The following is a 56,801-nucleotide window of genomic DNA, read 5'->3' on the forward strand; positions in this document are numbered from 1 at the left end:
TGCCTGTCTTCACGAATGATTAGTATGGATTGACCTCTTTCTTAGGTGGTTTTAAGTCTTCAGTTCTCGTCAGCATGAACTAACTTCTCATCATGGAGGCACATAGTAACTGCATTCTCAGAAGATTTATGCAGTTAACCAATTGATACAAGTTTTCTTTTTCTTGAATTTTTTTTTTTTTTTTAATTGAGGCAGAGTCTTGCTCTGTCGCCCAGGTTGGAGTGCAGTGGCGTGATCTCAGCTCACTGCAAGCTCCGCCTCCTGGTTTCACACCATTTTCCTGCCTCAGCCTCCCAAGTAGCTGGGACTACAGGCACCCACCACCACGCCCGGCTAATTTTTTTTTTTTTTTTTTTTGTATTTTTAGTACAGCCAGGGTTTCACCATGTTAGCCAGGATGGTCTCTATCTCCTGACCTCGTGATCCACCCGCCTCAGCCTCCCAAAGTGTTGGGATTACAGGCGTGAGCCACCGCGCCCAGCCTTCCTGAAGCTTTTTAGAACATGACAGTACTTCTCTGGATTCAGCACTAGCAGAGTCAGAGAACTCTGAACTCCCCTTGTACAAACATAAACTTTGCTTTATATTTATCCCAAAAAAGAAATACCTTATGATCTGCATAGGAGTACCTAGAAATATAAGCTGGGATCATTTGATAAAAATAGTAAATAGATTGAAGTAAAAGTCATTGCTTTATATTATAGGAAGTTTTTTGTTTTGTTTTGTTTGTTTTGTTTTTGAGACGGAGTTTCGCTCTTGTCCCCCAGGCTGTAGTGCAATGGCGCGATCTCGGCTCACCGCAACCTCCGCCACCTGGGTTCAAATGATTCTCCTGCCTCAGGCTCCTGAGTAACTAGGATTACAGGCGTGCACCACCATGCCCGGCTAATTTTGTATTTTTTTTAGTAGAGACGGGGTTTCTCCATGTTGGTCAGGCTGGTCTCGAACTCCCAACCTCAGGTAATCCGCCCGCCTCAGCCTCCCAAAGATAACAGGCGTGAGCCACCACGCGCGGCCCCATCATAGGAAGTTACTGAAGTTATTGCGTAAACATTCTGCTTTAGTCATCCTTGAGGATCGTTTTAACTCCTTGATCTGTAAAATTGTCTTAAGCGTCTTAACATGTTACATCACAGGGTTTTAGCTCAGATTTCCAAAGAGCCATATTTTTTGGTGCATAGTGAGTGTAAATTTCCAGTTGTACTTTGCATTCTGATTCTTTGATATTTGAACTTGGCCATCTGTTGGTGCTACTCTCGTAAGACTAAAAGGCACCTACTAAATACGAACAAGGATAACCAGTTCTACCAAAAACATTACCAACCAAACCTCCCCTGTTCTTTTTTCAGACTTTCCTTTTGCTTTCAACCTCTTAAACTGTAAAGGAGAGATTTAATGTTTCCCTATTATTCTGCTTTGACTCACATACTAAAATGACCACATGGCACTCCATTGAATCTTTTCAGTTGTTCACGAATTAAAATAGTGCCCATGTTTTACAGTTTTTCGAGTAGTCCCAGCAATGGATCTGTAGTTTCAGGACCTGTATTTAAAAGATAAGATACTTTTATGTGTTTCAGAAGTAGCTGTTTTTTCATTTTTTGTGGGTTTGTTTTGTTTGGTTGGTTGGTTTTTGGTTTTTTTTGCTTTTTAAAGGTCACAATATTGTGAGCCTGGTGTAAATGCCAGGAATATTATATGGACTTAGTATCTGCATCTCATTAATTTTACCACACAACACTCTGCCATTCAAATAATGAATAATATCTGGTCAGGATACGAACTTATACCCTCTGTGTTTTGTTTTGTTTTTAAGATACGTGATTTCTGAAATAAACTTTGTATACAATGATAAGCTAGTTTATTTTTTTTGGAACTTACTTTGAACATTTCCCACATTTGAACATCTATTCTCAAACAGCAGTTATGACTTTGGTACTGTTCACACTTTCTTTAGTGCTTTGTTCTAGAAGTCAGGTTTTTATAGCTGGATCACTTTAGCTCTTTATCTTTGCTCCTCTGCTCTCTATGAATTTTTCTTTTTTTGAAACGAATTCTCACCCTGCCGCCCAGGCTGGAGTGCAATGGCGCGATCTCAGTTCACTGCAACCTCCGCCTCCCAGGTTCAAGCGATTCTCCTGCCTTAGCCCCCTGAGTAGCTGGGATTACAGGCGCGTGCCACCATGCCTGGCTAATTTTTTCTATCTTTAGGAGAGACAGGGTTTCACCATGTTGGCCAGGCTGGTCTTGAACTCCTGACCTTCTGATCTGCCCGCCTTGGCCTCCCAAAGTGCTGGGATTACAGACGTGAGCCACCGTGCCCGGCCGCTCTCTGTGAAGTTAAAGAACTTGAGTATAATTCAGTTTTTTGGCTTATTCAGAGAACGCTATCTTTGCTTACACTTTGGTTTTCCTTAGGAAGAGCCATGTGAGAGAGTCCAGTCTCAGCTCTGTTACTGACTTGGTAAGTAATAGGGCAAGTCATTTTTCTGGGATACAGTTTCCTTTTCTGTGATTAAAGGGCTTAATGAAAAAAATCTCCAGCCTGCACTTCAACCTGTAAAGCTCTTTGTTTTCATGCCTGATGATACAAACAGACTTCAGGGAGGGAGGAAGCCATTGTTCCTAAGCGGGAGACATGTTTCTAAAAAGGTAACAAACCAGATATTTCCAGAGCCCTTTCAATTCAAACCTGGGTAGAACTTTTTTTTAATCTCTAATAGTTAGCTGAGACAGCAAGAAAGAAGGAATTCCTGAGGGGCAGAACAAAGCACAAATCCAGAGGATTCGCAGTGCTGGAGCACTGAGTAGGTCAGTTCCTGTAACCTACTCATCTCTGAGCAGAAGTCAAAGCGCTGAGTCTTCATGGAGGAGGAACTTTGGTCAAGACCCAGAAAGCCTGGAACCCCAAAGGTGCCCCCTTCAGTAAAAGGATGAACTTGACAAAAACCTGCCTCAGAGAAAGACGAGAAATCTGCCTGCTTGGTGCTGGCTCAGGGGTTTTCGGAGAGAGGGTGTCTGGTGTTGGCACAAGGGAGGGTCTCCTGAGAATTCGGTCCACGCACTGTTCCTCATGCAGGTTTGGAACAATTTACGCTACCTGTACTGCTCAGAGAAAATCAAATGGGGATCTTAAAGCAGTCTCCAACTGATGGTGGCCACAAGTACCTGGCAGAGGCCAGCACGAGTTTTCTGTGCAAGAACACGTCTTAACCCCAGTCCTCCCTCTATCCCGGATAAACCTCTGAGGATCATGAACTCACAGTCAGGTACGTGAGGAAACAAGCCACCCTGATAAGAATCAGCAAAAATAACAGAATCAGACTTACAAGGACCTAGTGGAATTACCAGACACAGATTAAATTCAGAGAACTAAAACAGTAACTAAAATGGGACCAAGGGGCCGGGCGTGGTGGCTCATGCCTGGAATTCCACACTTTGGAAGGCTGAGGCTGTGAGATGGCTTGAGGTCAGGAGTTCGAGACCAGCCTGGGCAATAGGGCAAAACCTCATCTCTACCAAAAATACAAAAATATTAGCCGGGTGTAGTGGCACACACCTGTAGTCCCAGCTACTCAGGAAGCTGAGGCATGAGAATCGCTTGAGCCAGGGAGACGGAGGTTGCAGTGAGCCAGGATCAAGCCACTGCACTGCAGCTTGGGCAACAGAGCGAGCCTCTGTATCAAAATAAAATGGGACCAAGGATTAAAAAACTTGCACAAGGCCAGGCGCCGTGGCTCACACCTGTAATCTCAGCACTTTGGGAGGCTGAGACCAGCGGATCACCTGAGGCCAGGAGTTCAAGACCAGCCTGACCAACATGGAGAAACCCCATCTCTACTAAAAATACAAAAACATTAGCCAGGTGTGGTGGCACATGCCTGTAATCCCAGCTACTCAGGAGGCTGAGGCAGGAGCATCGCTTGAACCCGGGAGGCAGAGGTTGCAGTGAGCCAAGATCGCACCATTGCACTTCAGCTTGGGCAACAAGAGCGAGACTCCATCTAAAAAAAAAAAAAAAAAAACTTGCACAAGGGACTGGGCAGGTTTGAATTAAAGAATAAAACTTGTGGAAAACCATCCTATTGAAATGTTTCTCTAGCTTTCATCGTGAATTGCTTTGGCCTTTCCCTGGAGCTCTTAACTGTTGGCCTTCCTGCTCCCTAACTGGATATTTGACTCTATGAAGCCTCTTTCACAGGCGTCTTTTGGCCAAGCGACTCCTCGCCACTCTGTCTGCTCCCCAGTAACGACCGCTTGCCTGGGGCATCATTTTCTCTCTGGCTTTTTCTTGCTCTCCTGCCGGCGTTCAGCCTTTCCCTCCAGCTTCCTGTCCCCACTCTGTCCCCAGAGCATTTCCTTTGCATCCTTGTTTTCAATTCTTGCCCTAATTCCTTTTCCCTCCCAACCTGGGGGTCAAAACTTGGGTGATAAAACTAATCACTAATAACTAGAGTGGCTGCAGATTCCCCAGCCCTCCCAGTATTATCCCTGCACCAGAATATTTGGTGAATTTGTGGGCAAATCATGAAATTCTTTTTTTCTTTAAGACAGTCTCACTCTGTCGCCCAGGCTGGAGTGCAGTGGTGCGATCTCCACTCACTGCAGCCTCCACCTCCCGGGTTCAAATGATTCTTGTGCCTCAGCTTCCCAAGTAGCTGGGATTATAGGCATGCACCACCACGCTCGGCTAATTTTTGTATTTTTTGTAGAGACGGGGCTTCGCCATGTTAGCCAGGCCTGGCCTCAAGTGATCTGCCTGCCTCAGCCTCCCAAAGTTCTGGGATTACAGACCTGAGCCATCTTGCCCAGCCAATTCACGAAATTCTGCTTTGATCAAAAGAGCTATTTTTATGAGTAATCTTCATGAGATTACAGCCTGAAACTTCCCGCCAAGCCTTTAATGTTTTGAACATTGTAAGTCTGGTGTTCAGCTGTCCTTTATAATTCAAATGTTGAGTGCCCAGTGTTTCACTACTACCAGTCAGGGAGCTTGATATTCACATGAAAACAACATAAAAGCATACAGAAAAACATGCAAAAGCAATTTTCCTCCCTACGCATGTATAAGGCACTATGGAAGTGAATTGGTCGGACTCACTTGTCTCAGAAAATAAAACTTAGTCCAAACTACTGTTCTTGATAGCACATTTGCCAAGAGCATTAAGATTACCTCACTAGAGTCCTTCTGACGTAGTTCCCTTGAACTCCAGCTGTTTCAGCCTTCAGACAACCGGATATTATGCAAGCACCCAGTTTCCTAGAATAATAGTTCTTGCAATGTTTGTCCACATTAAAGGCTCATTTGCCTTAAAATACTAATGGATTGCAGCAAAATGTCTAAGGCGGTTTCTCACACTTTTCATTCAGAAAAACCGTAGAGGGCTCAAATAACAGACCGAGAGGTCAAGTTCCTTATTCACAAAATATCAAACTAGGTATCTATGTAGGAGCTAGTTGATATAATTTCAGGGCCAAAGCCTATTACTTTTGTGTCTTACTTTTATTTTCTAGTTGATGTTGTTTTCCCTAGAAAAAACAACATGCAAATTATAGCATTCTGATCTGTATTATGAGCTTAAGGGCAGGCTCTTCAGTATAGGGAAGAATCACTGCCGGGAGTTTGCCAAGTTGATGGAAACCATCTGAACTTGAGTTACTGTGGAGTCTTTTCTAAGAGACTTGAATTCAGATTCTGGGTCTGTTACTTTACTATGTGACCTTGGGCAAGTTTATCCATCCTTCCTTTTTATTACAGAGAATTTCAGACATAAAAGTCAACAATACAGCAGAAACAGTGGTTTCCAGGGGCTGGGGGAAGAATAAGTAACTGCTAATGGGGTAAATGTCCAGGAATTGAAAGAGGATTACTTTTTGAAATGGTGGTTGCACAACTCTGAATGTACTAAAAACCACTGAATTGTATACTTCAAAAAGGTGCATTGGCCAGGTGCGGTGGCTCACACCTATAATCCCAGCACTTTGGGAGGCTAAGGCAGGTGAATGACGAGGTCAGGAGATCAAGACCATCCTGGCCAACATGGTGAAACCCTGTCTCTACTAAAATACAAAAAAATTAGCTGGGCATGGTGGCACACACCTATAATCCCAGCTACTTGGGAGGCTGAGGCAGGAGAATCTCTTGAAACCTGGAGGCGGAGGTTGCAGTGAGCCGAGATTACACCACTGCACTCCAGCCTGGTGACAGAGCAAGACTCCGTCTCATAAAAAATAAATAAATAAAGGTGAATTTTATGTTACCTGAATTATATCTTAATATAATATTAATATCTTAATTATTATTAATATAATTTATATCTTAATATCTCTATGGATCTCCTCCTTGAACCAAACTGTTCATTCTGTGGGGTCATTGTTCCCTCCCTGTTATCTGGTATCGCCTGCAGCATGCCAATTACTTGGCCCTGGAAGTTAATTTCTAATAATGATAACATTTAAAAATGTGGACTGTCTCGGCCAGAAATCGGTCAGCTACTTCAATGGGTAAATACATCCTGGTGCCCAGACTTGTGGGGATGACACATGGGACAACCAGAGGACAAGACGCTAAGTGCTATCTGTTGAACTTGCCTCAGAGGTGTGGTAAAAGAAAAGAAAATTTAAAAATAAAAAATAAAAAAATGCTGTCTGACAAGAAGATAGCGGTGAGCGGAGACACAGCTGGTTGGGGATAGAACTTGAGCCTGGCTTGGAAGAATGGGCACCATTTTGTCTAAATAAAAATGCAGGCCGGGGCCAGGCGTTGTGGCTCACGCCTGTAATCCCAGCATTTTGAGAGGCTGAGGTGGGTGGATCACTTGAGGTCAGGAGTTTGAGACCAGCCTGGCCAACATGGTGAAGTCCTGTCTCTACTGAAAATACAAAAATTAGCCAGGCGTGGTGGCGGGTGCCTGTAATCCCAGCTGCTCTGGAGGCTGAGGCAGGAGAATCACTTGAACCCGGGAGGTGGAGGTTGCAGTGAGCCGAGATTGCGCCACTGCGCTCCCGCCTGAGTGACAGAGAAAGACTCCATCTCAAAAAAAAAAAAATGCAGACTTATTTTGCTCAGTGTCTGCTATGCTGTAGGTCCTCTCTAGAGATTGGATCTGAATTTAGGAAAAGTAAAAAGAGTTGGCAAGTGATGATAAACTGCATGAGCTAGCAGGGGTTTCAAGTACAGCACACACGATAAGTTTATTTGATTTAAGAGAGAGAATACAGGTGTGGGGCTCAGCATAGCCCTCAGTGCAGAGCCAGTACCCAGAAGATGTTATTCATTAGGTACCGTGAGCAAAGACCAGGAGGTGAGCAAAGACCAGGAGGTGAGCATGGGGTTCCGAGCAGGGAGAATGCACAACTGACAGGGTGGGTAGAGTGGAGACTGTGTCCTTTAAGGCAGCCTGCTTGACTGCTTTTATCCTGGCTGTCATAAGGCAAGTTTTAGGGAGCAGGAAGGAAGAAATGCTGACCGCTATCAGAAATTTGGCCTAGTGGCCTCTCATCAGGGAAATGAGCTTGGTCTGTTCGGTGGGAGTTGTTCCACAGAGTTCAAAGGACAAGAATGCTGTGTGTTCATACACTGAGCTCTTTGAAGTAGGAACTTCGCCCTATAAAGCAGAAGAGTGGTGTTTTTTTTCTTCTTCTTTTGTGGTTTCACAAAGCAAATGAGTGACAGTCTCTACTTACAGACAAAGTGAGACGTCAGGCATTGAGGCGTGAGTGTGGCTTGTATTTCTGGTCCTCCCCTCCTTCACTGCTTTCATTTTACTCTTATCGTGCTTTCCAGAAAGTTTGCCTGCTGGGAGAGTCTTTTTGATCGTTTCCCATGTGTTGTCAGATAGCTCCATAGAATTCAGTTTCTGAGAACCAGCCAGAAGCATGCAGTGACGTTGCACAATCTGCCTCTGAAGCTGGAGATACTAGCTGCAGAGCTCAGGGGAGCTGCTCCACATCACCGACATGAAGGGAACAGGCATCATGGACTGTGCGCCCAAGGTGAGTGATGTGGGGCTGTTTGAATGGGCTCTGGCAGGGAGCAAGCTGTGATGATTAAGGGTGTTGACCAGCTTTAGTTGTGACTTTCTAATAACGGCAAAGGTTGAATACCAGTGACGTGTGAGTTGGAGATGGGAAAGTTTAACAGAAGTTTAAGTGTGGGAAATAGATGTGTTGTAAGGCTCCTTACCAGTTTGCATCCAAGATGGGTGAAAATGACTTTGTAGTAGAAATCAGCTTACTTGGTTGACAGCGCCGTCCATCATTTTGCGTCCAGCAAACTCCTGAAGCAAGATGCGAGTCTGCCTCAGCCCCCGCTAATTCCTTCTTTCTCTGGACCCCAAAGACACTCAGTGCCACTCTAACTGTCCTATTTGGTTTCTGTGCTCACCTCCCAACAGCAGAGCCCAGACCCTTGCCTGCAGCCTCCCGTGCTGAGCCCACAGTGGGCACTTACATGTTATTTTCATGTTAACTTGTGCATTATGTGAGCAAAGCTGGAGCTTTCAGACAGACTTCATGCCTGTCATGAATCAAAAAAGATTCACTATTTAGAAAGGTGAAAGAAGCCAGGCACGGTGGTACATACCTGTACTCCAGCTACCGGAGAGGCTGAGGTGAGAAGATTAATTCAGCCCAGAAGTTTGAGTCCAGCCTGGGCAACATAGCGAGACCCCATCTTAAAAAAAAAAAAAAGAAAAGAAAAGTTAAAATGGCTACCATATTAAAAAAAATTTACCCAGACATAAAGAAAGTGAAGCTCAAGGTTGTGTTTTCATCTTGTTATGCCCTTTTTAAATTTTAAGGAGAACAGGAAAAAAGAAATGAAACAAGCAGTAAATGGGGAGCTTGCTTATAAAAATCAATGCTTATTTTTCATTATAATAAAAGTGACTAGTGTGGCTGTCTGCGGTGGCTCACACCTGTAATCCCAGCACTTTGGGAGGCCAAGGCAGATGGATCACTTGAGGCCAGGAGTTTGAGACCAGCCTGATCAACATGAAAAAACCCCATATCTACCAAAAATACAACAATTAGCTGAGCGTGGTGGCGCATGCCCGTGATCCCAGCTACTCGGGAGGCTGAGGCACAAGAATCGCTTGAGCCTGGGAGGCAGAGGTTGCAGTGAGCTGAGATTATACCACTGCATTCCGGCCTGGGTGACAGAGCAAGACTCTGTCTCAAAAAAAGAAAAAAGAAAAAAGAAAAAAATTTTAAAAGTCACTAGTGGAATTTGTGACTGAGTAACCCATGACAGTCTCTCTTGTATAGATTATATGTAAATATCTTAGCTACCCTAGAATTTTGTCCCCAACTACTTACTTTGAAAAATTTCAAACCATTGGAAAAATATGGGGGGCCTGGGGGTTATTCAGTAAATCCCTGCATATCCTTCACCTAGATCATTGGTTTCTGGTACTTTGTCATATTTGTGTGCATTTATTTGTGTATATTTAGACACTGGAACACACTTCATTTTTATTGTTGTTGTTAAACTCTTTGAAAATAAATGGCCAATACAATGACGCTCCACCCCTAAACTTCATTATGTGTCTCCTAAGAACAAGGACATTCATCTACAGAACGTAGAGGAATATCTACATATCATCATACCCAAGAACATTTCACATTTATTTAATAATGCCTTTCTACTATTCAGTCTAATTCACGTTGATTTAATAATGCCATTCTACTATTCAGTCCACATTCACATTTTCCAAAATTATCCTTTTTAGCTTTTCTGGCTGTTGTTGTTTGTGTGTGTGTTTGTCTTTCTGATCCAGGTGGTGTTTGTCAATTCTCAGTTCTTAATCTAGAACAATCTACTACCTTTTTCTCTTTCATAACATTGACCTTTTTTCTAAACAGCCTAGATTTTTTATGATTTAGACTTCTTTTTATGTACTGCTTATTCTGCCTAAATAATTTATGTAGCGCTTTACAATTGGGTGGGGTTTTGTTATTTAAAAAAAATATTTTTAGCAATGGGGGTATCACTCTGTTGTCCAAGCTGGACTCATATTCCTGAACACAGGTGATTCTTCTGCCTCAGCCTCCCAAGTACAGGATTACAGGTGCACACCACCGAGCCCCACTGCAATTTGTAAATAACATGCATGTTTGCATAGAACATATAATTTATATTCCCAGCATCCCCATGAAACTCTGCTATTAATATTATACAGATAGGCCGGGAGCGGTGGCTCATGCCTGTAATCCCACCACTTTCAGAGGCTGAAACATGTGGATCACCTGAGGTCAGGGGATTAGCCTGGCCAAAATGGTGAAACCCCATCTCTAGTAAAAATACAAAAAAATTAGCTGGGCATAGTGGTGCACGTCTGTATTCCCAGCTACTCGGGAGGCTGAGGCAGGAGAATTGCTTTATATATATATATAAATAGTAGCCAACCCTTACCGATTGTCTACATGTGAGGCCCTGTGCTGAGTGCTCTACTTGCATTTTCTCACTATTACATCCTCACAACATCCTCATGAAGCAGAGGTATTATTCCCCTGTCACAGACAAGGAAACGAGGCCTCGCTGACTTGCCCAAGGCCATACAGCTAGTAGGTGGCAATGCCAGGAATCAACCCCAGGCAGACTAAGCTCAGAGCTCCATTCTTAGCTCATTATATTCTCTCCCTTGTACCAGGGGTTGGCAAACTCTTCATAAAGAGTCAGATAGTATTTTATGCTTTGCAGGCCAAATACAATCTCTGTTGCATATGGTTGTTTGTTTATGCAGTCCTTAAGATATGTACAGTCATTCTTCACTTATGGGTCATCCATCTAGATTTGGTCCACAGGCCCTTGTGTAGCAGCCTATGTCATCTCAGTTTACGTAGGCCACCCCCACCCACCCACGCAGTACCAGGAAACACCCAAGTTGTCGACACCTAGTTCAGAGGCATCCTCAGTTAACTGTTTCTTGGGTGTCCCTACAGAAACTATCAATGCATCTATAAGATACATGTTTTAAGGTTTTACACAAATAGGAGCTGTAAGTAAAGAGCTGTTGAGCTTCTTGCCTTTAGCAACTACCAATACGTACTGGTGTTCAGTTCATATTAGTGCAGTTGATCCATTTCATTAATCTTAATGCCTACATTGTTGCTCAATTGCTTTATAAATGGTAGCACAATGCTTCAAGGGGTCATGTCATGTCAGTGGTCCTTAGCTTTGGGGCATTCACCTTTAAAACAACCCTGCCTTTCATTCAGGGCCACCGCAGATAGCCTTTCAGACCCTGAAGTTCGCCTTTGTACATCGTGTGGTAAACAGGGACTGTTCTCGCAAGCTGTTCCTAATTCTACCTGCTGGCCAGTAGCTCCGTTGCCAGTAGAGCTGCTTTCACCTTTGTGCATGGCAGATTTTGTGTAATATCCAGACTGATTTATTCTATTTTTTAAAAATTGTTTTATAGAACAAGGCGAATTTTTTTTAAAACACGTGATATTAGTGATAGGAAACACTGGCCTCAAAGGTGGTAAATTTAACACCTCATTCATTGGTTTGTTGAACTCTAGCCAGCTAGTCAACTCCATTCAAGAAATACTAGAAATTTAGTTTTCGTGGGTTTTTCTGAGGTGGAGTTTCACTCTGTCGTCCAGGCTGGAGTGCAGTGGCATGATCTTGGCTCACTGCAACCTCCACCTCCCAGGTTCAAGCAATTCTCCTGCCTCAGCCTCCCAAGTAGCTGGGATTACAGGCATGTGCCACCATGCTCAGCTAATTTCTGTATTTTTAGTAGAGACGGGGTTTCACCATATTGGCCAGACTGGTCTCGAACTCCCGACCTCAAGTTATCTGCCTATCTCAGCCTCCCAAAGTGCTGGGATTACAGGCGTGAGCCACTGCGCCCAGACAGAAATTTAGTTCTAAAAGAACTAAAATTGTCTAAAAGACGAGGAGGATAAGTGGGCTTATTATACGTAAGTTCTTATTTTGGATTTTTGGTAGTTTCAAGATGCCTTAGTTATGAAAATAGAGTCTGCAATGTACTTTAGTGATTCAGTCCTGTTTGCTATAAATTCTGTTTACTTCCGTGTGTGTGTGTGTGTGTGTGTGTGTATGCACACATGCCATTACAGGTAATATTGAAATTAGCATCTTCATACACAGCCCTTTTTTCCCCAATAACATGATTTTCTCACTGGAGTAAATGTCCAGGAATTGAAAGAGGATTTTACTGAATGAAATAAGCTTTGGCACTTATTTTCCATCATTTTCTGAGAATTTCTGATATTTGATTCTATTTTAAACCTACTTTCCCCAGTATTTTCTCTACAATCTGTACTTTCTTTTATGAAGACAGCTATGTGCTCATTCAGTTTTCTGAAGGCATTTTTCAAGCAAGCATCTTTACTATGTTACTGAAGAGTGGATGGTCCAATATTTATACTGTAAGAACATTTAAATGTGATTATCTTTCACATTTTAAATTCAGCCTCAACTAAAGAGCAAATCTTTTTTGTCTCGCTCCCATCTCAACTCTGAGTGGCATGGTTTTGGACCCACTCAAGAAGGATCAAGGTAAAGACGCAGAATTTTTTTAAAAATCTTCCACATTCTCAAGGTTGGTTTAAACACGACAAAATGTGTTGGCTTGGAAGTGTGTGCCACTTGCTGGGACTTGGCTTGCTTCAGTGCTTCTGGGCAAGAAAGCCTGGTGAGGCTTCATTTGTGAGTGGAGAGCAGTTTTAGGTTCTCTTTGTACCTTTAGCAGTTCTGAGGTGGTGAGCAAGACATTTCAAACTCAGTCTTTGTTGAAGGGCAAATGGGATTGTGTGCAGAAAGCTGACCTGGCCCTTCAGGGCCCATTAGATCCCACTCCGAGCAGCTCTCCTGCCTCAGTTCCTTCCCCTTCTCCTCTGCTGTTCCCCGCCTTGGATTCTCCTCTCTCTAGCAAGCATCGCCTCACCCAGAGGCCTCTCTGGACCACGCTGTGCAAATCACTTCCCCCCTACACAGGCCCACCGCCAACACTCTCATCTAGCTTACCTTCACTTATTAAGATCTGAAATTATCTCACTTTGTTTGTTCCTCTGTCTTCCTCTCTGGGAACGAAACTCCATGAGGGACAGACCTGGGCTTTCTTACTCAGTGCTGCATCTCCGGTGCCTACAGCAGTGCCTGCACAAAGTAGGTGCTCAATACATGCTTTGTGGTAGTGTGTGAACGAATGGGAGCTTACAGGGAGTGCAGGTGGAGCCCTGGCTGCAGCCCCGCTGTGAGGATAGGAACAGCACTACTTTCTAGTCAGCAGGTGTTTGGCAACGGAGGTCATTCCTGACTCTCAGCTCTCTAACCCCTACCTGGCGTCAGCCTAAGCTGCCACTCAGCCTGTTCTCTTGACAATTGTCTCCCTCCTTGTCTGTGGTCAGATGTTGCCTTAGATGCAAGCTGTTGCTAATGAAATCAAGGTCACAAAGACCGGTAGCCTCCCTCCAGCATTTCCCAGCAACTTCCTCCCTTCATCTACTCCACGAGGCAAAACAGCCCGGACACAACACCCAACTCGAAAACACAGCTCACTATCCATGGCTCAGCCATTCACCCAATGCATAGTTATTGGGCTCTGGGGGTTCAGGGTGATCAAGACAGAGCTGACATTCCAATGGAGTGAGCATGACAGTGAGTAAATAGACCCATGGTTTCAGGTGGTGAGAACTGCCAGAAAGAGGAGAAAACAGGGGGATCTGATGGAGGCGATGGATGGAAAAGGCCACTCTGAACACCCAAGAGATGGGAAAAGCTTTCCAGGAAGAGGGAACAGCAGATGCCAAGGGCCTGCAGTGGGAAGGTATTCAGCATAGTACAGGGCCCCTATAAAGACCCGTGGGGTCAAAGAAGAGTAAACCAAGAGAGAGAGGGGTCAGAAGTGAGATCTGAGGTGTAAGCAGGATAACATAGGGCCTGGTCGGCCGTGTAAGAGCTTTGAAGCCATTCTAATTGCAAAGGAAACCACCAGCCCACTTAAAGCAGGAGATGACATGATCTAATTTATGTTTTCTAGATCACTCAGGCTGCTGTGCAACAGATGGGCTGTAAGTAGGAAAGAGCAAAAGCTGGTAAACGTGGAGACTTCAGTGTAGGTGGCTTCATTTTCCACTGGGGTGGTACCCTGCTCTTCTCCATGGACACGAAGGAGAATTGTGTACTCTGTCTTTAAAAAAGTAGAACTTTTGATGTTTGAGACTGCTGGTCGCCGTGTGGGGTGGGGAGTGGTTGTGAGCAGAAAAAAATAGTAAATCAAGGAGTAGATAGCTTCTATTTATGTGTGTTACGTTTGATTCAGGAACACAATGTACCTTTCATTCCATCAACAAATATTGAATGCCTGCTGCACGCCAGGCACTGTTCTAAATGCTTCCAAGTCCAAGTGCCTGGTCCCCTTTCTCCATATGTAGTAAATAATTATTATGACTAACAAAAAATCCATCACATACTCATTATTGGTTCCCCTGTTTAATCACCTGTAGTCTTTGAACATTTTATTTCCTATAGAGCACACTTGGGGGGGAAAAAAGCTAAGGAGAATGCCACCATCACCCCAAAACTTAAAAGGTCTGAGAATAGACAGGCACTTGGCCAAAACGATAATGGAATGGGGAAGCAACTGTAGAATCAAAACAGGGCCGTTTTGGAATTGCGATGACTAAGGGAGGAAATGACAGGGGCCTGAAGGGGAAATAGCTTAAAAGGAGGAAGGTGGGAGGCTGGTAAGAGAGCTGCCACGGAGGGGGAGATTAGAACACTCCAACTTGAGTTGCAAAAAAAGGAAACACATTTTTTAGGAACCATTTCCAAACATAACGCCTATGAAGTGTTCGTTCAGGGGAAGAGCAGCCTTGTACACACACCTACGAAAAGCATAGTCGACACTGAGAAGACTGAGAAGAATATGCGTGGCCTCCTGTTCCTGGGAAAGCATCCCCAGCTCTCAGTGTGGGAGATCCTGCACTTCCCCCGCACCACCCCAGCTCAGGCTGGAGTACAGTGGCACAATCTCAGCTCAGTGCAACCTCAGCCTCCTGGCTTAAGTGATCCTCCCACCTCAGCCTCCCAAGTAGCTGGGGCTTCAGGCATGCACCACTGTGCCCGGCTAATTTTTGTATTTTTAGTAGAGGTGGGTTTTTTTTCACCATGTTGCCCAGGCTGGTCTCGAACTCCTGTTTTTAAGTGATTGGCCCACCTCAGCTTCCCAAAGTGCTGGGATTACAGGCGTGAGCCACCGTGCCTGGCCAGGCTCTGCACTCTTAAAACTCCTCTAGGAGGCCAGGCACAGTGGCTCATGCCTGTAATCCCAGCACTTTGGGAGGCCAAGGCAGGTGGATCATCTGAGGTCGGGAGTTCAATACCAGCCTGACCAACATGGAGAAACCCCATCTCTACTAAAAACACAAAAATTAGCTGGGCTTGGTGGTGCACGCCTGTAATCCCAAATACTCAGGAGACTGAGGCAGGAGAATCGCTTGAACCCAGGAGGCGGAGGTTGTGGTGAGCTGAAATCACGCCATTGCACTCCAGCCTGGGCAACAAGAGCGAAAACTCCATCTCAAAAACAAACAAGCAAAAGAAAGCTCCTCTAGGAGATGAGTGTGGACTGTGAAAAAGTTATTCACAGGCAATTCGAGGCCACCTACCTGGCCACTCAGAGAGTTTCTCCACGAGTTTATGAGTTAGTGAATGTATTGTTCTTTTCCTTTGAACAACTGCTTCACCTTATCATCAAGAGCAGCTTTTGTTTGCTCTACATGTTCTGGACAGCCCAGGCAGTCTGTCTTTTGTGGGGTTAGGGAGGGACGGGGGGCAAAAGAGCAGTAGGGTCATCCCTGTGTCTTGGAGGTGTTTGCCATCTGGTTAACAGTAAGTGAAAAGTGCTTTGTGGAATGTTCACTTTGGGTTCAGAAATTTTCTTTTAGAGACAGGGTCTCACTTTGTCACCCAGACTGGAGTGCAGTGGCGTTATCATAGTTCACTACAACCTCAAACTCCTGGGCTCAAGCAATCCTCCTGCCTCAGCCTCCCAAGTAGCTGAGACTACAGGTGCACGCCACCATGCCCATCTAATTTTTTTTTTTTTGTAGAGATGAGGGGCTCTCCCTATATTTCCCAGGCTTGTCTCGAACTCCTGACCTCAAGCAGTCCTCCTGCCTCAGCCTCCTAAAGCACTGAGATTACAGGAGTGAGCCACCACACCCGGCCCAGGTTCAAAAGTGAGAGTCTCCCCACGGTTGAAAGGGGAATAGAAGCACAAGAGTCAGTAATTAATAACAAACAACTCAAGGTGCTCCTTCCTTACACTGATGTTCCCCAAAGTGAGGTGAATTGCCAGCCACTGGGAGTCAGGGCCAGTTACATAAGACATTCTCGGTAAGCCCCCTTTGAGTATCCCAAATAAGGACTGGGGTGGGTTTATGTGTAGTCCATTATTAACAACTAAACGAACAAACCTAGTGAATTGCAATAAATTCACACCAACAGAACAAAAGAAGAAAAGCTTAAACAAAAGAGTGGCTCCTTGCTTTCCTGAAGCACCTCTAAAAATGACCATAGAAAAATGGAAAAGTTTGGTGAACAAGCCTGAACCTTCACTCATTTCTCTGTCATGCATTAAACAGCTTGAGCCAGCTTTGAATTCTTCCTGGTCAATCAAATGGAAGTGCCCTGACTGCAGGCATGCCAGAGGATTTCAAATGTGGTGCACAGAACAGTTTTTGTACAATACTGGTGTATCTTGATGTGCATTCAAACAAACTAAAACTAGCTCATCAAACCTGTAATTTCATGGGTAACATCGCTGAGGGACAGTTGTTTTTTAATTGACTCAATTTGTTATTTTACCTAAAAAATTGTAGTGGCACGTGGATATGACAGGAAGCAGGCAGTTGCTAGACACAAAACCCTTTAGAAACACAGGCTGGGGGCTGGGCGTGGTAGTTCACGCCTGTAATCCCAGCACTTTGGGAGGCTGCAGTGGGAGGATCGCTTGAGCCCAGCTGTTGGAGACCAGCCTGGGCAACATAGCGAGACTATCTCTACAAAAAATTTTAAAAATTAGCTGGGTTTGGTGGCTCATGCCTGTAGTCCTAGCTACTTGCAAGGCTGAGGTGGGAGGATCGTTCGAGCCCAGGAGTTCGAGGCTGCAGTGAGCTGTGATCGCGTCACTGCAGTCCAGCCTGGGTGACAAAGTGAGACCCTGTCTCTAGAAAAGAAAAGAGAAAAAGAAACACAGGCTTAGACAAAGTTTTCTTCTAATTGGTGTCGGCATAATTGCTTATGACCCATCAAATAACACAAAACTCCTTCTTTCTTTATGCCTTTCCTCACTTTTTTCCTTAAAAAAAGAAAAAAGGAAAGAGGGAAGGAAAGGAAAGGAAGTTAGAGAGGAAAAGCACCTGCATGTTATTTTCTCTGTAATCCCTCGGATGGCTTTCATGAACTAAGAGGTAAGAGTAAGAGAAGAATTCATGGGAAATGTAGATTTTGCAGCTGGATGGGAACTTTGGCGATTGCCCTGGGAAGCTGTCTCACTTTCAGGTGAAGAAACTGAAACCCAGAGAAGTTCTGTTACTTGCCTCCTCCTTCTGTGGGTTTTTCGTGAGCAAGGGTGAAATTGTCAGCCCCTTAACTTGATCCAACAGTTCCCGAAACCAAATATCTTAAGCAATAACTCAGGGACTTAGCTGGCAAGGAATAGACTTGGCGGTGGCAGGCAGTGGCAAGGCTATGAATGAACACACTACGATCTCCGGAGCACTTTGAGTTGGAGAATGCAGTCTGGTATGACATGGGCCCATCTTGGGCCACATCCATGATAATCAATTATGTGAAGGCCTGAGAGACCTTTACTGTTGCATCATTTCAATCCTGAGCTTAGATCAAGGAAACCAGTTACCTGTTCCCCCGGTGTATATTGTCAGACATACAGTAGGTGCTTGATAAATAATTGCCAATTCAATGAAGCCTTAAGTGCAGCTTAGCAAGGTTTCCATGAGTAGAGGAAGTATATTAAAGCATGTCGATCTGGGTAACACCCAAACCTGCTGGAAAAGCACAGTATTCAGGTATCAGGGAAGCAAATGTTTCATTTCCACTGGGTGGCTTTGGAATTTTTTTCTGGCCACAACCTCCTCCTCAAAGCCCCGTTAAGTAGGCAGTGCCTCCTACAGCTGCGGAAGTTCCTTTAATGTGCGGCTTTTTCATCTGAATCATCAGGAAGAATTCAAAGCTGGCTGGGTCAGAGTTCAATGTTATCATGGAGAACCAGTTAAAGTTTGCGCTTATTCACAGCATGTGCCAGTCTCCAGGATTATTTTTAGAGGTGTTAAGAAAATAAGGAACTCTCTTTTCATTAAAGTTTTTCTTTTTCTCTCATATCCCTCCTCATATCCAAGTTCACCCGGTTTATTCACTTCTTTGTCCCTGGTTTCTCTGGATAAACCGGCCACAAAGGCTATTTGCATCCATTTGGATGGGAGGGAACCAATGGGAGTGTGGGAGAGAATGCGTTATGTAACCAGCCCATCCTTCCCCATGTCTGGGGTGGCAGGAAGGGCAGTGAGCCTCCCCCAGGAGCTTAGAGACCCACTGGCCAGATCCACAGGCAAGGACAGCTGCAGAGAAAGTTTAGACCCAGACCTCACAGCATTCCTGCACAAACTCCTACAGAAAGATTTCCCTTCCCAAGCGACTTCTGCTGGTGTTTTCCAGGATATGGATAGTACTTTTTAAAATAGTTTCTTTAGAGGATCAAGATGAAGGTGAATGTGAGTATCTGAGTTTCTGTCTTCTGACATCCATTTCCTACAACTCTTTGATTGCGTGGGACTCTGAGTTGACTATATAAAGGGGTCCAGAGCTTGTTATTTCCAATGCTCCCCCCTATATTAAGGAAGTAGGTAATGATGGTTTCCAAATGACTGTCACACCATGGGAAACAATTGAAAGTTGCATCAGGTTTTGAAACCAAAAAGGGAGACCTTATATTTTTGTTTAGAAAGTTATATTCTATTCTATTAAGTTTTGTTTTAAAGCTTAAACATTATTTATTTATTTATTTATTTATTTATTGAGATGGAGTGTTGCTCTGTTGCCCAGGCTGGAATGCAGTGGCGCAATCTCAGCTCACTGCAACCTCCACCTCCCAAGTTCAAGCAATTATCCTGTCTCAGCCTCCCCAGTAGTTGGGACTACAGGCACGCACCACCATGCCCGGCTAATTTTTGTATTTTTAGTAGAGTCGGGGTTTCACCATGTTGGCCAGGCTGGTCTTGAACTCCTGACCTCAAGTGATCCACACACCTCGGCGTCCCAAAGTGTTGGGATTACAGACATGAGCCACTGCGCCTGGCCTTAAATGTTACTTAAATATAAGAGTAGTTGGAAAAAGGGAGTTTCAATTCACACTTCCAGTTAAGTAACTTTCAGATCATTTTCTGCACATTCTGGAGCTTTTCATTCAATAATTTTCACCTTTTTCAAAAACGAGGCTGAAGCAGAAACTCAGTTCTTTTCCTAGCCTATTTGGCAAATTAATATTAATCACAAAAAAAGGCAGCAGTTTCCCTTCAGCATCTCTCACTTAACTACTTTGCTAAGTTTTTTTTTAAACAGCTCCAAGAGAAACAACTGTCCTTTATGTGAGATGATGCAAGAAACTACTTAGCCTATCACCTCATTAAAAGAATTCAAAATATTTCTGATAATGAGATGCAGATTATTGAAGCAAAGCTGTCTCAAGTTTTACAACCTCATAAACTAATTCTCTCACACATTAGGCATGACAAATTAAAGAGATAGTTTAATCTACTTGCAAATTCTTAAAGCAAGTTCTGGTTATGAAATATACCATTTTGCTATTTTAAGTGACAATTCCTCATAACTTAAGGAATTTTATTTTTAAATGTAAATATTGATATGGAAAGCCACTGCAATTCATGGGGGAAAAGAAAAGTTAAGATACAGCTTCGGCCAGGCATGGTGGCTCACGCCTGTAATCCTAGCACTTTGGGAGGTCAAGGCGGGTGGATCATCTGAGGTCAGGAGTTCGAGACCAGCCTGGCCAACATGGGGAAACCCCGTCTCTACTAAAAATACAAAAATTTGCCGGGTGTGGTGGCATGCGCCTGTAGTCCCAGCTACTCGGGAAGCTGAGGCAGGAGAATTGCTTGATCCCAGGTGGCGGAGGTTGCAGTGAGCAGAGATCGCACCACTGCATTCCAGCCTGGATGACAGAGCGAGACTCTGTCTCAAAAAAAAAAAAAAAAAAAATCACAGGTTCTTTCTTGGGTAACTATGTCAAAGGGGAAGGAGGCACAAGGGACAAAGAGAAGAGAGGAATAAGCTGGCAAAAATGGAGGGAGGAAGGGAGAGAGAAATGAATGTTAGATGAGGGAGGAGGTGGCTGGTTGCCTGGTGCTCCCTTCTCAACTGCAGACCTCACAGCACAACTTCAGGAGTTGTAGGAGGTTTTCCAGGGGGAAAGTAGGGACATGGTTATTCTGAGTGTTTTCCCCAACATCACACACATGCAACATGCAGCTACTGTGTCCTGATACTGCACATCCTAACTTTGGCCTTGGGGAACAGGTCCCATCATGGGAGGCCCTCCTCTCTGGCCTGGGTCTTTGTGCACAGGACACAGATCATTCTGCAGCTGGCCAAAGGAGAGTTCAAGGAGCACTGGGACAGCAGGAAGGGCAGCGAGCCTCCTCCCGGAGCTCTGAGATCCACTCAGTGCCTCCTCAACTTGCCTGGACCAGGCCAGACAAATCTTTAAAACACTTTGAGTCTAAACTTCTGTGACTCTTAATGCACCTGCAGTTAGATCCCATTTAACAGTCATTCGTTGCCCTCTCTGTGTGGTTCCACTCTGTGGCCCTACTCTCAAGGAAGAGGTAAATGCTCACAAAATCAGCTAGTTCTCAAAAACCACTCAAGCACCTTTCAGCGTCCTCCATGCTGTACACGGTCGAGGCCCTTTGAGGGATGGCCAGTGAGAAGTAGTTGATGATGTTTGGCATCCTGGAAGTTCAGGGAGGTGAAAAGTCTTCCTGCGTGTGGCAAACTGCTTTTGGCCAAGATTAAGATGGACTCAAAGTCAAAATTCCTTTCTATCTAATCTAGGAGTAGAAAGGGCTTGCGTGGTAACGACAAGCAGCTGCTTAAATTCACCAGCACAGAAGTCCTCTTCTTCCAATAGAACAGAATCCTTTGTAAATTAGATTTTTATATTGAAAAAGAATATTTACACATGGTTTTAGGAATTCCAACTGTACAAATGAACATGGACTCAAAGTGTTTTTATCTAATCCCAAACCTCTAACTCCCCAGACCCCTGTTTCCTACCCAGAAGGGACCCTCAGTGAGTGACATAATCTTCCAGAAAGATGCTATACTTATAAAAGCATCAATGCAGACCTATGCTCATCTTGCTCTTTTTAAAAATTTAATACTACATTTTGGAGATTGTCCCATTTCCATTGACATAAGCTCTACCTCATTCTTGTAATGGCTACATTGTACTCCATTATACAAATGTCTCCGTTTCTCAGCTTCATCTCCCTCTCCCAGGAGGCACTTTGCCATCTTGTATCTGCTAAGATGTCCACACCATCGTGTGATAGAGTCTGTGCTAAGCAGAGTGGTTTGTAGGCTAAAAGAGCACACTCCAGACCCAAAACTGCCTGCATTCCAGTCCTGGCGTTGGCCCTTGATCGCTGAACTACCTTAAGCTACTTTCTCACCCTCTCTGTGCCTTGGCTTACTCATCTCCTAAATGAGATGTTAGTTATAGTACCTGCTTCATAAGGTTTTTGAATATCAAATGCGGTCATCAGTGCTGACTGCTTATCCCGGTGCCTGACACAGAGTTGAGAACCCGCGAGCCATCCTGATTCCCGAGGCGTTGGCTAAACAGTGGACAAGACTAACACAGTTCCTGCGTAATTAGAGTGCGACGGACACTCCTTTCAGGGCGAACAGAATGGTTTTGTGAGGGGCTACATTGAATCTAAAAGATTAAAGAGGATTTTTCCCTCTTCTTCTTCTTCTTTTTTTTCCCCCTTCTTCTTCTTCTTTCCGCCTCCCCCTCCCCCGCCAAGACAAGGTCTCACTCTGTCTTCCAGGCTGGAGAGCAGTGGCACAATCCCGGCTCATTGCAGTCTCCACCTAGCCCATGTTCAAGCCATCCTCCAGCCTCAGCCTCCCAAGTAGCTGGGATTACAGGCATGTGCCACCATGCCCAGATAATTTTTATATTTTTGGTAGAGATGAGGTTTCACCATGTTTCCCAGGCTGGTCTCAAACTCCTGAGTTCAAAGTGATCTGCTCACCTCAGCCTCCCAAAGTGCTAGGATTACAGGCATGAGCCACCGCACCCAGCCAGCTTCTCCCCCTTATTTGGTTAGTTATAGGAAAATAATACTAGCTGACACACACAGTGTGTGAGAAGTCTGTATTGTTATGTGGGGTTTGCAAAGTGAGGACACTTTCCAGATCATCTTTGCTGTAACTCCCTAAGCTAGGCATGGTGATGTGTGCCTGTAGTCCCAGCTACCTGTGAGGCTGAGGCAGGAGGATTGCTTAAGACCAGGAATTTAAGGCTGTAGTGCACCATGATCATGCCTGTGAATAGCCACTGCATTCCAGCCTGGGCAACATAGCAAGACCCTGTCTCTTAAAAAAAAAAAACCCTCTGTCACCCTTCTGGAGGTGACTTCACAGAATGTTGTTACCCACCAGAAATCCCTCCCAGAAGAAGTGTCTGTAGATACTTTGATTCTTCCTCAGGTTGTCCTTCCTCCTTCTCTGTCTTCCCTTTTTGGAGAATGTGGGTGGGAAAAATGTAGGTGGTGAGGGGATTTTTCTTATGCTCTTGGAAACTTTTTTTTTTTAACATAATATCCTTTTAAAATGATGGAAAGTAAACATTCACAAGCCAACAGATAATACCCTTCTCTCTGCATTAATCTTTCCTAGCCTGTATTTGAATGTACATGAAATGAAATACTTCCAAGTACATTTGAAGGGAGACTGTTTACTTGAAAGATGATCCAAGAGCCCTTTCTCCATTCTGCACTCACTCTCGATGTTGAGTCTGGGCGCAGCTACCTCATAAAAATATATAACAGAATATGTCACTGATCTCAACATAAAAGCTCCTACATCCATGGAAATCCTTCATGAACTTCAGGGATTCACATTTCCCATTTATCAAAAGATCTGTGATATTTATAGTATATGCAGTTTTTAAAATGTAGTTTCTCTATAACTAACTATCCTTTCCTGGCCCTCAAAGGGGAAGTAGGAAGCATTCCATCACCTCGCCTGAATAGTAACTAAGAATTCTTGGAAGTAAGACATGGAATCAGTGAGAAGGAAGCCGAAATGCGAAACATGGACATTTTTCAAAGAAGGATCTTAGTAGAAGAAAAATGTCCTTCTTGGCCTTGGAGATCTACATCTTTGTACAGAGCAGGGGCCTAGACATCACTTACAGCTCTGGCTTCTTGCACAGTTACCATCTCCACCACTAGTTTGGGGAACTTCCTTATTTACCACCTCCCACTACGGACTGGTGACCTCACTGTATGATTTACCTTCCCAAAGAAAGAATGATATTCTGGGTTACTTGGATGGAAACGGTCTCATGATCTCTACTTTACTATCCCATAGTTACTACTGTTTTAATTTTAGGAGCATAAGTGTTTTGTGTGGGGCGGGCTGTGAAAGATAAAACAAGGAGGAAGCAGGATGGGGCCATGATGCTGCCCTGACCCCTGTGACAGGAAAGAGAGAAGGAGCTGGACAGAGTAGAGACAGCCTCAAACTGTGGGGCAGTTTAGACACAGTCTTGACAACTCAACAGGGGCTTTGGGGTAAAGATTGCCCATTCAGTGAGTCCTGCATTGGGCAGGAACACCCAGGCCCCCTGACTATTAACGTTCAGTTTGCAAAGGAAATCTGGATGGGGCCTCTAAGACCTCAGCTGCGGGCTGGACTCAGCAGCAGAATGCTTCACTGGGCCCAAGGAGTGATATTTTAAGATCTGCCTGAGCATGCCACAGCCTCCACCACACCCAAATGTCTTACACCTGGCCTGTCTCACTCATGTATATTTCTTGCCCAGCTCCTATAATCCTTTGAGTTTGCTGCTTCTCCTTACAGCTGTCTTTAAACCAGCTCTTTCTGGATTTGCACACATTTGGATGTAAGAGTTAGCAGATTAGAGTAGGAAACAGACTTGGACTTGGGAAGGCCGTGCAGAGTATTGGCAATAGCAGGCTTCAGTCAGATGGATGCGAGTTTGAATCCCTGCTCTGCTACCTGCTGCTGCATGACCGGAGGCAGGTCATTAATCTCTCCTAGTCTCAGGTGCCACAAAGCACTAAAATGAGGCCAAGAGAGCAATCAGTGTACTTCCCGACCTGCCCCCCAGCCCTGACATTCTTGAGTTTCTGCAGCTTTGCTCTTTTGAGTAAACTAAAGAGAAAGAAAATTGAAGGTAAAGCAGAGAAGCAAGCTGTGCATGTGGGCGAGTGCACGTGGGTGCAGTCACCCGGGCAGTGTGTCCACCCCGGCCTAGAGAGGGGATTTCCATCCCAGGAACAGGGACAATGAGGCAGCATAACTGAGGCTGCAGGAGCTGCTTCTCTCCCGGCTCATCTAAGCTGCTCCTGCCTAGAGCTGCCATGCCTGCGGATGGCTCTTATACCACCGTGGATGATGAAAGTGTGCGGGCCAGTTCCCTCTCTTCTTCTTACTTTCCCTGGCCCATTCAGCAGTGCGTCCCTCCCTTCTCTGCAGTTATGCTCCTGCTCTTCTTCCAAGCCTCACCTCGAGTTGCATCGAGTCCTTCACCAGCTCCTCCCCAAAACTAACAAAATCCAGCCTCTGCCCTCAGCCAAGCCACAGGCATCTCCCAGCTGGACCAGACAATTGACTTTGAATCGCCTCTCTGGCTTCCACTTGCTCCATGCACCCCATTTTCCACCCAGTAACCACCTATAAACAGCATCCGCTATGGAAATTAGGAGCCGGGGCCTTTGTTGATCTCTCTCCAGGCAACCTGGTCATTTTTCAGTTCCTCCAACTTTCCATGTGCCCCCAACACATACATACACACTCACTCATACTCACACACGCCCCCTCACCCACGCACTCCGGCCTCCACACATTCCTCTTCCTCTGCCTGAATGCTCTTTATCTGACTAACACTTTATCTGACTAACTCCTTATCTAACTCCTCCTTACCCCCAGATGGAAGCTTCCATGGCTGCTTTCTCAGGTAAACGTCCCTAAGCCCTCACCCATCACTACTTCCCAACTGCACTTATAATTTTTCATAACTTCCTGTATTTTATCATAACTTCCTGTATTTTTTTTATAACTTCCTGTATTTCATTTCTCATAACTTCTTTTATTTTCTTTCCATCTCACTTACAAGAGATGGAAACCCTGTATTTATTTCTGCGATGATTTGATTAGAATTTGTCTCCTCCACTAACATGTACATGGCATGAGATCAGAAAGAGTTTTGTTCACCACGATGCCTCCAGCAGAGCCCCTGGAATACACGTGATGCTCAATACAATCTTGGTGAATGAATGAATGAATGAATGAATGAATGAATTGCTCCCCAGATTTCTCCAAGTGCAGCTAAGACCACTGTATCCTCGGCTGCTCGGGTTTAGATGAGTACATTGCACCTGCCAGCTGTGGAAAGGTCTCTGCACTGAGGTTAGCATCAGCATGAAGGCAGTGAGTCTCTTATTCTTCACGTTTGTTTCCCTATCCTCCTCCCGTTCTTCCTTCCAAATGCATATTCATTTTCCTTTTCCCTCTCCCAGCTGTTGTATGAAGATGGGCATTTGGGGGAAATGTGCTTTTTGGAAATCGTTTAAGAACATTTCTTCCATTGTACCCAGAATCTAACTGCTTGTGTACCCACAAGGAACAAAAATGTGAACATACATCCTCCTTCACCTCTGAAATTTCTACACAAATGTTTCCAAATTAACACTCTATTTAAGAATACCTTGTGAGTGGCCTCAGCAACCATTGCAATGGTTACTGGATGCCTTTGGAGTGGCCTGTCAACTGCTTCCATCTGTTATTCACAAAGAGCTCAGTGCAGCGCCAGGAACGTGGATGCAGGATGAGTGCTGGCTGCTGCTATTGCAATGTCCAGTGCTCCCTGCACGCCCAGCCTGACCATAACAGCCTGAGCCCAGCCGAAAGTGGGGTGGTCAGGGGCAGCCTCTGCAAAGGGGTGACTCGAGCTGGGACCCAGAGGAGGAGGATCTGGCGGAAGAGAGTTCTGGGCAGAAGGAACAGCAAAGAAAAGGTCTGAGGTGGAAGCAACCTCAGGGCATTTGAGAAAAGTAAGAAAACAATGTGACTGGAGGGAAATGAATGAGGGTAGAGCTGCAAACTGGGAGGCTGATCCTGCCTCAAAGCCACACTAGGAAGGTGACCTTTTGTTCTGAATGCAGTTCTAAGCAATTAGAGGTTTTTAAAATAAGAGACCAACAGGATCCAATTTATGTGTATAAAATAAAATATTCTGGCTAGTGTCTGGAGAGTGGATTATAAGGTGAAAGAATGGATGTGAGGAACCAATTAGAATTTAAGTGACCCTGGACAAGTCATTTGATCTCTCTCACCCTCAGTTCTCTCATCTGTAAAATGAGGATAAGAAAGTCTGCCTCTGAGATTTCATAGAAATAGGTAATATTATGACTTCCGTGCATCCAACACAAAATAGGTTCTCATTCAATATAATTCCCTGTTTTCCCTCCATTCCAGGTAAGGAACTCCCCAAGACTTTGCACATGCATTTCATTCGTCTTTTGTAACATTAACATTGATGGTCTTTGCTACTGAAACTCTGAGGCATAATTAATTGATTGCATGAGCTGTCCAGAGACACCCCTGTCAATTGTAATGAAAGGCCATACAGTGTTTCATTCATATTGAGGGGAATCGTGTTATGGCAACATATTTAGAGTTTTCCTTTGCTGGGAGTTTACATCCTTTGAAGATGTGGTCTGCTGTCCTGAAGACAGCAGGTCAAAATTACAAAATAAATCATATATCAAGAATAAGACCGCTGCTATTCATCTTGGACAGCTGTGAGTGCCCAGTGGGGTGGATGATCATAAAAACCCCATTGTTCTCTGGGAAAAAGTCCTTACTTTTACAATAGGCAAATCCGTCAGCTAAGCTGCATTCAATCTGGACCCTTCAGAGCAGCTGCCATATTGCAACAACTGCTCTGTCTAAAGATATGCACTATCTTATTTCTAGACAAATGCAAGCACATTTCAGATGATCGGTTTTTAAAGATTGCTTTAAATGTATGTCATGGGAATTACGATGAAATATACCATAATTATTTCATTATAGCCTCTGCAAAGGCTTTTATTTTCCCTTTTGTTCCCAATGTAGATGGTTAAAGTACAGTTTTCAAAAAGGCAAAATTATGACTCTCATGCAAATATAAAATGAACTCATGTCAAAGATTTTAATCAATTTTGATCAATTAATAGGGAATCAATGAAATGTTAAAACTAGGTCAAAGACCGTTGAGGATACTTGTCCAACTTGAATGAATTTATTTTTAAAAAGAGATCATTGAGGCGCTAGGTAGGTATAGGCAATTTAATTAAGGAATATTAGAGTGTGATTGCAAGGCTAAGTATGAAACTGGTTAAAGTCCTACAAGATAATAAACCTACAAGATAATAAACCTTTCAGATTATCGTTTCAGATAATAAACTTTTCAGATAATATCGTTTCAGATAATAAACCTTTCAGATTATTGTTTTTTACTGAACAGCAATTATTTGTCTTTTTAACTGGAAAAAAAATCTGCAAAGTAGCATGTAACTTTTGTAAGTCCTTTTTTTTTTTTTTTTTTTTTTTGAGAGACAGGGTCTCACTTCCTCACCCAGGCTGTAGTGCAGTGGCGTGATCTTGGCTCACTGCAACCTCCACCTCCTGGGCTCAAGCCATCCACCCACCTCAGCCTCCCCAGTAGCTGGGACTATAGGCGTGCACCACCACGCTGGACAATTTTTGTATTTTTTGGTAGAGACGGGGTTTCACCATGTTGGCCAGGCTGGTCTGGAACTCCTGGCTTCAAGTCATCCACACGCTTTGGCCTCCCAAAATGCTGGGATTCCAGGCATGTGCCATCACGCCCAGCCTAAGTCTTGACCTTTAATCAATACTCTTCATAAGACTCTAAAACTCTAGTCCCTTAAATACTTCATCACTGCTGGATTCTCCAAGCTCAGCCCCACATTCTTGTGAAACCCTCTCCCAACACATTCAAGGGATAATGATTCCGTGTGCAGACTAGTTATGCCTTGAGGTTTATCTTCTGGACATGGCTGGTGGTCATTCTTACTGAAGGTTTTCCAAAAGTGTGGGCAGGGGGGTCACAGAAAGCTTCCCTCTTACCCTACTCCAGACAGAAATAGGAGTGCTCATCTTGGTGTTTGTGATTTCTTACCTCTTAAAGACTTGAAAATGGGGGCGTTATGACACGCCTCTCTTTCATTCATTAACTCAACAAGTAGCTAAAGATCCCCTACTCTGTACTGGATCATGGGATGCAGTCCAGAACAAGAGGGTGTGGCCCTCGCTCTCCTGGAGCTTACATTCTGTGGGGAGACAGACCCTGGATGAGTTGAACCCTAATGTGACACGTACTGATGTGCAAAGGTGTTGGGCAGAAGTATGGGGAGAACTAGTTTGGTCAAGAGGGTGTCAGGGACCCTTTTTCTAAGGAAGTGACATTTAAGATAAGCCTGAAAGAATGTGTGGAATTTCACTGGGTGGAAAGCTGCCGACTGCTTTGGGGCAGAGAGAACAGCATGATGGAGGGACTCAAGCCCTCAGAAAGGGTGGCACCCTGGAAGCCAGTGAGGAAGTGATACCTATGAGGCTGGAAGCGTGGGAAGAGGCAAAATCACACAGGGCCTTGATGGTTTGGGCACAGTTTGGGCTTTGTCCAAAGGGTAGTAGGGAGCCACTGAAGGGTGGTAGAGAGGGGAGTGGCATGATCAAAATTTGTGTCCCTGAAAAACTCGAGAACGACAACAGTGCCATATGTAATAAACATTCCATAAATGTTTGCTGAATCTGTGAAGGAACAATTGGCTGACCGAGAAAGACACCCCATGGGATGCCTGACACCAGGAAGTACAGTCATTGTCCATCGGCTGTAGCTCAGCTCTCTGCTTTTCAATGTCATCTCATACACTCACTGGGCTCAGACAAGTGATAGCTTCATATCTTCCTTCTCACTTGAGGATTTCTGCTTCACCGTGGAAAAGAGAGGAAATCTCTACAGGCAGGAATGCCCCTCACAATACACATGCCCCTAACTCCTTTGGGGACCTTTTTTCTATGAAAAAATGAGTTAAAAGTGGGTACAGCAGGGAGGTGACACATTCCCCGAGTTGCCTGCAAGTTATTCCCTCAGCGGCATGAGGGCTGCAGCTGATTCTGTAGTTTTGAGTAGTCTGGGTGTTGCTAAGAATGTGCTGGGAAACATTTCAAGTTTCCTTGACAAAGATTTCTAAACAAATACATCATCCAACAAAGAGGTAATGCACAGGATAGATTAGGGTACAAGGAGCTGTGCAGTCTCATTCACAGTGGGTGGAGGTGTGAATTGATTGAATTTTGCTGGAGGGCAACGTGACAGCATCCGGAGCCCTGATGGTTTCCACCCGCCGACTTCCCGCTGAAGAATTTATCCATGGAAATAAATAAGGGGAGTTGCAAATATTAGTTATAAAGATGATCATTTCAGCATTATTTGTAATAGCTAAAACCTGCAAGTAGCTAAAATGTCCAAAACCAAGAAGAAAAATTATGTTTCATCCATACAATGGAAAACCAAGCCACTGTTTTAAAGAATATTGAAGAAAAATGTTTATTGACACGGAAAGATGCTCACAATTTATTCATTTATTTATTTGAGATGGAGTCTCACTCTGTTGCCCAGGCTGGAATGCAGTGGCACCATTTCAGCTCACTGCAACCTCCGCCTCCCAGGTTCAGGTGATTCTTCTGCCTCAGCCTCCCAAGTAGCTGGAACTACAGGTGCACGCCACCACTCCCAGCTAATTTTTGTGTGTGTGTGTATTTTTAGTAGAGATGGGGTTTCACCATATTTGCCAGGATGGTCTCAAACTCCTGACCTCATCATCTGCCTGCTCGGCCTCCCAAAGTGCTGGGATTACAGACATGAGCCACTGTGCCCGGTCCCACAATTTATTTTTAAGTGGGAAAAAAAAGCAGATTATAAAACTGTGTGTTTCATATTATGCCATTAGATTTTAAAACTTTAATGATGACTCTAGGTGTGTATGTGAACAAGTATGCAAAAGAAAAGATCTGGAAACATACAAAAACCAAAGGATTAACAGCAGTTACCTGTGGTGGCAGCACTGCAGGCATTTTAATTTTCTTCTGTTTGCTTATTATTATTTTTACTTTTTCTTTAATGAACTTTTATTACTTTTGTAGAAAGAACAAAAGGTTTTATTTTCAAAAATTGTTCATGATCTCCTAGGATCTCAGCTGTATTAGATTTTGTGGGGGATGTTCAATGTCTTTCTGGGTGCGTGAAGGATCTGATTCTTCTTACGCTTTTTAGATAGACTTGTAGTAGTGTTTCCCCTAATCCACACAGACCTGCTTGTCTGGTTAAGATGGTATTTTTCAGCATTGGTCTTCCGATTCCATTTTTGTAACAGAATAGAGATATTAGGCAAGAAGCACAATAATTTTCAACAAACATAATGGAAGAGTTGGTCACTTTTGCTTTATTTATGAACCGTATGAACAAAGGTTAATGAGTTTAAAAGGTGTAATTAAATTTATTTAGAAAAATAAAAAACAACTGGAAGGATAAATACCAAAAATGGTGTGAATTGGTATCTTTTAGTGGTGGGATTATGGGTAATTTTCACTTCCTTCTTTTATTTCTCTCTTTTTCTGTAATGAACATGTGTTGATATAGAAAGATTGGGAAAGGTGATTACTTTAAAACCTAAAGAAACAAGTTGCCTTCATGTAATTACAGTGGAAAGTTCAAATAAGAAGGGGGCTTGGCCATCACTGCCGTGGTAACAAGGCGACTTTTTTTAGAACGGTGTGGCTAACTGAAAGAGCATGGGTTGGAGAATTAGGAGACTGGGTTTGATCCTGGCTTTGTGACCACAGGCAAGTCACTAACCCCCTGAGTCTTTTGTCATTCACTAGTTTTTCTTTTTTGTTTTGTTTTGTTTTTGAGACAGAGTCTCCCTCTGTTGCCCAGGCTGGAGTGCAGTGGCATGATCTCGGCTCATTGCAACCTCCGCCTCCAGGGTTCAAGCGACTTTCCTGACTCAGTCTCCCGAGTAGCTGGGACTACAGGCATGCGCTACTATGCCCAGCTAATTTTTGTATTTTTATTACAGACAGGGTTTCACCATGTTGGCCAGGCTGGTCTTGAACTCCCGGCCTCAAGTGATCTGCCCTCCTAGGCCTCCCAAATTGCTGGGATTACAGGCGTGAAACACTGCGCCCAGCCTCTTGTCATTCACTTATTAATGAACATTTACTGAGCATACTCTATGTACCTGGGTCTGGGCCTGACACTGGGGACAGAATAACCAAGTGAGGTGTGGGCCCAGCAGTCACAGAACTGCCAATCCAATTCAGAAGGAAAATAGCAAAAACCAGACAAAAAGCAATCTAATAGTAATAACAGTCACAGCTGCCTGTACCAAGCACTTACTAAATGTCAGGCACCTGTACATGACAGAGAGAGAGATACCCATATGTATACACAATATATAATGGATTGCTATATATATATGTGTGTGTGTGTGTATATATATATATGTATATATATATATATATAGGATATATATTGTGTACATATATATATCAACCCGTCATATATAGTGTGTGTGTATATACACATATATATATATATATATAAATATCTCAACCCATTTAATTCTCACAATAACCCCATGAGGTAGGTATTACTATTATTACCATTTTACAGATGAGGAAACTGAGGCTCTAACAGGGTAGCTAATTTGCTCAAAGGTACACAGGTATGAATTTCTACCCCCCTATGCACGCTACGCTGCACTGAACTACACAACTACAAGGGTCATAATTTCCACAAATTAAAACAGGGCCATGACCCAGGAGTTGGAAACCAGCCCGGGCAATGGCAAAACCCCTTCTCTACAAAAATACAAAATGTAGCCCGGGGTGGCGGCACGCATGTGTAGTCCCAGCTACTCGGGAGGCTGGGGTGGGAGGACTGCCTGAGCCCGGGAGGTCGAGGCTGCAGTGAGCCAAGATTTCACCGCTGCACTCCAGCCTGGGCAACAGAGTGAGACCCTGTCTCAAAACCAAAACCAAACAGGGCCATGGAAGCATATTAGGCCATCCGACCTCGTCTCAGGATACAGGTAAGTCTGCCCTGAGGATGTGACATTTCACTTAGACCCCAAGGATGTGAAGGAACAAATCAAAGAGCAGAGACAAGAGCCTCTGGGGTGGAAGAAATGAAATGAAAGGGCACGATGAATTTGCATGAAGCTTTCTGAGAGAGTGGGACTGGTGTAGCAGTCACTGGCCATGGTGCTAACTGCAAATTCTCTTCTCGCCTCTCCACCCACAGGCACTCCTGGCCAGGGCACTTTATGACAACTGCCCTGACTGCTCCGACGAGCTGGCTTTCAGCAGAGGGGACATCCTGACCATTCTGGAGCAACACGTGCCAGAAAGCGAGGGTTGGTGGAAGTGTTTGCTCCATGGGAGGCAAGGCCTGGCCCCTGCCAACCGCCTCCAAATCCTCACGGAGGTCGCTGCAGACAGGCCGTGCCCCCCATTCCTGAGAGGCCTGGAAGAAGCTCCTGCCAGCTCAGAGGAGACCTATCAGGTGCCCACTCTACCCCGCCCTCCCACTCCAGGCCCCGTTTATGAGCAGATGAGGAGTTGGGCGGAGGGGCCCCAGCCCCCTACTGCCCAAGTCTATGAATTCCCCGACCCTCCCACCAGTGCCAGAATCATCTGTGAAAAGACTCTCAGCTTTCCAAAACAGGTACGCATACTTCCACCTACTAGACATGGGTTGAGGGGTATGGAAACACCCAGAGGCCTAACTACCTCTTGAGTCATGGGTGTCCTTCAGATCAAACACGCAAAACGGGAGCCCAGATTGCTGGCGATCACGCTCGGGGAGCTTGTGTGCCAGGTTGGGATGGAGAACTCAGCGGCCTCCACCTCTTGTCGTTGACACCCTTGGTGCCGCTGTGATTCCCCAGCTCTCCAAGGCTGGGCACATTCTGTGGGAAATGGAATGCTTAGCTGAGCTGTGTGGGAAGGCACTGAGGATGTTCGTGGCACCCTTTTCACAGGACGAAGAATCACCAGGACTCCCAGTGACAAATGGCAGGGTGGGGTTTCCATGGGTTCAGAGGCAAGAAGTTACACATCGCATTTAAAATGTATATTCCAGGCTGGGCATGGTGGCTTACACCTATCTATATTCCCAGTACTCTGGGGGGAGCGAGACAGGAGGATCATTTGAACTCAGAGTTTGGGACCAGCCTGGGCAACATAGTGAGACCCTGTCTCTACTAAAATTTAAAAATTAGCCAGCACAGTAGCACACATGTGTAGTCCCAACTACTTAGCGGGAGGCTGAGGCAGGAGGATCAGTTGAGCCCAGGAGGTCGAGGCTGCAGTGAGCTATGATTGTACCACTGCACTCCAGCCTCGGTGGCAGTGAGAACCTGTCTCAAAAAAAAAAAAGTATATCCCCTTCAATGCAGAAATTTTATTTCTAGAACTGCTATGGAAATACACAAGCAGGCAAATATATGTCTGGATGAGGAGGCTGTAGCCATTATGGCATAGAAAACTCAAAGAGGCCTAAATGTTTATTAACAGTTGGATTGGTTATACATATCTTGGCATATCACCACAGCAAGCTGCTGTGCAGTTGTTTAAAAAAAATGAGGCATTTATAAGAGGGAAGAAAGATCTATTTAAACAAAAACCAAACAGATGTAAACTCAAAAAAGAGGCAGGGCGCAATGGCTCATTCCTGTAATCCCAGCACTTTGGGAGGCAGAGGCGGGCAGATCACAAGGTCAGGAGTTCGAGACCAGCCTGGCCAACATAGTGAAACTCCGTCTCTATTAAAATACAAAAAATTAGCTGGGCATGGTGGCAGGCACCTGTAATTCCAGCTACTCGGGAGACTGAGGCAGGAGAATCACTTGAACCTGGGAGGGGAAGGTTGCAGTGAGCTGAGATCGCACCATTGCTCCCCAGCCTGGACGCCAAGAGTGAAACTCCATCTCAAAAATAAACAAACAAACAAAAAACTCTAAAAAGGAATTCTGTATGTGAGTGTGTATGTGCATGTGTGCTCTCACACTGAGACTGAGAAGAACACGCTCCAGGCATAGTTACCCCAAGGAAGGGGAACTGGTTAAAGAGAAAGAGGGCAGTAAGCTGGGGCCTTTATTTTATTCATTCCTGTGTCCTCAGCACGTGGGACCAGGCCTGGCCTGGGGTAGGTGCTCAATACATATCTGACAAACAAACAAATTAGGAAGTTGATTTTTATGTCATATTGAACATGTATGACATCTGTAACTTTTTAAAATATCAATTATTTTGTTTTTTTGAGACTGGGTCTCGCTCTGTCTCCCAGGCTGGAATGCAGTGGTGCAATCACTGTTCACTGCAGCCTCAAACTCGTGGCCTCCAGCAATCCTCCTGCTTCAGCCTCCCAAAGTGCTGGGATTACAGGTGTGAGCCACCATGCCTGGCCTAAAGTATCAATTTTTAAAAACAGAGGAAAAAGAGCATTCATTAAATGTAGAATGGGCTAGGCTTGGTGGCTCATTCCTGTAATCCCAGCAGTTTGGGAGGCCAAGGCAGGAGGATTGCTTGAGCCCAGGAGTTTGAGACTAGCCTGGGCAACATAGTGAGACCTCATCTTTACTAATAATAATAAAAAATAATTAGGCAGGCGTGGTGGCAGGCACCTATAGTCCCAGCTACTCAGGAGGCTGTGGAAGGAGGACCCTTTGAGCCCAGGAGATTGAAGCTGCAGACAGCTATTATTACGGCGCCCCTGCACTCCAGCCTGGGTGACTGACTGGGACCCTGTCTTAAAAAATAATAAAACAAATGCAGAATGAAAACTTTTTTTAATAAGGAAAAGAATTAAAGTAAGGAAGGAGAAAAAGAATGTGCTATTTCCCTCAAAGCCCTGGCCTTCATGAGGTGTTGAGATATAGAGCAGATGTGCACAGGCCTCAGTCACTGCAGGCATTTCCTGCCATCAGATGCTTTGCTTTCAGCTCCCATGACACATCCCACCCGGCCACAGCTCTGGCAGAGGGTCTTGGCAAGGTCTGTGTGCAGGGAAAGGCCACGCTCCCTGAGGCATGTGCTGTGGGGGCCCCAGGAATGTGCTACTCACCATTCAGGCCTTCTCCACACCAGCTTCCAAGGTTGTCTTCAAACAGGAAAGTGTTGATTCCTTAGAAGATTTTGAATACTTTACATTTTCCAACTCCCTGGGCTACAAGACATAGAACCAGACAGTTGTTACATAGAACAGCTGCTAGCACAGGCACTCGCTACAAACACCAGGAGGAAGCTGGTGGCGCCTTCTGAAGCAGTCAATGAGGCGGACACTAACTCTCTTTTCTGGAACAACTGGCCCCGATCTAGGCCTGGCATGCTCAGCTGCTGTCTGAGCAGCTGACTCGGAGCAGGGCTTTGCTGAGGTTTCTTCTAAGAACAACAAGTGACATTAACTGAAGTTAACTTGAATTTCTTCCAAGGCCATGAAAAGAAAAAACAAAAAATCAATAGCAATTCCTTCCTCTCCCTGAAAGGAAAACAGATGCGCTGTCCTCTGTTGGTTGACCAGAGGACCCTCGAAGACCACTTCACAATCAGTTAAGTTTTCTGATCCACAGAAAAGGCTGGCAAGGCTGGCACCTCCTCCCTGCTCATGCCACTCAATACAATGACAGGCTCCTACAAGGTACTTAGTAAATACCTGTTGCATGAATGAAATTGACCAAACACAACACAAGGTTTCAAAAACATGGAGTCCACTATCAACTGCTAGACTGACATCCGTGTGAAAGGAAAGATGAGTTTACTATTGAAACTTAACTTTGAAAAATGATCAGGGCATTAGCAATGAGATTTGTCCTTGATGTTAAGTGCATCAACCATTTGAGCCCCTGCTTGTGCAGGCTGTGGCAAACAACAGAAACCGCAAGGAAATTCAGGGGGGGTCCCTTTAACCACTGAGCAGAGTTCTTGAGGTGGCCACAGTAAAACCCCCCAGGGGAATTTCCTGCCTTGTTTTCCTTCCTTAAGTTCCCTCCATGTCTGCCCTACCTACAAGTTTGCTCCCTTCCTTCCCTCCCTTCCTATTTATTTACTTAAAAAAAAATTTTTTTTTTTTTTTTTGGAGGCAGAATCTCGCTCTGTCACCCAGGCTGGAGTGCAGTGGCGTGATCTCGGCTCACTGCAACCTCTGCCTCCTGGGTTCAAGAGATTCTCCTGCCTCAGCCTCCCAAGTAGCTGGGAACACAGGCTCCCACCACCACACCTGGCTAAATTTTTTTTGTATTTTTAGTAGTGACAGGGTTTCGCCATGTTGGCCAGGCTGGTCTCGAACTCCTGACCTCAGGTGATCTGCCCACCTCGGCCTCCCAAAGTGCTGGGATTACAGGCGTGAGCTACTGTGCCCAGCCTATTTACTTAAAAATTGTTTTAATTTATTGGCTGGGTGCGGTGGCTCACACCTGTAATCCCAGCAATTTGGGAGGCCAAGGCGGGTGGATCACCTGAGGTCAGGAGTTTGAGACCAGCCTGGCCAACATAGTGAAACCCTGTCTCTACTAAAAACACAAAAATTAGCCATGTGTGGTGGTATGCATCTGTAGTCCCAACTACTCAGAAGGCTGAGGCAGGAGAATTGCTTGAACCCGGGAAGTGGAAGTTGCAGTGAGCCGAGATCACGCCACTGCACTCCAGCTTGGGTGACAAGAGGAAAACTCCGTCTCAAAAAAATAATAATAATTTTTAATTTCTTGCCTTCTCTGTGCTTGGAGTCTCTTAGCAAGAGATGTGGTCTGTGGCTTACAGCTCAGGAGTGCCATCTCATTTGGCTTCTGGGGCAGCCAATGTTGCACTGGGTGATTGGGGACCTCCCAACAGCCTCTGTGTTTCTCCTTCCTCCTCTGTATAGGGAGAAGGTTGGACCCCATCTTTTCTAAAGTCACCTTCAGATGTACCTTTTGGTTTTTCTAAATACTTTCTTCTTCCTCTACTCTGAGAAGGAAGGAGCTAGAAGAACTTGAAGACCAGTTAACAATCAGTTACAGATTTTCTGATCCACAGAAAAGGCAGGTGTCTCCTCCCTGCTCATGTCATCTAGCCATTAACCCTGAGGCTAAACCCGCCCAGAAAATACATTCCAAATGGAAGCGGCTGTTGGTAGACGGGGCAACTCTGAGCCACGGGTTTTGAACTGTTTTCCCATGGCAAATTCACAGGCTTGGAACACAGCCTTTGTGAGGCACTTCACGGACTCCTTTTTATATCTGTGTTGACAGTCTGCAGACTAAGAGTGGCCCCAAATTAACATCCGAGAAGGTGGAAACGTCATTTTTCTCAAGTTGTCCTAAGAGAGGCGTCTATGTGTCAGAATCAGACATCTCTATAGCTGGGTGCGATCTCTGCATATCTTTAGATTAGAACAACTCATTTTACAGATGAGGACATTAATTCCCAGGGAGGTGAAACTGCTCGTGCAGCCACACAGCTGATGAAGCATGACTTCCATCACCCCCAAAAACACAGCCCTTATTCCTTGATCTTCTTTCACTTGACTCTGTGGCTGACGCTATTCTTTCTGATGAACACTTTACTGAAATTTCACCTACAGATGCTACGTTACAGCTCTGTAACTTATATCCAGACCACGAAACAACAAAACTACCACCCCAGAAGCCTCCAGTGCCTTCTCTCTGTCACTTCCCCACTAGGGTAACCACTATCTTGGGCTTTGTTTTACTTTTTATCCCAACTTCCTTAATATAATGTGCTGGCCTAATTTAAAAAAAAAAAACCACCACATCAAGAGCATATTTGATTTCAGTTTAAATTCAGAAGGGACTCTTGTATTTCAAGAGAAAAGGGCCAGATTTCCTGGTGAAACTGCTTTTGGATCCACTAGTTCCTGAACTGGAGTTTCCTTCTGTCTCCCTAAACCTTTCGAAACTGTGTTTCTCAAACATGTTCCTTAACTGATTGCCATACTGGGCCTACGTTTTCCAAGAAGCACTGGGCATTTTTGAGCTGGCTTCCTTCCATCTGAAATGTCATACACAGGAAAGTCCCTTTGCTCTGTGGAGGTGCCCTCACAGGCAAAGGGGATCCCACAGTCAGCCATCAAAATAAAATGGGCCTGAAGTCATGGGGAGGAATGGGCCTTGGGACAGCATTTGGAAAGGGTCTGCGGGGGTAGAAAGCTTGGTGTGTTCAAATAAGTGAGAGCTGGGAGGGAGGAGACATGGCAGTACAGCCAGTGGTCCGGGACACTCACTCAAGGTCCCTGGGTGTGGCGGGTGCATAGCTTGTCAGACCGGGTAAGCAGCTTGGATTTCTGGCCTGGCGCGGTGGCTCACGCCTGTAATCCTTCCACTTTGGGAGGCTGAGGCAGGTGGATCACTTGAGGTCAGGAGTTCAAAACCAGCCTGGCCAACGTGGTACTAAAAATACAAAAAAGTAGCGGGGTGTGGTGGCGGGCACCTGTAATCCCAGCTACTCGGGAGGCTGAGGCAGGAGAATCGCTTGAACCCGGGAGGTGGAGGTTGCAGTAAGCCGAAATGGCACCACTGCACTCTAGCCTGGGTGACAGAGCGAGACTCCGTCTCCAAAAAAAAAAAAAAAAAAAAAAAGAAGCTTGGATTTCATTCAAAATGCAATGGGAAACCACTGACGGGCTTGTCCACCTAGACCAATCAGCCTGAGACCATCAGGAAGAAAGTCAGGTTTACTGAGTGTAAAGAGGGAGATCACAGAGCAGAGGAACCATGAGGCAGCTCACAAACAGGAAAAGGTAGCATCGTGATGGGATGGGGAAAGGCGGGGTTTAGGTGAAATCTAAGCGAAGCTGTGTCTTGATAGGCTCTGTGCACAACAGGGCAGCGTGCAGGCTGGACGAGGGCCGCTCTCCCCTTGGGAACCACGAAGCGGAGATAGAGGGGAAGTCCTGGACCCGGAAACCCCTTGTCTGAAGCGCTACATGAGGGCCTGGGAATCAAGGCTGCTTCTCTGTCAATGACTCAGATCCCCCAGGCGAGAGTGGGATGTTTCATTCTTACTGAGAGCGCTTTGGAAAGCTGGGCTTCGAGAGCCTAGGATTTCAGGGAACCAAGTTTCTCAGGGAGTAAGAAAGCAGTCGTCACTCAACGAAGGGGGCTGTTTTGACATGTGACAGCTGCAGCGTGTCCTTGGAAGAAATGTTCATCCCGTTTGCATTGCGGCTGCTTTATCTGCATCCGTGAGTCTAGCCAGATGAATGGCGGGGTGGATTTTTACACTGTGTGCTAATGTTTACCATCCAAGCCGTACACATCCACTCACCAAAAACAAACAGATAAATCTAGCACGTACATTCCCAGTGCTGCATCCCGGGGACACCATGATGAATAGAGGGACCCTGACCCAGTCCTCAGAAACTGCTCGTCTGCCTGCATTCCCCTCCCTCAGCTCTGCATACTGAAACCCTAACACCCCCTGAGCCAACTTGGAAAGCCCCCTACTTAGCAACAGCTCCTTGGGACGCCAGTGGGAAGTACATTCTCCCTGTCCTGGACTCCGGAGCTTCACCCTGTCCTCTCCTCCAGGCCCTGTCTTGCTTACCAGCCTGTGCCCAGCCTATACTCAGACCTCATTTCCCTCTTAGACTTTAAGCCCGTGGTAGACAGCATCTTCTACTCTAGAAAAATTCGCGCATTCCTAGGCCCCCCCTAGAGACGTTCTAGTTCAGGAGGTCTGGGTGGGAGACTTGGCAGCTGTATTATTTTAAAGTTCCCCAGGGGACTCGGATCCCTGGCTGGGTTTGGAAGCTGCTCTGTGGCACCCAGTGTGGTACCCACCATTGAGCCAACATCATTGAGCTCTGGAGGATTAACTTGAATCTGAAGTTCCCATTCACAGACCCAGGTTCCATGGCTAAGACCATGTTTCCCAAAGTGCCTTGAGCAATAACTGGCCAAGTGCTCTCAATAAAATATAAATCGGGGCCAGGCGCAGTGGCTCACGCCTGTAATCCCAGCACTTTGGGAGGCCAATGTGGGCAGATCACCTAAGGTCGGGAGTTCGAGACCAGCCTGACCAATATGGTGAAACCCTGTCTCTACTGAAAACACAAAATTAGCCTGGTATGGAGGCATGTGCCTGTAGTCCCAGCTACTCAGGAGGCTGAGGCAGGAGAATTGCTTGAACCCGGGAGGCGGAGGTTGCAGTGAGCCGAGATCGCGCCATTGCACTCCAGCCTGGGCAACAGGAGTGAAGATCCACCTCAAAAAAAATAAAAGGTTTATATATATATATAAATTGGATGGTCAATCCCATCCTTTGTAGGATAAAATTCAAACTCCTTCACTGACCTGCTCCCTGTTAACCTTTCCCACTCCACCTCTCCCTCCTCCCTTCCCTCGCTCCTCTCCATCACTTTCACATTGCCAGGTTCTCTTCTGCCTCCCACTGCTGCCAGCAAAAGCTGCCAGCTGCAGCTCAACTGGTCACCTCCTGCTTCCCTGCCTCAGCCCAGGTGACAAGTCCTTAGACAGCTCTCAGGCCTCAGTTTCCTCCCAGACCTTGTTGGTCCCTCCACCTTACATTCTTAAAGTCCCCTCTGCCTATTGCGTGCACTTCTCCAGCCTCAGCCTAGCTAGATGAATGTAGACGAATAGCCCAGTATCAGAGTCACAGCCTCCTGGTCCCTAGAGAACATCAGAATCACCTGGCAAGCTTGTTAACACTGCAGGTTCCTGGCCCCCCTCGACACCCAGAGACTCCGTCCAACTCGCGTGGGCCCAAGAATCTGCATGTTAACCTGCTTCAGGTGAATTTCCCAGGTGAGGCAGATACAGGACATCGTGGGCCACCTGTGAGGAAGGCTGCCTCCACCAGGGAGCCTCCCACCCGTACCCTGCTGTCTTGAGAGTGAAGAGCCTGCCAGCGGGGGTGCCAGGCGACCCCCTCAGCAGTGTCCACCCAGCTGTCTCTGCTTTTGGAGAGATGACTTTGAACCTGATTGTGATCATCAGAGTGACATTTCCTTTTCCTCTGCTCTCCTTTCTCTCCAAGGCCATCCTCATGCTTCCCAGACCTGTCCGGGCCTCACTGCCGACTCTGCCTTCCCAGGTGTATGACGTGCCTACCCAGCGCCGGGGCCCCGTGGTCCTGAAGGTGAGCCTTGTTCAGGGGCCCCTCATCACCCAGACCTCTGTGCCCAGAGTCTGGGGTTCTTGGGATCATGCCCACATTACATTTCAGCATTACCATGGCGGCCAGAGGCTCAGCCTCCAGAATACACATCACCACTCAGAGGCCAACTTCATAACCTCCTTTTTACCCATGGAGCCCAGTCCTGCTCTAGAAAACATTATGACTACTTGAGTTCTGAATATTTTGAAATTTTTACTTTTCATTTATAATAGATTGTTTTTTCTTTTTCTTGTTGAGATGGGGTCTTGCTTTGTTGACCAGGCTGGTCTCGAACTCCTGGCCTCAAGCAATCCTCCCATCTCAGCCTCCCAAAGTGCTGGGATTATGGGCATAAGCCACCGTGCCCAGCCATTATTTATAATAGATATTTAATATATGTATGTGTGTACCTACACACACATTTTTTAAATGATATTTTGAAGGATATGCACCACAGTCTTAACATGGATTATCACTGATTATCTTAAAATTGATTATCTCTGGGGGAAGAAATTTTAGTTGTTTTTTTTTTTAACTTGTTTGTATATAAATGGAACATCACATTTGTAAGACATGCTTCATGTGATCAAAAAATAGCTTTGCTCCTTTCTTAGCCCATCCAAATGCTCTGCGGTGGCGTTCTCCCCACCCACCTACCGCTGGGATCAGTAGCTCCCAACTTTCGTTGTATGCAAAAGCATCTGAGAGTTTTAGCCATCCTGGTGCCTGTGCCCCAACCCCAGAGACTGTTGAATCAGGTCTAGATGGGGCCCAAACATCAGGATTTTTAAAAGCCCTCAGGTGGTTGTACTGAGCAGCCAGGATTGAGAACCACAGTTCCAGTCTAAATAAAATTTCAAGCAGGCTCTGTGACTTCCTGGTCACTCACAGGTAATAAGTCACTTTTGGCCAGGTGCGGCAGCTCACACCTATAATCCCAGCATTTTGGGAGGCCAAGGCAGGAGGATCACTTGACACTAGGAGTTCGAGACCAGCCTGGCCAACATGGTGAAACCCCGTCTCTCCTAAAAATACAAAAATTAGCTGGGCATGGTGGTTCATGCCTGTAGTCCCAGCTACTAGGGAGGCTGAGGTGGGAGAATCACTTGAACCTGGAAAGTGGAGGTTGCAATGAGCTGAGATCACACCACTGCACTCCAGCCTGGGTGACAGAGCAAGACTCTGTCTGAAAAAAAAAAAAATCAAAATCAAAAATTAAAAAAAAAAGAAGTCACTTTAGCCTCGCTAGGCTCAGTTGAGAAATTTAATTGTCCAGGCAATAATCAAACTTTCCAGTTCATTTAAAGCTAAAGCTCCTGCTGCCCAGCTTGGGCCTGCCTGCTAGGCTGGGCTCCAGGGACTGGCTAAGTTCTCTGCTGGTTCACCATCTCAGGTTTCTACCCTTTCTCACTCACTGGGTGGTCTCAGACTCCTGCAGGGCTGCAAGAGGCAGGCAGGGACAAAGGTCCTGCTCACCTGGTTCTGTTGGCAGATGTGCTAATAGCAGTGGCCAGTATGGCAAGCTGATTCTTTCTCTTCTGGGGTATTCCTGTAAGTGCCCCCCACCTCCTACCCCTCACCTCCTTGCTGAGCATCTCTTACCTGCAAGTCCCTCCAGGTGGACAAATGCATCTCCTCTGGCTGCTGGCTCCTCCCTTAGCTCTGGGGCAGGCAGGTCATTTCCAGCCACATCCTCGTGACATTCCCTGAGCCATTCCTCCCTGGCTCTTGCTCCAGCTCTTGTGTGAGCCATGCCTGGTCCATGACAAACACACAAGCTCCCTTTGCCATGATAGACTCCAGGAGCATAGGCGCTTGCCTTGGGTGTAAAAGTTATCAATGGGCCGGGCGCGGTGGCTCATGCCTGTAATCCCAGCACTTTGGGAGGCTGAGGCAGGTAGATCACGAGGTCAGGAAGTGGAGACCACCCTGGCTAACGCGGTGAAACCCCGTCTCTACTAAAAATACAAAAAATTAGCAGGGCATGGTGGCAGGTGCCTGTAGTCCCAGCTACTCGGGAGGCTGAGGCAGGAGAATGGCGTGAACCCGGGAGGCGGAGCTTGCAGTGAGCAGAGATCGCGCCACTGCACTCCAGCCTGGGAGACAGTGAGACTCTGTCTCAAAAAAAAAAAAAAAGTTATCAATGAAGACACACTTGTATGACTCACTTCACTCACCTTGCCCTAATCCCAGCCCCACTAGACCCTGTCTTTATGTAAAACTGTGACATTTTGTTCACCATGATTTTTTTTGCATTATGATTTTTAAAAATATTGCATTTTAAATAGTATTTACTATGATGATTGAGTTTTTTGGTGCCCTCTTAATGTTGTGCCCAAGGCAACTGCTTTGCTCTCCTCCCCCTGGTCCTGACCCTGAGAACAGGCCATCCACAGCACGGCTGCCACCCTCTGTCTTTTCAACTTTCCCAAGCCAGAGTCAGCCCCTATCCACTGTGACCCCAAGGTCAGGGGATACAACTCAAGTCATTGAATGGTCCCATGGGAACACTTGATGGTTTGCTTTTGGGGAGTGAAAGGAAACCCCCGCTACACCGCACCCCATTTCCCAGCTGAGGAGAGCCCTCAGGAGACTCACAGCCCAACTCCCTCTAAAGAAACCCCTTCCAATATCCAACTCTTTCTCTCTTTCTTTGCAAAACCTATTTTGGTGCTCTCTTGCCTTGCTTTGGAATTTGTAACCTGTTTTTTGTATCCTAATATATATGTTTTTTAATTACTGTACACTTTACATATATAATATGTTATGTCATATATATATCTCAAGCCACTGAAGGAGTTTGAGCAGGGGAGTGACAATCAGATTTTTAGGAAGCACACGTCATCACTGGCCGTCAGAGAAATGCAAATCAAAACCACCATGAGCTACCATCTCACACCAGTTAGAATGGCAATCATTAAAAAGTCAGGAAACAACAGGTGCTGGAGAGGATGTGGAGAAATAGGAACACGTTTACACTGTTGGTGGGACTGTAAACTAGTTCAACCATTGTGGAAGACAGTGTGGCGATTCCTCAGGGATCTACAACTAGAAATACCATTTGACCCAGCCATCCCATTACTGGGTATATACCCAAAGGATTATAAATCATGCTGCTATAAAGATACATGCACACGTATGTTTATTGCGGCACTATTCACAATAGCAAAGACTTGGAACCAACCCAGATGTCCATCAGTGATAGACTGGATTAAGAAAATGTGGCACATATACACCATGGAATACTATGCAGCCATAAAAAACAATGAGTTCATGTCCTTTGTAGGAACATGGATGAAGCTGGAAACCATCATTCTGCACAAACTATTGCAAGGACAGAAAACCAAACAATGCATGTTCTCACTCATAGGTGGGAAATGAACAATGAGAACACTTGGACACTGGGTGGGGAACATCACACACCGGGGCCTGTCGTGGGGTAGGGGGAGTAGGGGGAGGGATAGCATTAGGAGATACACCTAATGTAAATGACGAGTTAATGGGTGCAGCACACCAACATGGCAGATGTATACATATGTAACAAACCTGCACGTTGTGCACATGTACCTTAGAACTTAAAGTATAATAATAATAATAAATTAATAAACTAATTACACAGATAAAAATAATAAATAAATAAATAAATAAATAATAAAATAAAATAAAATAAAAAAGATTTTTAGGAAGCACAGTGCCTGGCACTTAGGTCATTGCTAAGATGCACATTTATCAAATGAGTCTCTCACACCCTGTTTTTATTGCTGTCGTGATGTGCACAGTGTCATCCAGCTTCGTGTCTGGTCATTAGTGGGCACTCGTTGAATATTTGCAGAATAAATATGAATGATAAAACAGGAAAATTTCTACTGAGAAAAAGAAAGAAGACATATTAGGTCTCAGTCTCATTTATCCTCTAGCTTAATTTTAAGATGAACTCAAGATAAATTACCATTTTTAATTCAGGCAACTGCAGTTAAGGCTCTGTTGTTTTCCCCCCAACCTTTGGTTGAGAAGTCTTTTTTTTTTTTTTTTTCCTTTGAGATGGAGTTTCGCTCCTGTTGCCCAGGCTGGAGCACAATGGCGCGATCTTGGCTTACCGCAACCTCCACCTCCCAGGTTCAAGAGATTCTCCTGCCTCAGCCTCCCGAGTAGCTGGGATTACAGTCATGCGCCACCATGCCAGGCTAATTTTGTATTTTTAATAGAGTTCTCCATGTTGGCCAGGCTGGTCTCGAACTCCCGACCTCAGGTGATCCTCCTGCCTCAGCCTCCCAAAGTGTTGGGATTACAGGCGTGAGCCACCACGCCCGGCCGAGAAGTCTCTTTTTAAAGCACAAAGTCCATTGTTGAATGTATACCCCGTTATGGGAAAAAGGACTGTGATGTCCCCTGCGTTGCCTCAGACAAGGAAGGCGGGAGACCCGTCACCCAGATTTCCACCATTAGAGCATCATGACCAAAAGCACCGAAAAGTCTTCAGGAATTTGTGTCTTCCTTTGGGAAAAAACACTGGAATAGGGAGTGTTCGTGATGTGTAGCCATTAGGAAAGAAACATTCAAGTTGTCTGCCTTTGTGGTCTTTCCCCAGGAGCCAGAGAAGCAGCAGTTATACGACATACCAGCCAGCCCCAAGAAGGCAGGACTCCATCCCCCAGCCAGCCAAGCAAGTGTAAGTATGAAGAGGTGCTAAGGTGCAGTGTTATGAGCACACAAAAATCCTCTCAGAAATGTTATTAGCTTGGGGCCAGGTGCGGTGGCTGAAGCCTGTAATCCCAGCACTTTGAGAGGCCGAGGTGAATGCATCACCTGAGGTTGGGAGTTCAAGACCAGCCTGGCCAACATGGCAAAACCCCGTCTCTACTAAAAATACAAATATTGGCTGGGTGTGGTAGCGGGCGCCTGTAATCCCAGCACTTTGGGAGGCTGAGGTGGGCAGATCACTTGAGGTCAGGAGTTCAAGACCAGTCTGCCCAACATGGTGTAACCCTGTCTCTAATAAAATACAAAAATTAAAAAAAAAGAGAAAGAAATGTTATTAGCTTGGTCAAAAATTAGAATGCAAATTCCTCATAACAGAGACCTTGTTGCATTTGAGGTAAAACCTCTCATTGCACTTGTGTTCAGGAATAGGACTAATTACGTGGTTGGGATAAGTCATTTAACTTCTCTGTTTTTATGGGCTGGGAGTATTAAGTGAGATAATCCTGCAAAGGACCTGGGACAGTGCCTGGCATGGTGTGAAATTATGTAATGGCTTCTTCTTATGACAGACCTCAGGGGCGTGCTGTGATACAGTACACTTTTATCTGTATTGGGCAAAGGACTTTATTTGAAATCTGTGTAATCTATGTTTATAATTGGATTCTACCACATGTGTCCCACAGACACACTTACACGCAAGGTCATTAGGGAACATCTTACAAGAAAGCTGGCATTTCGCTGTGTCAGGGGGATGCATAGGAGTTTGGTGGATGGAAAAGAAAGGGTTGCAAGGGCATTTAGAGCAGAGAAACCAGTTTGGGTAAAATGAAATACAGTGGCATGAGTCAGTGTTCTGAGTTCAGGCGAAAGTAAACAGCTTGGGTGGCTGGACCTGTAAGCAGATGGTAGCAGACAAGGTGGGGTCAGCGTGGTGGAAGTGGAAAGAAATGAGGCTCAAAAGAATCGTGAAGGACCTTGAGTGGTAACAGAAATGGGGAGCCCCTGAAGGAGCGGCGGAGTGACGATGAGATTTAAACAACGCACTCGCACCCTCTTTTGAAAGCTACTAACCCGGCAACTATGTGTGGTTCTCCCACAGGGGCAGGGTGTTCCCCTGATATCAGTGACTACCTTAAGAGGAGGCGGCTACAGCACATTACCAAATCCTCAGAAATCGGAATGGATTTATGACACTCCAGTGTCTCCAGGAAAGGCTAGCGTCAGAAACACGCCTCTCACCAGCTTTGCGGAAGAATCAAGGCCCCACGCTCTCCCCATTTGCAGCTCCACTTTCCACAATCCTCCAAGTGGCAGATCCAGGTCCCTCACTCCACAACTGAATAACAATGTGCCCATGCAGAAAAAACTCAGCCTTCCAGAAATTCCTTCTTATGGCTTTCTTGTACCCAGAGGCACATTTCCTTTGGATGAAGATGTCAGCTACAAGGTTCCTTCAAGCTTTCTGATTCCCCGAGTGGAACAGCAGAACACCAAGCCCAATATTTATGACATCCCTAAAGCAATGTCGAGTGTTTCTCAGGCTGGGAAGGAGCTGGAGAAAGCCAAGGAGGTGTCAGAGAATTCCGCGGGCCATAATTCCTCATGGTTCTCCAGACGGACAACTTCCCCATCTCCTGAACCAGACAGATTATCAGGTTCCAGTTCTGACAGCAGAGCTAGCGTCGTTTCCTCGTGCTCCACCACATCCACCGACGACTCCTCCAGCTCTTCCTCGGAGGAGTCAGCAAAGGAGCTCTCCTTGGACCTGGATGTGGCCAAGGAGACAGTGATGGCTCTGCAGCACAAGGTGGTCAGCTCTGTCGCTGGCCTGATGCTCTTTGTCAGCAGGAAGTGGAGATTCCGAGACTATCTGGAGGCCAACATTGATGCAATCCACAGGTCCACTGATCACATAGAAGAATCTGTAAGAGAATTTCTGGATTTTGCCCGAGGAGTCCATGGGACTGCCTGTAACCTCACTGACAGTAACCTTCAGAACAGAATTCGGGACCAGATGCAGACCATCTCCAACTCCTACCGCATCCTGCTTGAAACAAAGGAAAGCTTGGATAATTGCAATTGGCCTCTGGAAGTTCTTGTGACTGACAGTGTCCAGAACAGCCCAGATGACCTTGAGAGGTTTGTCATGGTGGCACGGATGCTTCCAGAAGACATCAAGAGGTTTGCCTCCATTGTCATTGCCAATGGAAGGCTCCTTTTTAAGCGGAACTGTGAAAAGGAAGAGACTGTGCAGTTGACCCCAAATGCAGAATTTAAGTGTGAAAAATACATCCAGCCTCCCCAAAGAGAAACTGAATCACACCAAAGGAGTACCCCTTCCACTAAGCAAAGGGAAGATGAACACTCTTCTGAACTATTAAAGAAAAATAGAGCAAATATCTGTGGACAGGTGAGTTCAGAGTTCCAAGTGATCGAAAAAGGGGCTTCAGTTGTTACCTAGAGTAGTGGCTACTAAGATGCTGAGACTCTTTCCATAGTGTATAGGCTTTGGGGAGACACTGGTTCCATTTTCTAGAAAATAAAATTTATGAAAGTAAAATTCTTGATGAAATCTTATTAACAAGTCAGATAAAGATAGGTCAGCATAGGCAGATAAGTCGGTTGATTTGGATTTCTTCCGAAAACTTTTGGCATTCAAGTTTACCATATTAGAATTAAAAGGGATTTTTAAATTTCTTAAAAATTTATTATTTGAGTAGATTTTTAAAACCTCACCACCAAGTCTCCTTGCATTTTTGAAAGTTATAAATTGAGTCATTCTCAGTGTGTTTCTTAGCAACGAAAGAGGAAGTAGAAACATTCTTTCAAATTGCTCATGGTCTGATCAGCCTCCAGACTTCAGCTACTCTTAGAAATACTTTTCTGAGGCTGGGCGTGGTGGCTTATGCCTGTAATTCCAACGCTTTGGGAGGCCAACGCAGGAGGATCCCTTGAGGCAGGAGTTTGAGACCAGGCTGGGCAACATAGTGAGACCCCAGCTGTACAAAATTTATTTTTAAATATCCAGGTGTAGTGGCTCATGCACTTGGGAGGCTGAGTAGGGGTATCCCTTGAGACCAGGAGTTTGGGGTTACAGAGAGCTATGATGGCGCCACTGCACTCCAGCCTTGGTGACAGAGCAAGAGTTAATCTCTAAAAAAAAGAAAAGAAAAAAAAGAGTTGGGATATAGTGGCTCACTCCTGTAAACCCAGCACTTTGGGAGGCCAAGGCGAGCAGATCACTTGAAGTCAGGAGTTTGAGACCAGCCTGGCCAACATGGTGAAACCCCATCTCTACTAAAAATACAAAAATTAGCTGGGCGTGGTGGTGTGCACCTGTAATTCCAGCTACTCAGGAGGCTGAGGCAGGAGAATCACTTGAACCCAGGAGGCAGAGGTTGCAGTGAGCTGAGATTGCATCACTGCACTCCATCCTGGACCACAGAGCAAGACTCTGTCTCAAGAACAACAACAAAAAAAACAACAAAAGATAGAAAGAAATACTTTTCTGGATGAGTTCAGACATTATAGAGCGAGATGCTTCAGTTCAGGGATTGTGAGCCTTAAGAGGCCCAGAAGTCACTTGGGGGCTGTGTCAAGGAGATAATTTGCTGCTTTCAGCCCCGACCTTTGTGTTCTGCTGAAATGCCTGGTGGTGTAGGAGCTTTAACATGTTCTAGAATTTTGGATGTTTAAAATTTACATACACATATATATAACTTTAAACAAAGCCATGTGGGTCATTATATCAGGCCATGTTGATAGGCAAAATTCAGCCTTTGGGCGGCCAAAGTCTCCTTTGGTTGAGAAAAGGAATCAGTAGGCAGAACCATCAACAGAAAATATGAGAAAGAATGCTCAAGTCTAAAGTGAACTTAAACAGTTCCACTGTAGTGTAAAACACCACTCAATTTGGTAAGTTGAAGGGATTTTATTTTTCAGACATTGCCTAACTTAGAAGAGAAAGATAAACCTATCTTGGAACAAAGGTTAGATGAAAACAAAGACTTAGGAACCATGGTAAGCTATAGCACTCACTCTCTAAAGCTTCTGATTCATACGCTCTATTGCTAGATTCATCTCATCATGCTACAGATAGCTCAACATTACAGCCATGACCCACATGGGCGAGAGTTCGTTTCTGTGCTTCTTTGTCCTTTATTTTGGCAAGAGAGTCCTGGAGATCACTGAGTCTAATGAACGAACCCCAGGGAATGAAAGTGAAGCATTAACCATTACTGAAATGACTGTAGGTGCTCTGCAAGGTTGTTGTGGGTGGTACTGACAGGGCTAAATAGGACTGACTCAGTTCCTCTTTGACATTCTGATTTAATGTTTCTGATTACAACAGCAAATCTTGATTTGGGGCTTGTATATCTTCAACACCTCTTTTACACTTGATGTTCTTCCTTTTTTTAAAAAAAAAGTCAAAGATGTTATCGTTGTGCTTATTTTTATTGGTTTCCTTCTATTTGTGGTCAATGACAGTAGTTTTCCATTTACCATTTTTCACAGTTTCCTTTAAATTAATGTAAGTAAAAACAATGGGTCCATTTAAAGGAAAGGAATGAAGCCAGTAGAAGTAAAGAGGAAGGTGGAAAGAGTATAACTTGTAAAGGTTGTAAAGGTTGTCTCTGAATAACTGAAGCTTGGGAAACTTACCTAGGTTATAGGGCAGATGGGGTAGAGGGTGGAAGAAAAGGATGTCCGATGATAGGATAAGGTCATGTACCTTCTCAGAGGCAAACTAGGACAAGAATTCAGGCCTCCTGATGCTCAGCACCCTGAACCCCAAACACTAGTCTTTGGGCCTGCCATATTGCTGACAGTTATGCTATTTTGTTCAACATTAAGTACGCCTTAGACTAGTGGTTCTCGCATTTGAGTGTATCACAATCACCTATGAGCTTTGTTAAAACTCACATGGCTGGCTGGGCACGGTGGCTCACGCCTGTAATCCCAGCACTTTGGGAGGCCGAGGCAGGTGGATCACCTGAGGTCATGACGGAGTTTGAGACCAGCCTGACCAACATGGTGAAACCCCATTTCTACTAAAAATACAAAAAATTAGCTGGGCATGGTAGCAGGCACCTGTAATCCCAGCTACACGGGAGGCTGAGGCAGGAGAATTGCTTGAACCCGGAAAGCAGAGGTTGCAGTGAGCTGAGATCGCACCACTGCACTCCAGCCTGGGCAACAAGAACAAGACTCTGTCTCAAGAAAACAAACAAACAAAAACAAACAAACTTGCATGGCTGGGCCCCGCTCTCAGAATTTTTGATCTAGTAGGTCTGGGGTGCAGCATAATAATGTGCATTTCTAGCAAGTTTGCAGGTGCTGTTGATGCTTCTGGTCCAAGGACCTCACTTAGAAAGCCCCTGCTTTAGACTGACAGCACTTCTCAGTGGAGGCCCGGGGCACCGTTGGCCACCGGGTGGACAGTTCTCCATTGCGTGGTGAACCGTTCAGCATCCCAGAACCCCTGCCCGCTCACTGCCTATAGAAGTCCCTAGTCAATGCGATAACCAAAACTATCTCCACACATTTCTAGCACCCCATGTTAAGAATCTTAGTACATTTTTCACCTCCCTACAGTTAATATTTTCACTTAAGATGCTCATAATCTGATGCCTACCTCATTACTTCTTGTTATTTCTAAACTCTTCTTTTTTTTTTTTTTTTTTTTTTGAGACGAAGTCTTGCTCTGTCACCCAGGTGGGAGTGCAGTGGCGTGATCTCAGCTCATTGCAATCTCCGCCTCACAGGTTCAGGCGATTCTCCTGCCTCAGCCTCCTGAGTAGCTGGGACTACAGGCGCCTGCCACCACACCCGGCTAATTTTTTGTATTTTTGGCAGAGACAGGGAGTCACCATGTTGGCAAGGCTCATCTCGAACTCCTGACCTCAAGTGACCCTCCTGCCTCAGCCTCCCAAAGTGCTGGGATTACAGGTGTGAGTCACCGTGCCCAGCTCCCTTTTTTATTTTTATTTTTTGAAACAGTGTTGTGCTCTGTTGCTGAGGCTAGAGTGCAGTGGTGAGATCGTCGCTCACTGTAGCCTCCACCACCCAGGTTCAATCGATTCTCCCACCTCAGCCTCCCAAGTAGCTGGGACTACAGGCCCGCACTGCCATACCTGGCTAATTTTTGTTTTGTTTTGTTTTTGGTAGAGACAGAGTTTCGTATGTTGCCAAGGCTAGTCTCAAACTCCTAGGGTTAAGCGATCCTCCTGCCTTGGACTCCCAAAGTGCTGGGATTACAGGTGTGGGTCACTGCACTCAACCTGCTTCATTCTTATACTCCCTGCTTCCCAGAGTCCATCTGAACTGACATTTCAATCTTTCCTTCACTTTCTATAACAAAGACAATCATTGTTTTCATTTTCCAAATATGCAATTCTAATAATGAAGGTGCTTCTTCGAAGTATGCCTTCCTCTTCCTTGTCTACCTTCCCCTCCAACCCTACTAGGAGACATAACCCCCTTCTGAAAAAATCAGTTTTATGCCCTATCTGTCTGAATGCTTCCGGGCTATGAATTTTGAGATAATAGGTAAATGCGAGCGTGTGAAATTTAATGGAAAGAAAGCAAGTTTCAGACCTAGAGCTCCAGATCTCTCATGTGCTAATGGAATAGCTGGAGGCAGCCTTTTCTCTTCTCTGAGCTTCACCTTTCAATTGTTACCTGGAGTTGTGGCCACTAAGTTAGGTACTGAAAATCTTTGAGAGTATGTAGGATTTGGGAGATGTTGGTTCCATTTTCCAGAAAATAAAATTCATGAATGTAAAATTTTGATGGAACCTTATTAGCAAATATGATAAATATTTTAATATTAAGGCAAAAAAATAAAATAAATGATAATATTAAGGCAGATAGGTTAGGGTATTTAGTTTCTTTTGGAAATGTTGAGGGTTCTGGTATACCTCTGATACTGAAATCAGACGATTTTTGGCTTTTTAAATGTTTTTAAATATGTTCTTTGAAAAAATTTTAAATCTCATCAAGTTTTCGTGCATTTTTAAAAGTTACAAATTTAGCTGGGTGCAGTGGCTCACCCCTGTAATCCCAACACTTTAGGAGGCTGAGGTGGGCGGATCATTTGAGATCAGGGGTTCAAAACCAATCTGGCCAACATAGTGAAACCCCATTTCTGCTAAAAATACAAAAATTAATTGGGCATGGTGGCAGGTGCCTGTAATCCCAGCTACTCAGGAGGCTGAGGCAGGAGAATTGCTTGAACCCAGAAGGTGGAGGTTGCAGTAAGCTGAGATTGCACCATTGCACTCCAGCCTGGAAGACAAAGGAAAACTCTGTCTCAAAAAAAAAAAAAAAAAGGTATAAATATAGTCATTGCCAATGTGTTTCTTAAAATGGGTTTCTCGTAGTTGGTTTATTGAGATGATTGAATAAAATTATATATGTATGTATTACAATATAATATTGTATATATTATATATTACAGTGCTTTGAAAACATTAATTTGTTAGACAACTGTTGCAGTATTGGGCTTCCCAAACCAAACCATGCTTTTTTTAAAAAAATAAAAAGTCTTGCAAATCTAGCCAAAACAGGAAAGGGCAGACAGCCACAGCCCATTGATTGAATCTCCTATCTATTTTCTTCCTTCCCTTCTTTAGAATCCTGGCCCTCTTATACCTCAGCCTTCCAGTCAACAGACTCCTGAGAGGAAACCCCGCTTATCTGAACACTGCCGGCTGTACTTTGGGGCGCTCTTCAAAGCCATCAGCGCATTTCACGGCAGCCTCAGCAGCAGCCAGCCCGCGGAGATCATCACTCAGAGCAAGCTGATCATCATGGTGGGACAGAAGCTGGTGGACACGCTGTGCATGGAGACCCAGGAGAGGGACGTGCGCAACGAGATCCTCCGCGGCAGCAGTCACCTCTGCAGCCTGCTCAAGGACGTAGCGCTGGCCACTAAGAATGCCGTGCTCACGTACCCCAGCCCTGCGGCGCTGGGGCACCTCCAGGCGGAGGCTGAGAAGCTGGAGCAACACACGCGGCAGTTCAGAGGGACACTGGGATGAGGACTGTCTACCTCCCTTCCTCCTCTGCTCACCTCTCAGCTTCACACCCACAACTTGTGCAACTCTGTCCTATGGGAAAAGCCAGCCGGGGCATACACCAATGAGCTGAAACAGACCTGGTGCCCAAAGCCGGTAGTACCAAGTGGCTAAGCAACCCCAGGGAACTGACTTACCCCGCAGGGGGTCAGGAAAGAGAGTCAGGAATGAGGTAAAGACCTTGTGAAGTTTAGCATATATGGAGTATGCAGTATCAGCTTGAAGTGACTTCGTAGAAATAATATTTTATATTGATTAAATGTGTGCATGTTTTGTTTGTTTTTTGAGACAAAGTCTCACTCTGTCACACAGGCTGGAGTGCAGTGGCGCGATCTCAGCTCACTGCAACCTCCGCCTTCTGGGTTGAAGCAATTCTCCCGCCTCAGCCTCCAGAGTAGCTGGTACTACAGGTGTGCGCCACCATGCCCAGATAATTTTTGTTTTTTTTTTTAATGAAAGGTCTCACATATTTATTACTGAACCCAGCCAACCAATGCATTCATAACAGATTCAGAAAGAAAAAATATATTCCCAATAAAACATGTACAATTCTCCAGAGAGTGGTGACATTTTCAGCTTGATGTGGTAACATGACTGTGACCTTCAGACAGTATAAATATGTGTGCCCTCTCATGTGCAATTCCTTATAGGGCTAGCTTGGTTCTTCTTCAATGTCTCTTTTTGGAGTTGTACCTGATTTTATTACCAGTTTTCATCTGAATCCACTGGGGAGTGGGGTGATTTTGTTTTAATTTCTCGGTCAGGAATCACTTAATCCTGAAAGTCTTATGAGAAGACATGGCAAGAAGCAGAGTCAAGCACACACCACAATGGCAGAGAAAGGAAGAGCTAATTTTTGTATTTTTAGTAGAGTCGGGGTTTCACCATATTAACCAGGCTGGTCTGGAACTCCTGACCTCAGGCCATCCCCCGCCTCGGCCTCCCAAAGTGCTGGGATTACAGGCCTGAGCCACCATTCCCGGCGTGTACGTGTTTTAAATTCACTCATTTAACACTTATGTATTGGATGCCTACTACATGCCAAGTTCTAGGTGCTGGAGACATAGCAGTGTATCAGAGGCCTTGCCCTCTTGTAACTTATAATCTAGTAGGGGAGTCAGGCAGTAAAGCGGTGAAGAAATACATACACAGTATAGCAGGTGCCAGGAAAAACGTAAGTAGGGGAAGCGCAAGAGAACTTATCTTCAAATGGTTAATTTTTATTGCATCCATTAGATAATAGAGTAAGTTTTTTGTTGTTTTGAATTGAATTAGTTCTGTGAGATTGGTACAAATTATGTATGTGTCTTGCACCCATAAATACATATTTTTGCTATGTTACTTTAAAGATAGATGTTATATTTACAACATAACATGATCTGTTGGGTTCTCTATTAATTTATTTCATACATTACAGATTCTGGGTTGATAAATTCTGCTCAATTTGAAAAATTTTATATTTTGTCTCAAATCTGTTACAATTTATGTTGGTTGGTGCAAAAGTAACTGCGGTTTTTGCCATAGTAATGGCAAAAACCACAATTGCTTTTACACCACCCTAATAATATTAAATATAATCATGACCTTAAACATCATTTGCAGCATTCTTTTTTTGGAAAAGTCTTTGATCTGTGTCATCCAAGTGAAGCCTCCGATGTTTACTTTTGTCACTCCAGTGCTTCTCCCTGAAGTCTGCAGAGAGAGGGAGTAGAGGCCCTGCTCTTAGGCACTGGATTGGTGCTGGAAAACAAAGCCATCACCCGTGGTGGTGCAGACAGGAAGGCGTGGTGTGGACAGGATGCCCATCATGGGGCACAGATATGAAAGTGGCACAGAGCTACCCTCAACTCAAACCACCTCCTCTTCCTCTCCTTGTAGCTGAGTCCTCAGCTCACGTTGCCATGGTTACATCATCACTTCATTTTAAGTGAAGGTCTGGGTCTCCTGAATGCATAAACACCTCTACAGCTTGGAAGAGCATCTCCAGGCTGTAGGTCACCTGAAATGATACCAAGTCCAACTCCTATCTGCTACTCTTTCCTTGGTAGGCACTTGTAAAATGTTGACTGCTGGAGGCTGGTTATTTTTATTAAGTTAGTCTCAGGGTCCTTAAAAGAAGGATCCCATCTTTGTGAGGCTTGGTTCTCTACAACTGGACAGAGGCCCTGCAGGGGGCCTATTCTTTGAACAGCCATGATCTGCATCAGTCAGGACTTCTCTTACAAGGTATAGAAAATCATACCCAATCTGTCTTAAGCAGTAAAGGAAATTTATTAACTCATATGTCTTAAAATCATCCACAGGCAAACTAGCCGCAAGGCTGGCTGGTTTCAGGGGCTCCAACAGTGTGATCCAGGACCAGTTTCTCGGTCCCACTTGCTCTGGGTTAACTCCCATGATTGCAAGGTGGTTTTCCCAGGTTACACTCTTCTTGATTCTTG

The 56,801-nt window shown here is 45.1% G+C and overlaps 1 protein-coding gene across 3 annotated transcripts; it reads left to right on the forward strand.

Moving 5' to 3' along the window:
- Positions 1-5,621: 5,621 nt before the first annotated feature.
- Positions 5,622-56,365, forward strand: CASS4 (Cas scaffold protein family member 4). Of its 3 annotated transcripts, none has more exons than XM_034947162.2 (6): positions 5,622-7,995; positions 32,712-33,134; positions 41,462-41,563; positions 46,170-46,250; positions 47,382-48,692; positions 53,917-56,365. In XM_034947162.2, exons 1-6 carry the CDS (start codon positions 7,960-7,962, stop codon positions 54,322-54,324), a joined length of 2,361 nt encoding a protein of 786 aa, XP_034803053.1. In that variant the 5' UTR covers positions 5,622-7,959; the 3' UTR covers positions 54,325-56,365. The 3 variants fall into 3 exon arrangements, with proteins under 3 accessions (XP_034803053.1, XP_003806199.1, XP_008948889.1); XM_003806151.3 differs by having other exon boundaries at positions 32,712-32,972; XM_008950641.3 differs by lacking the exon at positions 47,382-48,692.
- The last annotated feature ends 436 nt before the right edge of the window (positions 56,366-56,801 follow it).

This window comes from Pan paniscus, chromosome 21 (assembly GCF_029289425.2).
Source record: "Pan paniscus chromosome 21, NHGRI_mPanPan1-v2.0_pri, whole genome shotgun sequence".
Taxonomy (NCBI): Eukaryota; Metazoa; Chordata; class Mammalia; order Primates; family Hominidae; genus Pan; species Pan paniscus.

Excerpts from the sequence above, each read along its gene's own strand:
- CASS4 (XM_034947162.2), top strand. The coding sequence starts at position 7,960 with ATGAAGGGAACAGGCATCATGGACTGTGCGCCCAAG. Across the intron at positions 33,135-41,461 it reads CTCTCAGCTTTCCAAAACAG|GCCATCCTCATGCTTCCCAG; the intron begins GTACGCATACTT and ends TTTCTCTCCAAG. Across the intron at positions 41,564-46,169 it reads GGGGCCCCGTGGTCCTGAAG|GAGCCAGAGAAGCAGCAGTT; the intron begins GTGAGCCTTGTT and ends GTCTTTCCCCAG.